Source organism: Cervus canadensis, chromosome 3, assembly GCF_019320065.1.
Source record: "Cervus canadensis isolate Bull #8, Minnesota chromosome 3, ASM1932006v1, whole genome shotgun sequence".
In the NCBI taxonomy this organism is placed as follows: Eukaryota; Metazoa; Chordata; class Mammalia; order Artiodactyla; family Cervidae; genus Cervus; species Cervus canadensis.
In genome coordinates, this window is record NC_057388.1 from 60,313,878 (window position 1) to 60,376,953 (window position 63,076).

General features: G+C 39.7%; 2 protein-coding genes across 2 annotated transcripts; both read left to right on the forward strand.

Moving 5' to 3' along the window:
• The first annotated feature begins 22,536 nt into the window (after positions 1–22,536).
• LOC122437808 (translation initiation factor IF-2-like) lies at positions 22,537–41,645 on the forward strand. Its single transcript, XM_043462334.1, has 4 exons — positions 22,537–22,571; positions 32,100–32,309; positions 32,397–32,906; positions 41,512–41,645. Exons 1-4 carry the CDS (start codon positions 22,537–22,539, stop codon positions 41,624–41,626), a joined length of 870 nt encoding a protein of 289 aa, XP_043318269.1. The 3' UTR covers positions 41,627–41,645.
• On the forward strand, positions 41,517–52,520 carry KBTBD2 (kelch repeat and BTB domain containing 2). The gene is made up of 3 exons (XM_043463248.1): positions 41,517–42,019; positions 47,004–47,169; positions 49,826–52,520. Exons 1-3 carry the CDS (start codon positions 41,850–41,852, stop codon positions 51,359–51,361), a joined length of 1,872 nt encoding a protein of 623 aa, XP_043319183.1. The 5' UTR covers positions 41,517–41,849; the 3' UTR covers positions 51,362–52,520.
• Positions 52,521–63,076: the final 10,556 nt, after the last annotated feature.

Here is a 63,076-nt window from a genome sequence, read left to right on the forward strand (position 1 = left end):
TTTTACAGTCCTGTGGCCACTGCTGAGTTTTCTAAATTTGCTGGCATATTGAGTGCAGCACTTTCACAGCATCACCTTCTAGGATTTGAAATAGCTCAACTGGAATTCCATCACCTCCACTAGCTTTGTTCGTAGTGATGCTTCCTAAGGCCCATTTGACTTCATATTCCAGGATGTCTGGCTCTAGGTGAGTCTGAGTGATCACACCATAGTGATTATCTGGGTCATGAAGATCTTTTTTGCACAGTTCTTCTGTGTATTCTTGCCACTTCTTCTTAATACCTTCTGCTTCTGTTAGGTCCATACCATTTCTGTCCTTTATTGAGCCCATCTTTGCATGAAATGTTCCCTTGGTATCTCTGATTTTCTTAACGAGATCTCTAGTCTTTCCCATTGCACTGTTTTCCTCTATTTATTTGCACTGATCACTGAGGAAGGCTTTCTTATCTCTCCTTGCTATTCTTTGGAACTCTGCATTCAAATGCGCATATCTTTCCTTTTCTCCTTTGCTTTTTGCTTCTCTTCTTTTCACAGCTATTTGTAAGGCCTCCTCAGACAGCCATTTTGCTTTTTGCATTTCTTTTTCTTGGGGATGGTCTTGCTTCCTGTCTCCTGTACAATGTCATGAACCTCCATCCATAGTTCATCAGGCACTCTATCAGATCTAGTCCCTTAAATCTATTTCTCACTTCCACTGTATAATTTAAGGGATTTAAATAATACCTGAATGGTCTAGTGGTTTTCCCGACTTTCTTCAGTTTAAGTCTGAATTTGGCAATAAGGAGTTCATAATCTGAGTCACAGTCAGCTCCCAGTCTTGTTTTTGCTGACTGTATAGAGCTTCTCCATCTTTGGCTGCAAAGAATAGAATCAATCTGATTTCGGTGTTGACCATCTGGTGATGTCCATGTGTAGAGTCTTCTCTTGTGTTGTTGGAAGAGGGTGTTTGCTATGACCAGTGCGTTCTCTTTGCAAAACTCTATTAGCCTTTGCCCTGCTTCATTCTGTACTCCAAGGCCAAACTTTCCCGTTATTCCAGGTGTTTCCTGACTTCCTACTTTTGCATTCCAGTCCCCTATAATGAAAAGGTCATCTTTTTTGGGTGCTAATTCTAGAAGGTCTTGTAGGTCTTCATAGAACCATTCAACTTCAGCTTCTTCAGCATGACTGGTCGGGCCATAGACTTGGATTATCATGATATTGAACGGTTCGCCTTGGAAACACATATCATTCTGTCATTTTTGAGACTGCATCCAAGTACTGCATTTCAGACTCTCTTGTTGACGATGATGGCTATTCCATTTCTTCTAAGGGATTCTTGCCCATAGTACATAATGGTCATCCGAGTTAAATTCACCCATTCCAGTCCATTTTAGTTTCCTGATTCCTAAAATGTCGACATTCACTCTTGCCATCTCCTGTTTGATCATTTCCAATTTGCTTTGATTCATGGATCTAACATTCCAGGTTCCTAGGCAATATTGCTCTTTACAGCATGGGACCTTGCTTCCGTCACCAGTCACATCCACAGTTGGGTGTTGTTTTTGCTTTGGCTCCATCTTTTCATTCTTTCTGGAGTTATTTCTCCACTGATCTCCAGTAACATATTGAGCACCTACCGACCTGGGGAGTTCACTTTTCAGTGTCCTATCTTTTTGCCTTTTTATACTGTTCATGGGGTTCTCAAGGCAGGAATACTGCAGTGGTTTGCCATTCCCTTCTCCAGTGGACCACATTTTGTCACAACTCTGCACCATGACCTGTCCGTCTTGGGTGGCCATACAGGGCATGGTTCATAGTTTCACTGAGTTAGACAAGGCTGTGGTCCATGTGATTAGGTTGGTTAGTTTTCTGTGATTGTGGTTTTCAGTCTGTCTGCCCTCTGATAGAGGATAAGAGGCTTATGAAAGCTTCCTGATGGGATAGACTGACTGAGGGGGATACTGGGTCTTATTCTGAAGGGTGGGGCCACGCTCAGTAAATCTGTAATCCAATTTTCTATTAATGGGTGGAGCTGTGTTCCCTCCCTGCTATTTACCTGGGGCCAAACTATGGTGGAGAAGGCAATGGCAACCCACTCCAGTACTCTTGCCTGGAAAATCCCATGGACGGAGAAGCCTGGTAGGCTGCAGTCCGTGCGGTCGGTCAGGCACGACTGACCGACTTCACTTTCACTTTTCACTTTCATGCATTGGAGAAGGAAATGGCAACCCACTCCAGTGTTCTTGCCTGGAGAATCCCAGGGACGGAGGAGCCTGGTGGGCTGCTGTCTATGGGGTCCCACAGAGTCGGACATGACTGAAGCGACTTAGCAGCAGCAGCAAACTATGGTGGAGGTAATGAAGATTACCTCCATCAAAAGATCCCATGCATGTACTGCTACAGTCTGTGCCCCTAACCCTGCAGCAGGCCATCACTGACCCACGCCTTCACCGGAGACTCCCGGACACCCACAGGCAAGTCTGGGACAGACTCCTGTGGGGTCACTGTTCCTTTCTCCTGGGTCCTGGTACACAAGGTTCTGTTGTGCCCTCCAAGAGTCTACTTTCCAGCCCCGTGTAAGTTCTGGCAGCTCTATGGTGGGTTTAATGGCAACCTCCTCCAAGAGGGCTTAAGCCATACCCACACGCACAGCCTCTGTCTCTGTGGCAGAGCTTTCCCGACCCATACCTCCACAGGAGACGCTCAAACACAATTCTGTCTCAGTCTCTGTGGGGTTCCTGGGTCCTGGTGCACACAAAGTTTGTTTGAGCCCTCTGAGCATCTCTGGAGGGAATGGGGTTTGATTCTAAATGTGAATTCACCCCTCCTACCGTCTTACTGGGATAGCCTATAATAACAATGAACAACCATGTCTTTAGCACTTATTGCCATTGTACCATGATTATTATTATTCCCAGAATAATTGATTCATAAAAATTATAAGGATATAGGAATCAGTGTACTGGGTCAGCTCCCATATCCCAAAATATATCCTCCTCCTGTTGGCTAAGGACAGCTGATAGTGGCTTTGACTGCTGCAGCTGAGGCAGGAGGGCCAGATGCTGCCTGCAGCCAGGAGAGGGCGTCTGTACTTACTGAGCTGAAGTGGAGCCAGATTTTGCTCACAAGCAAGGGTCATTTCTTCTCCACCAGAGTCTTTTACTGCTTTCATCCCTCAGGGTCCCAGGAACTCACTGTTCCCACTTCCTGCCTTTTCCCCTAGGGGGGATTTCCCCCTCCTTCAACAATAACTGATGTAGGCCAGGCTGACTCCTTCCCAACTCCCCTCAGTAAACTGCTCCTCAGTTCAGTTCAGTCGCTCAGTCATGTCCGGCTCTTTGTGACCCCATGGACTGTAGCACGCCAGGCCTCCCTGTCCATCACCAACTCCTGGAGTTTACTCAAACTCATGTCCATTGAGTCGGTGATGCCATCCAAGCATCTCATCCTCTGTCATCCCCTTCTCCCACCTTCTATCTTTCCAGCATCAGGGTCTTTTCCAATGAGTCAGTTCATCGCATCAAGTGGCCAAAGTATTGGAGTTTCAGCTTCAGCATCAGTCCTTCCAATGAATATTCAGGATTGATTTCCTTTAAGATGGACTGGTTGGATCTCCTTGCAGTCCAAGGGACTCTCAAGAGTCTTCTCCAACACCACAGTTCAAAAGCATCAATTCTTCTGCGCTCAGCTTTCTTTATAGTCCAACTCTCACATCCTACATGACCACTGGAAAAACCATAGCTTTGACTTAGACAGATCTTTTTTGGCAAAGTAATGTCTCTGCTTTTTAATATGCTGTCTAAGTTGGTCATAACTTTTCTTCCAACTGCTCTTAGTCTTGGTCTTGAAAAGTGTGTATCAATAACACAACTGGCTGGAATGGCTCAGAACTTGTTTTTTCTGAAAACCCTAAGGCCAGTTAAGTCAAGCAATGTCTTACACTAATCCTTGGCATTTCTAGCTCAGCATGCAGCAGAAAATTTTCCTTTCAGGAATTTCCTTTCTCCTGCTGGAGTCCCATTCATAATAAAACAGATTCTATTACAATATGGAAGAATATCAATGATTCTGAAGCTTATGGGGCATCAAAATCACCTGGAATGCTTGTTGAAACAGATTCTTGTGCCCTCCTCCTACTTTTAGAATTTCCAGTTTACTAATTCTAGAATGGACTGGGGAATCTGCATTTCTAACAAGTTCCGAAACAATGCTGATGCTGTTAGTCTGGGGACCAGATTTGAAGAACTGCTGATCTAAATGTTTAACCTCTTACTAAAGCCTTTCTCCACTTTCTGCTTTAACTGGAATCTCTCCACTCACTGCAGCCCCTGCAAGTTAATTCCTGTGCCTCTCCCTCACTCCAGGTTTCTCTGTCTTCTATTTCTGGCCTACATTTTTTAACCTCTTACTAAAGCCTTTCTCCACTTTCTGCTTTAACTGGAATCTCTCCACTCACTGCAGCCCCTGCAAGTTAATTCCTGTGCTTCTCCCTCACTCCAGGTTTCTCTGTCTTCTATTTCTGGCCTACATTCTGTGGCCATCATTTAAGCCTGTTATCTCCCTTGACCTCTGGTTTTTCTGCCCAGATTACCCAAAAGAACCTCAAACCAAATTCCTCCTCCTCTGGGAATTAGAATTGCCAGACTGCTGAGCCCATAAAGCTGACCAATCAAATTTCTTCATCCTAAAATCTTTCCCTCAAACCCCCCACCTCCCCCCACCCCACTTGCTAATCCTATTAAGGAAGTCAAAAGAAGCCACCAGACCTCTCTTTACAAGTATCTTAGCCTGTCACCATGGCTGTGGTTGACACAATTGTAAAACGGCCCCCAGGTTTCCTGCCCAAACCTGTAGAACCATTACTTGAAGGGATTTTACTCCCATGATTAGATTACATTTCTGGACAGTTTGGTTTTTTCAAAGGGTGACTGTTTGGGTGATCAGAACCAACTCGTGAGAATTCTAAAACCAGAGGTGTTTTTTTTTTTTTTTTGGTGGCAGATAGCAAAGTATCCTACCCTGGTTCCCACAAAGGCTTCTGCTTCAGTCAGTTTTGAGTCTTTATCAGCCCATCTCTCTGATTTTTGGGTCAGTGGTTTACCCTGTGACCATGATTCTCTAACAGATTTAAGAAAATCTGATCATTAGTTTTACTTGTTAGAAAAGAGTGAAGACTTCTAACCTCTTTAAACATCAGACCAGAGACCAGAAGTTGATGGATATTGTTTTGAGCTACCACATTTGTGATCATTAATGCTTGCCCACATGTCTGGAAGATTCTTGAGGGCAGAGACCATCTTGTTTGTGTTATATTTCACCTTCTCCCACCTGCTAGTCAACAGCTGACTTTATTTAACAGTTGCAAATGACTTCCCCTTTCCAGGGACTGTTCTTTCTTGAAGACAGCTATCCTCATCCAAGGCCATGCCTCATTTCCAGCGGCATCCTGCATCACAGTGACTGCTCTATGCAGCAATGTAAGATGTAGCCTCAAAAAAAAAAAAAAAAAAAAAAAGAAGATGTAGCCTCTTGCCCTAACTGGGACAATTCTGGGTCATTATAGCTCATGAGCTCTCAATGGGACTGGCCAAGGCCTTTGTTGTGCCTGTAACATACCCAAACTCCTCTCTCTACTTAATCATGCTTTCTTTGACCCCTCAGACATGTTATTCCCCATAGCACATCCATTAAATTTCCTGCACCCAAATCTCCATCCCAGAGTCTGGTCCTAAGGAACTCAACCTGCCACAGAGGTACGATGGCCACTTGGGTAGATGAAAGGTGGGTGTGGTCAGGAGTTACCCTTCATTTTAGACTCCCACTTTCCAAATTCATCCTTGACTTTTCATCTCTCCTCTAGGATAAAGGCAAGACTTTGGAAAGAATTACAAAGCAGGAAAATGTTCATTAGTACTGTCCTCTCTCTTTGTGCTTCCCTTTCCATATACTGGTATCACTGTCTTCCTCACTTTCTAGGGTCCAACCCACAAGGCCTGACTTAATCTCATAAAATTAACACTAAGCCATTCATTCACAAATACCTGCGTATGTACGATGTTCCAGGCCCTTTACTCTCCCTTGGGGATACTGCATTGGCTACACTAATTCACAACTCTAAGGAATATATTGTGTCCTTTGATGAAGTTAAGAATGTTACAGGTCTCATCTGTCATGTCATTAAATGGGCTATCAAAGTGAAGATACAGGTGATGCCAGAACACACAGGAGTATCACATAATCCAGCCTTGGGTGGGGAGTATCTAAACAAAATCCTTAAGGAGTTAGACAAAGTTATAGGCCTTATAAGACCAGCCGTGGAAACACTATCATTGTTTGCTTCTCACATGAAAAAAATGTAGTGCTTAATCACTTTGAGGGATTAATCCATCTTGAGGGATAATTGGTTAATATAGGGAATAAAGTGGCCTCCCTGGTGGCTCAAGGATAAAGAATCCACCTGCAATGCAGGAGCCACGGGAGACATGGGTTCTATCCCTGGGTCAGGAAGATCCCCAGAGAAAAGCATGGCAACCCACTCCAGCATTCTTGCCTAGAGAATCCCGTGGACACAGGAGCCTAGTGGTCTACAGTCCATGGAGCCGCAAAGAGTCATACATGACTGAAGAGTCAGACACAACTGAAGCAACTTAGCATACACACATAGGGAGTTAAAGGACATTTTTCTCTAGGACATTTCCATCACAGGGTAACTTGGAAGCAACACTGAATGAACCCATTCTTGGAGGCGCCCCCACCCTCTCACATCTGCTCTGCTCTTCCGAATAACCTTGCAAGAGCCTCTGATCACTTTAAAATCTTTTTAGCATGTAGTCGAAAACCTAACCACCATTTATTGGGAGATTGGTTCCACGAATTGACCACGTAAGTCCTAGATTCTGAGTATAAAGCTCTTTTGTTTGCCTACAGCTTCCTTTATCCCTAAGCACTTACACTGGTTGAAAGTAAAGCACATAATTCCACAGGCCACCCCTGGAAATATCCATCCATGGACCTCCTATGTGCCTGGCCTCCATTTATAAATAAATTAGTCGGTATGCTTTCTGTCTTCATAATAGTTCCTCTTTGTAGGGAATGCTTAAATCTTTTATGCCCTCCACTCCACCATCCTTTTCTCCTTATCTAGAGATTTGTGGAGATTACAGAACTATTCATAACAACTGGTGATGTCATGAGTAATGTCACCTTTTTGAGAGGAGAAGAAAATGCTTAAAAATCACACACTTTGGAGAAGTAAATGGCAACCCACTCCAGTACTCTTGCCTGGAAAATTCCGTGGGCTACAATCCATGGGATCACAAAGAGTCAGACATGAGTGAGCAACTTCACTTTCACTTTTCAGATCCTTAGCTAAAGACTACTGTTTCTGGTTTTCTATTTCCGTCTGGCCTCGTGAATGAGTTTGGGCCAATGAAATAGGACTGGAGTGATATGAGCTGTTTCTGCGTGATCTTTTACTCAATTTTTATTCCTTCCTTTTAGAGCATCTTAGAATCAGTGACATAGTCATCTGTTTAGGATGGCAAGACTGACCTTCCTCCCTGGTCCCAGCATGGCCTACCTGATGGAGAAGAGCCTTCTTCCCAACCTACTCAATTACCTATTTTGGAACTTTTACATGAGAGAGAAATAAACTCCCTTTTTTCTATTACTCTAGTTTAAGGGTTTTTTTTGTTTTTTCTTTTTAATTAAAACCAGTTAGCCTCTACTCTAATTAATATAATAAAATGTCTTAATCTTGAAAAAAAAATCACACACTTGCAGTTCAATTTATTTGCTCTTTTACAATTTATAATTCCAAAGGCTTTACAATATCACATTTTCTTAACTTGTTTTTCTGATATAATGCTTTAGTAGTTCAATCAAGAAAGAACACATATGATTTAGCTCTTCCTTGAAGCTGGAACTCAGCAATTTGTTTCGTATGAAGTAACAATGGAATACATTTCCTTAAACCAGTTGTATCACAGACTCAAGATGTTATACAGAGAATCATTACCAATATCTATAGTTTCCATTTTTAGGATAAAGCTAAAGGTCTTGACAGTCTGAGCTTAGTTATCATTCTTCCCTTTGTGACCACTGCAGGGAAGAAATGGCCTTTAAGGGACTATCAAGCCACCACTCCAGGACCAGGCGTTGACTGTGAGGAAGGGTTACCTGTGTGAAGGGAACCCTGGCATGCTACCACCCTTAAGGGAGTTGCTAAGCTTCCAGTACTGAATGTAAGATCTGCCAGGATCACTTACAAAATTCCCTGTAACTCACAATATACATTCATGTAACTCATAATACCATCAACATGTAACCCACAATTCCATGTAACCTACAATACCATCAACAGCATTAGGAGTTAAGTGTGAAAACCGGCATAAAAACAACATTCCACAGTATTGAAAGGCTTTGTCTCTAATCTTGAAAAGTAAGGCCTTCCTTACAAGGTATGTCTGTTACCTGGGTGGAACCCTGCTGTTTGTTGTTGCCCATAAGCAGTGTTAGCTTTGGAGGGCAGAACAGACACCAAGTAGGAAACCCCAAAGTCCAAAGAGCAAATCGTAAGACAAATTGAACACAGGATAGATAGCAACCTCTAGAGCTGCTGGATATTTCCTGCACTTTGTAATATCTGCCTCTGATCTCTGTTAATTTGTAAGGGACCTTGGTTTTTTATCTCCCACAGTTACCTGAGAGATGAAGGGGTTTATACATTAAATAATCCAAGATGCTTAAAAAACAAAAGGAAAAAAACAACACATCTTTCAAGAAAATGACCAATCTTCAAGACACTATTCCATACAATTCTATAGTTTGTGGCAGCAAAAAATATTAGCCAAAAATAAGACTATAGAAGAGAGTCTTCAGCCTGGAAATTAAAATGTTGACTGTGTAACTTGGAGTAAACTGCGTTCTCATTGTCTTCTACACAGAACAACTCAATCAGGTTTGTTTGTTTGTTTGTTTGTTTTTTTGGCCACACCATGTAGCTTGTGAGATCTTAGTTTCCTGATCAGGATAAGGATTCAACCCCAGCAACTCGGTTGTGAGAGCAATGAGTCCTAGCCACAGGACCGCCAGGAGATTTCCCAGACTTTCTTTCAGACATGGCCAAAGGAGAAAATGCTGAAAACTACAATATTGTGAAGGGGCAGGGTAAATTTATAACTGATGTGATTTCCCCAAATAGAAAAAGATTCACTTGCACTCTGATGGGAAACCACATGGGGAATGTAGAAGATGACTAAAGGTAAGGTGGCTAGTGTTTTAGTTTATTCATTTTACAATTTAGACATTGCAGTCTAGGGCTCACACATCTGGAATGGTCTCATTTGTTATGGAGCTTACACAATGCTTCCATTTCTTGTGCATGAGCGGTCTCTAACCACAGTGGCTGAGAACTGTCTCTCTTGCCATCTTTTATAAGCAAGGACTGAACACACCAAAGTCAAAAAAGTGCTCATTTAAAGTCACCCTGTTTTTAAAAATCCCTTCCAAATTACTGAGCATGAATTGAATTTATGATTACAGCCAAGAGTTAAGAGGTTACAATACCCCAACTTCTAAATGGACGTAGTAGGCTTAAACATGTCGAGTCCAAAGGTTTGGGGACTAAGACTGGAACCAAACTTCCCTGGGGCCCCTATGTGTCCCATTCTTCATTTACCTGCTTTGCTTCATTCTTTGCACCCCCAGATATAATCATCTCCCAAAGCTCTCCTTAGGGTCATCCCTCCCTCTCCACTCCTGTCACCGTACCCCACCCCACCAGTCCTAGGATGGTCCAGGTGTGGATGGGCTGCTAGTCCAGTCCCTCAATCTCACCATTTTACACTCCTCCCAACCACAGCCCACACAGTGAAGCAAAGCAACTTCTCTTCCCAAGTTAACTCTTTTCCATGGAAGTTACCATTTTTTTCTATGTACTCAAGTGCAAACTCCAACCTTTTAAAGATATAATTGTATTAGGCCTCTCATGTGTCTATCTCATACTCATGCAAGTCAGGATACTCATCACTTTGTTCTGTTGAATTGCAACACTTTTTGTTGAATAAAACTGATGTTCAGCCATAAAGCCACTCTCCATTCTATTTTCTCCTATAAAATACCGCTGGTTGAAATTCCTACAGCACCTAATTTCATTTCTCTACTCAGTCTGGATTAGCCACTTATTGCCTACAGGATAAAAGTCTATAAGGAAAGAGAAACACTCCTACTTTACCCCATTCTCAGCCTCTTTCCCAATTCCTCACAATTCTTCCCTCTGGCAGAAGATCTCAAACAGAATCCTGCCCTGGGTGTCCATCTGAGCTCATGCTGCTGTCTCCATTCCCACTCCAAACTTTATCCTTTTATTTCCAAAAGTGAAGTTGCTCAGTCATGTCGGACTCTTTGAGATCCCATGGACTGTAGCCTACCAGGCTCCTCCATCCATGGGATTTTCCAGGCAAGAATGCTGGAGTGGGTTGCCATTTCCTTCTCCAGGAGATCTTCCCAACCCAGGAGCTGAACCCAGGTCTCCTGCATTGTAGGCAGACGCTTTACCGTCTGAGCCACCAGGGAAGTCCATTTATTTCCAAACAGATCCTAAATTTGGGTGAAAAGTCTCTGCCTGCATGTGGACTGCCCATTCTCAGTCATCCAGCTAGACTGATGTCCTCCTGAATATCTCAGCCCACCACCACCCAGCTCTCTATCATCTTCTCCTGCAGCACTTCATTTCACATTACACTGCAATTTCCTAGAAGGCAGAAATTCTAACATTCTTTTTGCAAATCCTTTGAACGTGGACAGTACAGTTTAAGTGACAACACACTTTTAAAATGAAGAAATGCTATTGATTCACCTGGTAGGGAACCAGCACAGACAACCAATTAGTATATGAATCCGTTAGTCACTTACATTCCAGTGATTTGTGAGAGGCTTTCCTGGACTGCAGTCCCTCCAACTTGGTCATGGTGGGTTTGCTTCAAACCCTGACACCAGTGCTTTCACAGCTACGCTGTCGTTTCCACTGGTAAACCATAGGGACACACTCATATTCACCACGAACTTGTAATAACTTGTACTAATTTCTGGTGGGCCACACCGTAAGTTGGGGAGGGACAGAGCTCTCAGGTGGCACCCTGATTATCCTTCCAGGCTCATGATAAGAGCTTCCTTTGGAAGTGCCGGAGCCTGCCGGCAAACGAACTGGTCAAGAACGCAATCACCAGAGTACCTAGGAAAAAGAAGACTCAGAAAGAAGACTCAGAAAGAGAAAGATGGGGTTGAGAGGGACGGAGTCCGCTTGCGTCTGACTCCGCCAACTTTATTGAAGAATACCATGCCTATATATACGCTAACAGGAGTTACTAAGAATAGATCGAGGGTTTGCATACGTGCAGAGCTACAGATGTTTTAAATTCCCACACTCAAGATCAGCAAAGTGTTAATTACCCTAGCGCCCAACATGATTAAGATCATTAGAACATTAGATAGAAAACAGGCTTCATCAATAGAACATTAGATGGAAAACAGGTTTCGAGCATGATGAGCTTATCAGCACCAGAAAAACAGGCAAAAAGGTCACCGGTGTGTTTTTTCCCTGAAGGAGACAAATGCCAGTCTATGCTTTAACAAGAAGGGGTGGCAGGACAAAGAGAGACCTTTTGATCTCTCTTAGGGCCGTAAGGGGCCTGTACATTCAGGCCGGCTCCCTGCAACTCCCCCTTTTCTTTAAACTATTGGCAAATATGTCTCCCTCAGGGGAACCCGTTGTGCCTGTAAATGAGAAAACATATCTCAAATATACATTGACAAATGCAGTGGCCAGAGGTTATTTCCACAAACCCATCGGGTATTGTTAGGAGCTACTCATCTTATACCAGGATTATTGTTCCTAGTCTAACCTAGGCCACACAAAGGACTTATTAGTATTCAAACGTCACATCTATCACAATTTTACATTTGTAGCTAAGTAAGAGTCCCATATATTTCATCAGGTTTCCTGGGAGTGTTCGGTCTTCAAATGTTGGTATATGAGTCTTTTGCTCCCAGCAAATGTCGGCAGAGGTCAGTAGCTGTCCTTTTTCAGGGGTCATCCAGAAATATTCATCCCAAACTTGATAATAATCTCCTTCAAATCAATCAGGAGCACTGGGGGAAAGCTTGATTAATTACTGCACATGCTAATGTAAGAACAATATAGGCCAGAGCAGATCGGGGTTCAGCAGTGTCAGCGGCCATCCTTCTTGCTTGTAAGATGAACTCATGGATCTGTTGAGCTGTCGGGAATGCATTTCTCTGCTGTAGAGACAGCCGACTCATTTGCTGGTTCAGTGATCTTCTCCGTCTGGCGTACCAGCCTTTCCGGGAGCCAGCGCGGTGTTTCGGCATCCTGTGGAAAAACACATACATAACCCCTCCCCCAAATTAATACTGGATCCGGACCATGCCATGAATTGTCCAATGGGTCTTTCCATCCACGAGGGTTGATACCTAAATGAGGGACTGGAAGAAATTGAGGACAAACAAAACAAGATTTAACAGTTTGTCGGGGAGCTTCTCGAGGGATTTGAAATTGCAAACGAAGGGTATTGCTATTTTGATGATGTAAGGCATGTGATTGTTGTGCTGCAGCTACCTGTGAAAGAAAGACTCGAGTATGAGAATCGGCTATTTGATTTCCCATAGATAAAGGTCCAGGAAGCCCGGTGTGGGCGCGTAAATGCCCAAAAAAGCAAGGTGAGGCACGCTGTTGAAGAAGAGATTGAATTGAGCGCAGTAAATACTGAATATTAGAATTAGTAGTGGAAATGAAAGGAACAGTTTCTATATACTGTAAGGCATGAACAATATATTTACTATCCGTAAACAAATTAAAAGGCTGTAAGAGATATTGAGAACAGACTTTGTGAACCGCTGAAAGTTCGACTTCTTGAGCGGAGGTATATCCAGTCTGCCAGGAAAAAGAAGTATTATTAACCACAAAAGCAGCAATTCCATTAGAAGATCCATCAGTAAAAACAGTTAGTGCATTTTGGATAGGGGAATTGGAAACATTTTTGGGGATGATAAATGAATGTTGACTAGCAAAATGTAAAACTTTGTCAGGAGGTAAATGATTGATAATCTGTCCTGTAAAAGAATCAAAAGCCAAAGCCCATGAATCATTAAACTGAAAAAGCCATTCCTGTTGTTCTTTAGTATAAGGCACATAAATGTAAGTAGGATCGGCCCCCAGCATTTCTCTGGAAAGACATCTTCCTTTGGCTACAAGGAGGCTAATAAAATCAAAGAAAGGAGTAAGAACTTTTAAAGGCGATACAGGCAAATGGATCCAATGTAAAGGGGCATCTTGATATAACACTGCCGTTGGAGTATGTTTCGAGGGAAACACATATAATCCCCACGATCGAGAAAAGTCACAGTAGGTAGCAGAATGCTGAGAGAGGGCCTGTTCTACTAAGGCCAGAGCAGCTCGCCCCTCATCATTTAGTGTTCTAGGGGAAGAAGGGTCAGTGGATCCTTTTAAAATATCAAACAAAGGCTTCAATTCTCCAGTGGTCAGTTTTAGATAGGGACGGATCCAATTTATGTCCCCTAATAATTTCTGAAAGTCATTTAAAGTCTTCAGATTATCTTTTCGAATCTGAAGTTTCTGCGTTCGAAAGGCTTCTCCCTCTAACCTAAACCCCAAATAAGAAAACGGCGGGGATCGTTGTATTTTTTCAGAAGCAATTTGCAATCCAAATTTAGTTAATTGAAGCAATAGTAAGTCATACGCTTGCAAAAGAATACCCTCCATACAATGAGTGAGTAAAATGTCATCCATATAATGAACCAAATAAACTTCAGGGTAAGTCTTTCGAACGGGGTCAATTGCCTGATCAACAAATTTTTGACAAAGTGTAGGGCTGTTAGCCATGCCCTGTGGAAGGACTTTCCAATGATATCTTCGTGCAGGCTGTTTAAAATTTGTAGAGGGAATACTAAAAGCAAAGCGATGACAATTAGGATGTAGAAGTATCGTATAAAAACAATCTTTTAAATCTATAATTATTTTATAGGTTGCACGTGGTATCCCAGCAGGTGAGGGCAAGCCGGGCTGGAGAGGTCCCATAACCACCATAGTTTCATTAACTTTGCGAAGGTCTTGTAACAACCTCCACCTGCCAGACTTCTTTTTAACAACAAATATGGGGGAATCCCAAGGGGAGTTAGATGGCTCAATATGTCCTAATTGCAACTGCTCCTGTATCAATTGCTCAGCTGCAGAAATTTTCTCTTTAGTCAGGGGCCACTGATTAACCCAGACAGGTTCATCAGATTTCCAACTGATTGGGTCTGCATGGATTACAGGAGAATCAGTAACCCCCGTTAAAAACAACCTAATCCAGATCTAGAAGGTTTAGAAATAGACATAACTGGTTGGGTAATACCTTGATTATTTCTTCCTAGCCCCTGCTGGGGAAGTAACCCTTGATTCATCATCATCTCAGAAATAATCTGATTTGGAGCAAAAATATAAACCCCCATTTGTTGCATTACATCTCTTCCCCATAAATTAACCGGGAGATGAGGGAGAATGAAAGGTTGAAAATCTCCCTCATGTCCTTCAGAGTCTCTCCAATGTAGGATACTGCTGCTCTGCTGTGGATTTTGAGATTGTCCTATTCCCCATAACATGGAAAAGGCCTCCTGTTTGGGCCAATGCTGAGGCCAATGCTCTTCAGCTATAACTGAAACATCTGCACCAGTATCTAAGATCCCTGTAAATTTTTTATTTTCAATAAAAAGATCTAGTTTGGGACGCTCAGCAGAAATGGACTGCACCCAATATACGTCAGAAGAGCCAAAACCATCAGTCTTTCGTTCTCGTTTAGAAGCAGTTTTCCCCTCTAAATGAAGAGGTAGCAAAACCAATTGTGCTATTCGTTGATTGGTGGGAATGCTAATTATATTTGAAGGTGCATGGGCCATAATTTTAAGTTCCCCCGTGTAGTCTGCATCAATCACCCCTGGGGACACTGACAACCCTTTCATAGTCCAACTACTTCTACCAATAATTAGTCCTACAGTTCCTTTTGATAACGGCCCGAAAACTCCAGTTGGAATGGCTTGCATTCCCATATCAGGTGTTAATACTGTGTGGGTGGTGGCACACAAGTCCAATCCTGCGCTGCCTGGGGTGGCTCGGAAAAGGCTTTTAATGCCGGGTCGATTAGATTTGACTGAGGCTCGGTCTGAAGTGCCCCATAACATTGTTTTGGGGCCTGGGGCCGGCCCCTCACCCAGTTTCCCGACTGTGGAGGAAGAGGTTTGCCTTCTATATTCATTTTTGATCTACAGTCCCTGGGCCAATGTCTTCCTTTTTTGCATCTGGGACATACATCAGGATTCTTTGTACTATCTAAATTATTTTTCTTAGGACATTGGGCCATACGATGTCCCAGTTGTCCACATGAAAAGCAACTACAGGGAGGCCCTCCCTTTTTCACACCACCCTTGTTCTTAATCTGTTGATATAAAATTTCCTTGATAGTTTTTCCCTGGATAGCAGCAGCCATAGACAATCCCTGAAGATAGGAAGGGCCAATATCAGCACAAACTCTTATATAATCTGTTAAACCCCCCCTTTTTTTTTCTATAAGGTCTCAAAGCGGCCTGGCAAGCAGCATTTGCGTTTTCATATGCCATCTGTTTAGTTACAAGAGTGCCAGCTTCTTCATCTCCAATAATTTTAGACACAGCATCAAGTAACCGAGCGACGAAATCCTGATAAGGTTCGTCAGGTCCTTGCCTAATTTTTGATACATCTTCAGTCTTTCTATTTGAGGCAGGGAGTTTTTTCCACGCTTTTAGCACCGCTTCATTAATCTGTGGGTAGGCTTGTTCAGGATAGTTTAACTGTTGATTAAGATCTCTAAATGCTCTTTCCTCCATTAACATGTCTAAAGGTAACAAGTCTAGTTGTTCTATGCTCTGAGATATGGATGTTAACATATCTTTAAGTTCAGAAAAAGGGGAGCCTTTAATCTTTATTTTTGTGTTTAGTTACTATAAAGGCATCCCAATTTTTTTTATTGTACTCAAAAGCCTGCTCATCTAAGTCGTCCCGGTCTTCAGGGTAAAGTTCTGAATCAGAATCTTGCTCAGGAACAATAGTCTCATCATTATTTTTTCTAGGACCTGGGATTATTGGGGAATCATATATGTGCTCCGCTACCCTCTGGGGAGTATTCAAACATTTGGGTATTATAAGTTTTTCCGTTTAGACACTGAAACTCCTCTAGCTTTTAACATAGTTTTTAGAGTAGAAGCAAAGAACTGTCTACTATTATTTTGCCCCATGAGTTTTACTCTCAACTATACCCTCTCCACCCGTAATCATCCACAATACCTGTACTCGTAGATACTTTTTTACCTCATATATACCTTTCTACTTCCCGCGGGACAACTTTATTTCTTCGGGTGGCTGTACGCTGGAATCCGTTCCTGTCCCTGTTCGGGCGCCACTATGCCGGAGCCTGCCGGCAAACGAACTGGTCAAGAACGCAATCACCAGAGTACCTAGGAAAAAGAAGACTCAGAAAGAAGACTCAGAAAGAGAAAGATGGGGTTGAGAGGGACGGAGTCCGCTTGCGTCTGACTCCGCCAACTTTATTGAAGAATACCACGCCTATATATACGCTAACAGGAGTTACTAAGAATAGATCGAGGGTTTGCATACGTGCAGAGCTACAGATGTTTTAAATTCCCACACTCAAGATCAGCAAAGTGTTAATTACCCTAGCGCCCAACATGATTAAGATCATTAGAACATTAGATAGAAAACAGGCTTCATCAATAGAACATTAGATGGAAAACAGGTTTCAGGCATGATGAGCTTATCAGCACCAGAAAAACAGGCAAAAAGGTCACCGGTGTGTTTTTTCCCTGAAGGAGACAAATGCCAGTCTATGCTTTAACAAGAAGGGGTGGCAGGACAAAGAGAGACCTTTTGATCTCTCTTAGGGCCGTAAGGGGCCTGTACATTCAGGCCGGCTCCCTGCATGGAAGATGTCAGAGGACCCTGTGGACTCACTTCTTCAAGGAGGCATTCGACCTCATCCATGTCACCCTCCTCTTCCAACTCAGAGTCTTCTGAATCCTCAGGAAGAACAATGGTCAAAGCAGCTCTTTTCTTCAGCAAATAGGCTGTCATAACATTTGAGAAGCTGCTCAGCTCTTTCAGCTTCCTCCCTTTCACAGTCTTTTTAATCTTTGCACACCTTTTCAAGTTCTCATTAGACACCTCCCCAGTTTCATTTTTCATGATCATTTCCTCTTTATCTGCACTTAGTTTCTTATTGGTGATTGGCTGTTTCCAAGATCCCTTGGTTTCACTGTCTGACGCTGTCTCTTCATACCTGGAGGGGATCTGCTGGGGGGATTTCTCTACCTGGGCTTCAGAGCAACTCATGTCACACTGGATGCCCTCGTCCACTTTGGGGACCTGGGCCAACCAGGTAGGGGAGGGAACGCTCCCCCCGCAGCCATTGTTCTCCACCTCATAGACTTCATCCTGGTTCCTGCTCCCCACTGACATCTGCTCTGCTCCCTTCCTACCACTTCCTGGTGAAGACTCAGGGGAATTCCCAGACTGTACCTCAGTCCACCAAGTCAAGTCGCACTGGATGCCCTCATCTACTTTGCTGACCTGAGCCAAGCAGGGAGGGGATGGGACGGCCATCTCAGGGCAGCTGTTGCTCTCTACCTCTTCACCCACAGCCTCAGGGCAGCCATGGCTCCCGCTACTGTTCTCTGGCATACTTTCCCCTGCAGTAAAGGGCTTCTGAGATGATTCTGAGTGTAGGCTCAGGTCTTTAACTGCTTCCATGCTGGCACAGAGTGGAGCATGAAGCTTCCTGATGAAGCTTGTTCCCATCTCTAGCAGACTAGTACAATTGTGAATTCCGGGTATTCTGGATCTCACCTCTGTCATTTGGAGGTGGTGGGTTTGGGGAAAGAGTTGCATATCTCTTATTTTCCTGACCCAAGTTCATCTCTATGATAAATCCTGACTTTAACATCTCATCATGTCTTACAAAATCAAGATACTGCTCCGACTGGACATCTCTGTGTTCATCTTCATATGCAATGTGGTCTTTACCCTCATGAGGTTATAAAGCACACCTCTACTTTTACAGGAACTCTGTGAAATGCCATTGTGCTGCAGTACGTTCTCTGGCATAGTTTTACCATAAGCCACATCATACAAACCCACAGTTTGTTTCAGTGTTTTCCAGAATTTTATTATAGAGGATCCTTTGCCCTGTTCTAGCATCCATGGCTCTTTCTTCGAGACACAGCTTCCTTGAAGTGCGTTTCTATAGAATGTAATTAGAAGGGCTCTTGCCATTTAGCTCCCTCTTCTGGGCAACAAAAATCAAAGCCCCATATGTTTCTTGATGAATGTTGTCAGTTTCAATGTCAACATTAGGGATACTGGTCACCCTTCCTATGTCATGGGTGTGGCCTTCTGAATGCACATCTTGTTTTTCATTCATGTTTTCAGCCTGTTGAGGTTCAATGTGTGTGTGTTTCATTTTCATTTCTTTCCCATAGCCAGCATATTGTTGGAATTGTGCCACATTATAAGACATAGGGACTATGGGTTTTCGATTAAGGATAGTGAGCAATGAGGACTGAGCAACAAGGAAGGCAGGAAACTCACTGAGCACCATAGACATGGAAAATACAGACTTCCATTTCTGAAACCTAGAAAGAGAAGGGGATAGTCATTTTGTCTCCTGAAGCCAGTCACAACATTCAGCCAGTGCACACCTGTACATCCATACCAATTGTTAAAATACTGAGTTTACTCTGCCAGTTGGTTAACAGCCTCTAGTTCCTCCCTGGACATCTGCAGAAGTCAACCAATGAAGGAGGAATGACTATATCAGTGGGGCCTTCAGAACCCTTCTTCACAATAGAACAGCTCTAGAGTAGGCATCTATTCCACCTGGTTGATTCCCAGGTCATCAGTTGGTCAGCATATTAAGAACAGCACTCCCAACTTTGTAGCCTTTTAAAAGAGACCAAGCGCATACCAGGTATAACTCAGGCTTGTCATGGTTACAAGAAGAATAATACCAGACTTTACAGAGCAAAAGGGAACAAAAGTTCTTTGGATTTAAAATCCTTCCTAAGCCTATGTATTCAGCACTATTCATAGGGATAACCACTGCAGTGGTGTCAATAACACCAAACACGTTTCTCTCATACATTTTGGGGAAAGGCATCTGACATTGCCAGACAGATTTGTACAACTGACAAGTGAAGCCAAGATGAAACTTCTAACTATATAAAAGAAGTGGTAGTTACATTCAAATCAGTGTTGTGCAGCTGATCTCATGAACTCAGTTTCACTGTCGAGGAATGCAGTGTGCCTCTCGTACCTGACCGAATATTTTGTATAAGCATATGCATATGGGTATTTTCCTTTACTGAAGGAAAAGGAAGTCTCAGCTTGGATTTCAACACTGTCTTAAGAGGTTTGTTGTTGTTGTTTAGCTGCTAAGTCGTGTCCAACTCTTTTGTGACCCTATGGACTACGGCCTGCCAGGCTCCTCTGTCCATGGGATTTCCCAGGCAAGAATACTAGAGTGGGTTGCCATTTGCTCCTCCAGGGTTATCTACCAGATCCAGGGATCGAACCTGTGTCTCCTACTTGGCAGGAGGATTCTTTACCACTGAGCCACCTGGGAAGCCCTCTTAAGAGGTTAGAAGCTACAAAAGGTAGTTCATGTAACTATAGAGACAGATAACTTCAAAGCCAGTCCGTGGAGGGTCAGGTCTGGAATTCTTGTTGAAACTATTGGAAGAGTATGCTCTTCTCCTGGATGACTAGCCACAGAATCATTACAGGCCTGGAAATGTTGTGAGCATCTCTGCCACTCTGAAATAGTGGCGGACAGTGAGGCCAACACAGAGAAAGCCAAAACCTAGAATGAGAGGGAAATAGACTAAAAAATGGGTTATGTCTTTGGAGTCTCCATCTAGCTAACCAGAAGCTGACTAGATGGCTTCATTCTTTGGAATTTTATACATTTCTTTTTTCACCAAAGTCTGAATTATGTTGGAATTTTAAAAATTACAAATTTTATTCCTACTCCCAGAACTCACCACTTTAATTCTCCTAAACCACAACTCTAAAGGATAAATAATTTAAACCTGAGGGGGAATGGTGTGGGAAAACCACAGAGGCATCTCAACCTGTTAATTCAAAGAATATTTAAGATACACTATGAATTGTTTTCTGTTAGAACCCCCTACCCTCTGTACTCAACACTTTTCCCCTCACAATTCTTGTCTCTGCAGCATTTCAAAATAGCATATCAACATCTGTACCAATTAGGGAATCTCCAGAGAAACAGACCCAATGGTTTATATATAATAAGCTTTCTTGAAGGAAGTGGCTCTTGGTGGAGGTGCTATTCCAACATCTGCCAGGTAGAGACACAGTGAGGAACTGTAGTCACAGGCCATAAGCTGGCTCAAGGTTCTCTTGCTCAGACTGTGACTACTGTTCACCTGGGAATGGTGACTAATGAATTCAAAAGCTCTCATCACACCTGGTTTTCTACTTGCAAAAGGTACACTATATACATGCTTTATCTACAGCAAGATACTTGGGAGAATCACCCCATGGATCCTCCTGCCTGCCCACAGCCCTTCTCCCCATGCACTGAATGAAATCCTAAACGTCTGACTTCCAGACATTTTCAAGTCTTGCTTGTCCTTCTTCCTCCAAACTACTTTTCTGACATCACCATAACAGCTTTTAGAACCTTTAGGCCTTGTCAAAAATATTACAGGGGACTAGAAACTCTAGGGTACCTCTTTCAGCCAGACTAGTCTCATAACATGAGAAGACTTTGATTGGATTATGCTGTGAGCCTGGGCCCGACACGGACTGGGAGTCTTGGCTCCCTAGTTTGGGAAACAAGGACAGTAACAATAAGGAGCCCATGGGTTGTTGAGGTCAAATGAGAGAACCTATTTTCAGTATTTAGCAGTGTAACTGGCATATAGCTAGAATTAGAATGTTTCCTATTAACCTGAACCACAAACACTGCCCCATGGGCTGCCACAATCTCCTACTATGAACACAGAGTGAAGGGAAGTCATGGACAAAAGTGTTAGAAAACCTTCAGGCTTTGGTTTACAGGCAGGGCCCGTAATCCCATTGAACCACCTTGGGGATTCAGATTCCTCACCTGCCCCAAAAGTGGAGAGGGGATTACAGGCAGGATTCTGGTACCAGGGACCCAGGCGAGGCTGCTGGGCCATGGGCGGCACATAGAAGAAAGATCTGCAGTTGCTGCTCCCAAAATTTTCGTTGTTTCCTGACGAGATTATTTTCGCTGAAAAAAATAGCGTGCTTGTAGTTAGAAAGGGACAGCCGCACCCATCCTGTAAAGTGTTGTGAAGTAAGAGAGTCATCTTCGTCCCCCATCAGGACTGGAAGCCTGGGTGGTAGGTCCCTTACCATGGCTTCCCGCTGGCCTGGATGCGTTGCCCTGCATGCGTTACGACCAGGGGAGCAGTGCCCAGAGGCCCGGGCTCACGTCGTGCTGAGCGAGTCCGGCTCCCCAGGCAGCCCCATCTTGGGAAGATGAGGCCTTGGAGGCGTGGGGGCACTCAGCGTGGGGTGCCAAAGCCAGGGGCCGCGCCCAGCGCCTGCAGTGGAAGAGGGGGCTTAGGCCCAGCTGCATTGCCCTTGTCCGCAGCCTCTCCAGCACGCCCCTCAGCTTCCGCCACAGTCTGAACCCCTCCCCAGGCCCGGAGTCCTGGCCTGGGCTCCACGTCTCCTAACACCTTCCTCCCTGTAGGAGGAGGCCAGTCTGTCTCTAAGACCTCCAAACCCTGCGCCCCCGTACCTTGTACGAACACGTGTTCCCATTAGCGACACCAACCTGCTCTAGCTTGACATCTGCGACTGCAAGCCTCTAGGCAATTGGAAGCCGTGGAGCAAACAACCCGGGCTAGTGAGATCTCACTGCCGGTGGTCACGGCCCCAGCCTTCATTCGTGCGTCCGACCTGCACGTGCAGCCTCCCCCGCAGGCCCCGCCCCCTGCGCTTGCGCCCTGTCGGAGCTCCCAGGCCAGACTGCCCAGACAGAAGGCGCTGGAAGAAGCCGGTGCTGAGACTTGATGGAGGAAAGTGGTCCTCTCCACCCACTCCCGGGTGAACCCCAGTCCTCCCTTCTACACACCCCTGTGAGCATGGGGGCCCTGACCCTGGCTCTCCTAGAGGATAGAGCCCTTCTGCCCCCCCGACTGTCCCCTCCTCAGAATGTGTTAAGACGGGTAACAGCCGCTTCTCTGAGCTCCTGGCCTCCTTCCTTCCTTGAGCACAAAGCCACTGACACTTAAGGAAGAGGAGCCTACCGAGAAGAGACGAAGAAGGCCAACCTGGACGAAGGACAGACCTGGGAGGAGGAAGATTTCTACAGGTGGGGTGAGCAAGCATGCTTGAGCAGCATCTCGGGGGAAGGGGCTTTGGTGATGAGGATGCTAATGGTCGGGGGCAGTGATGATACAGGGAGGTGCGGGCGTCTCTCTGGGGTGATGGGTGGGCAGTGAGGAGGGGAAGCTCGTGAGTAGAGTACTCTTTGTGTGTAAGTGGAAGATAAGCTATAGGACAGTAATGGAGGGGAGTCATTGGGTTGTAAGGAGGATTTGCGGGGTTTTCAGATTTTTTTTTTTTTTTTTTTGAAAGAGAAGAATTGAGGTATATTTATCTCGGGCATGGACAGATAGGGAGATGTTACTGACAGTGGAGAGAGAGGGATGTTAAGATGATGTTCTGAAAATGGGAGAGTAGTCCAGCCTGGTTGCAGTGCTTGGGCCTTGGACAGGAGAAAGTTTTTGAGGTTAGAGAGAAATGAAATCCTGAAAGCTGGAATTTAATTCCATTACCTTGTTATTATTATATTTTCAGTCAAGAGGGGTAGGAATAGTACTAACAATGCCTGCCATATTGCCCCATGGAATGGAAGGAGCAGTAATTTATAGACAGAAAAGAGCTGCTGGTAGAACTAGGGGCTGACCTGGGGATGGGATTCAGAAATTTGTATTGGCCCTCATCTGCAGTGGTATGTCACTTGCCTCATCATTTTCAGTCACTTGGGAGAGACAGGTGGTTGGGTGGATCAATGATTGTGGTTTTGCAGGGCTTATAGGAAGAGAAATCAAGGGCTCAAGAAAGTTCAGTATAATGGTGAGACGTTAAAGTAATACATCATAACACGTAAACATACCCTGCACTTGTGTGACCCTGAGTGTGAGCGCCTCCATAAACTGTGCTCCCTAGGTGCCTTACCTCACCATACTTAGTGACTTAGCATGTAGTCAGAGAGAGAAAGTAATGGCAGAGAGGAGGTGATCAAGATAAGAAAAAGTAATGGAAGTCTTACACATAAGAATGAAAGAGCTAGAGGAGGGCGTTTGTGGTGTGAGAATGGATATCTGAGGTTTAGGATTTCAGAGTTGGAGTAGCTGTAAGTTATAACGAGGTCCACAGGGTGGCCATTGGTTTGCTGCAGTCCAGTGGGCATGAAGGTCATTGGCTCTGAAAAAGGAAAAGGTCTGGGAATCTGGAGTTTTGTGAGTCACCCGCTTTGAACCCAAGTTTGTGTGCCTGATGCACAGTGAGGCCAAACAAACTGAAACACTGGAGTTTGGAGCAAAGAAAGATTTACTTGCTGAAGACACACCAACCCAAAAGATGGATTAATAGATTGATAGATTCATCTCAAATCCATCCTGGGGGCTGGTGGGCTGGGGTGCAAGGTTTTTAAAGGCAACAGAGGTATGGGTTCTTTGTGATTTTCTGATAACACCTCAATTGCAGTCTTCTGGATTCCTGTGACTGGATGTTTCATTGGTGACTGTGATTGATCTGTGTGTTCCTGCAAAGCAAACTAGTAAGTCATGGTCTGCTGCTGCTGCTAAGTCACTAAGTCGTGTCTATTCAGTCTCGACCCCATAGATGGCAGCCCACCAGGCTCTGCCGTCCCTGGGATTCTCCAGGCAAGAACACTGGAGTGGGTTTCCATTTCCTTCTCCAAGTGATGGTCTAGTGATCCCTTAACTTCTTTCTAGGACTGAGCAAAAGCAGTTGTTGAAGCATTTTATTCTGTACTTACAGCCTTCATGATGGTTTAGGAGCCTCAATTCTTTTTTTTATCTTTAAAAATATCTTTATTTATTTTTATTAGTTGGAGGCTAATTACTTTACAATATTGTAGTGGTTTTGGGGGAGCCTCAATTCTTAATTGACCCTCCAGGTGTCATCAATTTTAAGTCTGTTGGAGCCAGCTGGTTGAAGCCAGAAAGGGCATTATCTCAGATGTTTGGGGTCATAAATCAAGGGATTAGTTTAAACTAACAATCATGGAAAAGGCTATGTTGGTCTTGCTTTTCCTGTGTTACTGCCTTCCCTTGCTTCCTTAGTTAGTAACTGAGTGTGCTCTTTGAAACTCAGGGAAGATCTAGGAGATGAAAACCTTTTTCTACAAACAATAAATGGCTGACACAGAAAGGCTTTTGACCCTGGGAGGGCCCTGCTGTGTCCTGCTTCCTTTAGCTTCTCTCATATTGTAGTCATTTAGAGGTTCTTCTGTCCTCACTGAATGTGGCAGTGACCAGCAAGGTGAGAGATGGAAACATCACAAGATGCTTATATTCATAACTTGATGCTTTTCTTAAACGGAGTCCCCAGGTTTTATAATCTTAAGTACCCAGAAAGCTTGGATCTGCCACCTGCTAGTGTTCATGTCTCAGCCCTGAAGTGCATGGAGAGTGGGAGCATTAAGAACCTTCTCATGAGGGCAGCTCAGAACAGGAGTGTCCTTAAGAGACAACAAGCTTCAAATAGGTGGGGGTATAGTGGCTTGTGCTTAGCTAAACAGGGCTTCCAGGTTGCATAGTTGAGAGAGTTGGTAGGTAGGTCAGTAGGGAGAAGTTTCTAGAACTTGAAATGAAAGTTCCCAGAAGTGCCAGCTAACTGGGAACTTTGAATTGGAGGCAATGCTGGAAGATGTCAAGAATGAAACATAGAGTGGTACTACCTGGTCCATAGATGCCGACTAGACTATTGATGTAAGGATGTTTTTGTGCCAACTGAGGCATTTTCTGTTAGGTGGGATGTCTGAGGTTAGATGGTGGTTGCTATTTTTGCAGTAATGTCCAGCTAGTGAACTGTGTGTTCTCTGCTCAAGATTCCAAATGGGTGTTATTATTATCATCTCTATTTTAAGATGAGGACACCTGAGATTCAGGGAGCGTAAGTAATCTGTCCACATGTGTTAAGTTGCAGTTCTACTAGCTGGAAGGGGAGTAGGATGAGGTCTTTCTTTGGATTTCCAGACCCAGTGCCTTTTCTAGTGTTTGTGTGGTCAGTGTCACTCTCATTTTGAGTCTTCATCTCTTATTAAAGCAAAGTGATTTCTACTTTCCTCTCAATTGACATGTTGATTTCAGATAGAAATTTTAAACACAAATGTAATGATGGTCTTGCTTTCTAAACCTAAAGAGCCTCACTAGTGAGCCTTCATTCATTCATTCCATTCACAAAATTTGAGTCCCTATAATGGTACCAGCACAATTCTAGCCCTAAGGAAACAGGGAAGGAAAACAGAATTATAATTGCTAAGAAGCGTTCATTCTTGTCGTATTTGCAGTGAGATGCCATTCATAACTATCATATTAGGGAAAGTGAGTCTGAAAACACCAAGGGTTAAAGAGGAAGTGGAGTGACAGTTACTCATGAGTATAAATAGGTAAAAATCACTCTGGAGGGCAAGTTGACATATCTGAAAAAGCTGAAAATGTGTCATGAAGTCATGAAGCAGCAATTCTGCCTCTTAAAATATCCTTGGGAAAAACCTTGCATATACACACAAGCAATTATTTATTAAAAACATTTGTTATTGTAGCATTACTTATAATATAAAAAAAAGAAAGCCACTTAATTGTCCATAAAACAAAAGAATGGATAAATAAATTGTAGTATAGATAAATACTACACAGAAATTAAATAACTAGAATCACATCTATCTCCATGAATAAACCTTAAATACAAGGTTCTAATTTATAATTTCCCGTATAAATATCTTTTAGAGTTATAGCTTTTCTTGCTATTGAAAAATGATTTAAATTACATTTTTTAACTATGTTGGTGGGATATAGGAATACTATTGATATTTACATACTGATTTTATATTCCAGCAACTTTACTGAACTCTCTTTAGTTTTGATTTTTTGTGGATTTGACTAGATGTTCTATGTGAACACTCAAATGAGCTATTACAAATAATGAATTTTGTTTCTTCCTTTTCAATGAATATCTTATTTATCTTATGTTAATTGCTAAAACCTTCAGCACAATATTCAATTAAAAGATAATAGCATTGTCTTGTACTTAATTTCTTTTTTGTTAATTAAGCTTTTTTTGTGTGTGTGGTGCGAGGGCTTCTCATTAGTGACTTCTCTTGTTGCCCAGCACAGGCTGTAGGCACACAAGCTCAGGAGTCGTGCTCCGAGGCATGTGGAATCTTCCCAGGCTGGAGATCGAACCCCTATCCCCTGCACTGGCAGGTAGATTCTGTGCCACCAGGGAATTCCTGTATTTAATTTCTAATGATACACTATAAAGGATTATTTTAGGTTATTTTTGAGACATCCTTTAGCAAATTAGTAGAATCTCTTATTCCAATTGGCTGAGTTTTAAAATATTGAATGAATGTTGAACTTTAGCAAATGGTTTCCTGCATCTTTGAAATAATCATATTTTTCCCTCTTCATCTTGCTAATAAAGCAGATTCTTTAATGAATTTTTCTCTTGTTAAACAATCCTTGTATCCCTAGGGTGCACCCAACTTGGTCTTTTATTTTTCTTTTATTTTTGGCTGTGCTGCACAGCTTGTGAGATCTTAGTTCCCTGACCAGGGATTGAACCCAGGCCCCCAGCAATGGAAGCAAGGAGTCCTCATTACTGGACTGTCAGGGAATTTTGATATATTTTAATATGCATTGTAGGATTCCATTAGCTGGTATTTTATTTGGAATTTTGGAAACTAAGACTATAAGTGGAATTGTTTTATAATTTTTTTTCATTTATTAGTTAGAGGCTAATTACTAATTTTTAATTCTCATATTGTCTTTTCTTGGTTTCAAGATATCCTAGCCTCATACTGTAACATAAGCTAGATAACTTGCCATCTTTTTCTGTTCTCTAGAGCACTTTGCATAAGACAAGGATTATCTATTTATTCCTTGAAAGTCTAGAACTTCCCTGTAAGAGTACATTGTGGGGAAAAAAAAAAAGAGTACATTGTGTATTTTGTTTTGTAAGTAGACTTGGCTACTGATGCATTTTATCTAATGTTTATAAGTCTGTATTTTAATTTCTTGATTTTGTTTCAACGACTTGGAATTTTTCTAGGAATTTGTCCTTTTTGTCTGAGTTTCCCAATTTGTAGCTATAAAACTTTTCATGATTTTTAATTTTTTAAAAGTGGTTGTGATATCTATAAGTATTATTTTGATACTTAATGTTCTTTGTCCTCTATATTTTTTCCTGATCAATGTGCTCGAAACTATATCCATTTCATTAGTCTTATCAAAGAACAAACTGTTTTGTTGTTGTTCCTCTCCTTTATTTCCAGTGTAGTAATTACTATTCTTTTGTTTGTATTTTTAAAGGTCTTTGGATTTCCTCTCGTTTACTTTTCTAGCTTGTGAGTTGGACATTTAGCTAATTAATTAAATTTTTATTTCTTATATACATGTTTAAAGTTATACATTTCCTTCTAAATACCTCTTTGATTGCATTTTACAAGTTGTTATGAAGAATTCTCATAGTAATTCTCATAGTAATTTCTAAGTATTTTCTAATTTCCATTCTTTGCTCCTTTTTCTAATTGTAATATGCTTCTTTTCATGATCCTTTGAATTATTAAGAACAAAGTTTTTCAATTTACAAACATCAGATTATTTTGGCTAACATTTTATTATTGATTTCTAATTATAGTGCATTTTGTTCAAAGTTGCCAATAATTTGGCATTAGATTGGATTTGTTTATGTAGCCTTGTTAAGTATTCAAATTTTGTAAATGGTTGAGTAAATTTGAAAAAAAGTTTTATCCACTAATTATTAGATGTTCTTTATTTATAAATATCCTTTTAATTCAAATTTTTTGTTTAAATTTTCTGTTGTTGTTTAGTCACTAAGCCATGTTTGACTTTTTTGCAATCCCATGGACTGTAGTCTGGCAGGCTCCTTAATTTTTGGTCTACATGTATGTACATACATGCATACATGTGTATGCATATGCTTACATCTGTTTTCTGGTTCTGTTTGCTGAGAGGGCCTAAAGCAATATCTTTGGGAACAAGGACACCTGGCCCTCAGATCTTGGTTTCTAAATGCCATTCTCCACTAGGAGGAATCAGAACTTGAAGAAATGATTGATTTTAGGACAGGCAAATACAGAGAATCACAATTTACTGGTGAAGCCCAAAAGAAACAACCTCTGTGGGAACTAGCACTGAGTGGGGAAACCTGAACTTTCATTGACAAATTGCTGGAAGTTCAGTGGAGACAAGTCTCCAGGGAGACCAAGTCATTGATAGGGCCCCCACATTTCCATGAGTTTTACCTCCTGGAGCTCTGCAGTTTTCTCATGGTGCATAAGTGTATAAGTGTTAGTCGCTCAGTCGTGTCCAACTCTTTCCATGGACTGTAGCCTGCCAAGCTCCTCTGTCCATGGGATTCTCCAGGCAAGAATACTGAGTGTGTTGCCATTTCCTACACCAGGGAATCTTTCTGACCCAAAACGTATGAAGTTCACAATCAGCAATATAAGCTCACTAAAAGACAGAGGTAATTGTAGGAATACAGAATACTTGCCTTGCCCCATACCATACCACTACATTGCTGAAGGCCTGTTTACGTAAGTTCTTCAGCCAGTATCCGTGATGTACTTATTATAGGGAAGCAAGATACGGTTGACCCTTGAACAACATGGAGTTTAGGGGCACTGACTCTTCTCTTAAGCCCATATAACAGTATCGTGGGCCCTCCCTATCTGCAGTGCTGCATCTGCAGATTCAACCAACTGTGGATTGTACACTGTCCCTCTCACAGATGGCCTGGTATCTTCCTCCCCCAAATCCAAGGTTTTTAAATAGGTTAAAATTAACATTACAAATATTTTAGATTATCTTAATATCTTAAATAATTATAACATCAGAAATGGTTAAGCAAAAATTCAACTTTAGAAAATGTGTAGTTATATCTTTATTTTCCCAGGTAATCATTTCTGCTTTCTTTTCTAGAGTCATGCCAATGTTTAAAATATAGTCTTAAGGATTCTGTTTCATGGCATTTGGTACTTAATTGAAATAAAATGCCTTATTTAACTCAAAAGGTATGCTTGAAACAATGTCATGTGCCTAGTTTTAGATATAGATCCCATGGGAGTTACTTTACACTGCAAAAAAAAAAATTAGTATAAAAGCTAGAAAATACTGATGTATGATCTCCCTAAAATGGGCACTCAAACTAGCTAGCTATGATTGTTCTGCTTCTCAGCTAAGAAGTGAAATTGTAAAGAAGGCAAGGTAGTGTTGAGGTTTATAGTGACAAACACCTTACAGTTGTTCTACCACAGTAGCAAGGAGTCAGCCTCCTCTGACATCAGCAGCCTCTTCTTCCTAATGGTTATAGATTTCTCTAAGGATTTTTTTTTTTTTTATGACTCCAAACAGGCTTTTATTTTCCTATTGTATGGTCAACAAACAGCTATTAGACCAATTTTTTCCAAGCATGACAATAAATATTTTTTCTCTATTTAAAAACACTTAAGCTCTTAAATCTTTTGTTTAGAAGGAGAAGCTGAATCTTTAGAAAAACCACTGGTTTAGGCTATTATGTTTATGAATTGAAGGTCCATTCTCTAAGGATTTTTAAGGGGACTACAACTTTGAGGAGGGAAGGAGCAGCAAACAAGTACAAATATTTGAGAATAAATGTTCAACCTGTTGTTTTTCCAGTTAAGATAAAACACTGAAAAGATTCGTCTGGAAACTTTAGAAACTTCAATCCAGCCTGCCATCCCACAGTGTTTTAAATGTTATAAAGTAATGCTGTAAATATTAACTAAGTAACAGATTGCTACTTGTCTGACCCAAATAGGCTTTTGCTAGACCTTGGAAAAACTAAGTCTTCACAGCTATAGTTGGCTGAATTACAGTTCTAGAAAGTGAGATGTATGTGAATGTCTGCTGAGTTGGGGTATGGAGTATTATCCTGGGAAAGCTTTTACTTTCTTGGGGAAAAAAAGAAAAAGATGGCTGAAGCCGTTCCTTTCCCTATCTTCCTGCCTCTGACAACTAACTATGTAAAGACTAAAACTGTTGCAGCCATCTTGGAATTATGAGAGAAATGTTAAAAGACTCAGAGACATTTGGGCTCTGTTTTTCTAGAGCTGTTGCATCAAGGATAACCAACTACCTGCAGATTTATGTGACTAAAGAGACCCTTCTTTAAGCCACTGCAGTAGAATTGTCTTATTCGCAGCCATCTGCATTTCTAACTGTACAGCTATTAAAATGATACCTTTTAGTAGTCTTTTATCCTCACAATTAGCTACTTTTCCTATAGTTACTGATATTACCATCTAGTCACCCTAACAGGAAAACTCAGTCATCCTTCACTTCTTATTTCCCCTCATCCTCTTAGATGTCTTACATATTATATCTAGCTAGTTTTAAGTCCAGCTCTGTTTCACTGTCCTCACATTAGTTCGGACTCTCTCCACCTCCTGTCTGGATTATTTTTACAGCCTCCTAACTAGTAACCCCAGATTCAGTCCAATATGCACCATGCTTCAGAATTATTTTTCTAAAATCTTATCAATATATTCTCTTCCTTGGGACTTCCCTTCTGGTCCAGTGGTGAAGACTCGTTGCTACCAATGCGGGGTTGGGGTGGGGGGATTCCATCCCTGGTCGGGAACTAGGATCCCACATGCCAGCACGGTGAGGCCAAAATAAATAAAAAGATACTCGTCTTTAAAAAGTTTTAAATGATTCTGTCTTCTAGAGGAGGAAACACAAACTCTTTTTTTGTTTCTTCCTTCTTGGTTAGACTTTGCATCTCCAGGATCCAGCCTGCAGAGTAGGAACACAACCATCTGTTAAATGATTTGAATCTTAAGTATGAAAAACAGACATTTAATCAGACTAAGCAGAGTGAGAGCATACTGGACAGTCAATAAAAGATATTGAATTAGTTTCTAGATTCTGCCATAATTCCAGACATACATATCTTGGTGTGTATTCAGTTGATTTAATCTGGCCTAAAGCAGCTCTTCAGTTACATGTGTGTATTTAGTTTATAATTGGTCACGTACATTCTCCAGATTGGGCTTGTGCCAAGAATGGAAGTTATGAAGGTGGGTGAAGTCTATGTGGGCATTTCTGACAGTTTTGTGATCTATGAATAACTTCTATCAAACTAGAGTGTAGATCTGTGGCTTTCTGCCTGCTAGCAAACCGTACCAAGTTAACCACACCAGAGTGGGCCACAGCCTACGGCTGTTACAAAGGCCTCGCTTTGTGAAGCTGAAGGCTCTCCTTTGGAAGGTACTGGGGGGAGCTGGAAGCCGAGGCACTGCAGCACAAACTAGCTGAAGAGCCTCCCCTCCACACGCCAACGGCTCACTCCCCAGAACTGCAAGCTCTTTCAGGCGCTGTTCTGAGTTTTCCCCTGGCTTTGAGACCAGGACATGAAGTCTCTCTCGATGAGTACTGGAAAACCGAACGTGCTCTGATAAGTGGAGAGCGTGTTTTGGAGAGAAGGGGCCGAGGAGACAAGGCCCACTCACCCAGCGTCTCCCTTTCTTCCCTGGTCTGGTGTTGTCTAGTCCACCGTGTTCCCACTCCCGGACTCGGCCTGCAAATTTCTGTATCTCGAGAGGGGGAAAAAATCGTCTACGGCATAAAACTTGGTGTTTAGCTGTCCGCATTTCCCAGCATTGAGTTTCTCCGGACTCTCTTTTCACCAGGTTAGGCCTGAAGCCTTCCCTCATCCGCACCCCTGGCGCCCCACACCCGCGCGCTTCGGCGGGCGACCCCTCCGCCGCGCACGCGCCCTCCGCGGACTCTCCGCTGACCTTCCCAGGGAAACCCCTTCAAAAGCGTTTCCCCGTCACCTCGCGCCTTCCCCGCCCTTCTTGCTCTTTCCGCTTCCTCCACGCGCCTGCGCGGACCCAATTGTTTTGGCTTTCCGGTGGGATCTAGCAAAGGAAAAGGGCGGGGGAAGCGAGGGTAAGGGCGGGAGGGGTTAGGGGGGTGGTCCCAAGAACCCGGGAAACTGCAAAACTGACGTTTGTGCTGTTAGGCGCGCGCGCGCGGCGGGAAAAGAAACCTGGCGAAGGCTGGCCCACGGTCCGCTGTCCGCGCGTCCCTGGGCCTCGAAAGGGGCCCGCCAAGAGCGCGAGAGCGCGCCGCAGGGGCGGGGTGGGAGCGGCAAGCCGGGCGTCTCGCGGCCCCGGGGCTGACGAGGCGGCGAGGGCGGGCGGCGCGGCTCCCGGGGGAGGAGTCTGGCGGTGGTCGGGCCCTGAGGAGCGTGCGGCGGCGCCCAGAGAGGACGCAGTTTTCCGCTCAGGAGTGAGCGGCCGAGGGAGGGCGCGAGGGGAAACCGGAAGGAAGGGGAGGTGGCGGCGCCAGCCTTCCTCTAAGGGAGGCGGAGGCGAGACCCCGGCCCTAGCCGCCGCGGGAGGGCCACGCCCCCGCCGCCGCGCTCCTGGGGCCCAGCGTCTTCGGGGCCGCCGGCCGCACTGGATCCCAACCCTCAGGACTGAGGGACTCGGGTGAGCAGGAGTCGCCAGCCCCGGGTGGGAGACCCGGGGGCGACCTGTGGAGAACTAGGGAAGGAGGGCCGCGGCTGGAGGGGGTTCGGCCCTTTGTGGCTCGGTGGGCAGGGGGCGGCTGCGGCGGCATCTTTCAAACCGGAGACGTTTCCGCCGCGGGCGGGGGATGGGCGCGGGCGGCCGGCGCCTCTGTCCACACCCGGCGGCGGCCCCGCTGCGGCCCGGCGTCCGGCCGGTGCTTGGGGCAGGGGCGGCTGAGCGAGTCGCTCGCGGGGGCGTTTCCGGCCGCGGGTCTCCCGGGCGGCGCCCTGGCCCCGGCTGGAGCCCGCGTTGCCAGAATCAAGCTGTTTCCCTTAACTATTCGCGACGTGTTCGCGAGACGGTGGACAGTAGGAGGGCAAGCCCTGCGTTTTTTCCTTGTCCGGTACTTCTGAAGTAACCAAGAGATGTCTAGATTATCAGAGGTCCCATTGTGGGTCTACTGATGATTTTAAAAAGAAAGCAGAAGCTGCTCTTTGAAACGGAAAATTGTGTACGTATTTACTTTAGACTGAAATCTCTTAAGTTATTTGAACTCGACCACCTTTCCCTGTGAATTAAGAAGCTGTGGAGTAGAATATCCCGATGTGGAGCGGTTGTTTTGAGTTAACGGCTCTTTTATCCCCCCTGGTTATTAATCAAAGCTCTGTTTCTACTACCTCAAAGGGAGAATAATATACCACCCACAAATCTCTAGAGTTGTCCGATGCCACGGATGACCCCCTTAAAATGAAAATGGAAAAAGAATCGAAAGTGTAAAATTACCCATGAAAGGGTATGTTTGTGTGAAATATCTAGCTAAAGTATCAGCGTTGTAAAAACGTAGGGTACAGGACGTCACGTGTTGTTGATAACATGAATCTACGTCTGGCTCACTTAGCATTCAGGCATTTAGAAACAACCCTATCAGCAGTGTACTCTGACTACAGTTATTTTTTATCTTTTTCTATTGAGATCACTAATCAACAAAGTGGAATTAACAGTGGTTCTCTATCTTAAAGTAAGGTGGGTTGGTTGGTTGGTTTTTGCTTCCCGCTGTTGTGAATTTTTGCCTGAGTTTGAATCGTTTGAACTTCAAATCTCGAAATTGTGAGTGGCTTACTTTAGTTAACCTTCGGTTAGGATTTTTTTCCTGACTTTTTTTTTTTTAAAGAAAGACTTTTTCTGACCGAAAGTAAATTGAAAAGTCTAACCAGTCAATTGTTTTCCAGCCTTGATGATGTGGAATTTTGCTAATGTTAAGTTTACTTCTTTACTTTGATCTTTTGTTGCTTCTTGAAGCCCCTTTGGATTGGGCCCTGAAATTCTCAAGAGGTTGTTGTCCTCAGTAAACAGTACCAGGGCTATGGCATTCCTGTTGAGCTTGGTTTATAGTTCATGCTTTTCTACATGGTTCTTTTTTCTCTACGGACAGCTCTTTGTAGGAAGAGTTTTAAGTGCTATAACTCTTCTCTCCTTTTTGCTCTCCTAAGCATTACCATAGAATCTGCTAGCTTTGGTTATTCACATGGCCCTTGAGGAGGTGGTTGGGAATAGAGGTGTCAGTACTTTAGTCCACACTCCTCCACAGATTTTCTTTCTCCTAGTTAATGGAAATAATTAGCTACTTCATAACATCCAAACATTGAACACTGTGTTTAAAGTGAATGGTCAATTTATAGAAATTTGAATGCAGTCTTAAAAGGCAAAAGATTCTTTGGTTTTTCCCAAAGATTTTACTCATTTACTTAGAAAAGAGTTGTTTTTCTTCTTGCTCAAATTTCTAAGAGTAGGAAAAAGGATTGGTCCTGATGTCATAAAAACTATGAATGAAGATGCCAAAGTCCTTCATTATATCTTAGTCTTAATCATTTTCAGTTTTGTAGAGTTTGAGTAGAGCAGGTTATGTTCAAATTACTTGAGGGTATTAGAAATGATAGGTTGTTTTCAAGTAACTTTTTAAATATGTGAAGTTTACTCCCTGTTCACTTGCCAGGATTTTTCAGCACCTAGAGTCTTCTGTGTGGGAAGGAGGGATTATAGTAGGAGACTTGGAGAAAATGTAATCATTTAATGAGAGATACTTTTTCAGTTCTCCCCCCCCTTTTTTTTCCTCAGCTCCACTCCCTCCCATACTTCTGACAAGTGGTAACATGTAAATAGGTTCCATGGTTGGCAGGGGATTCTAAGTATTCCTCAGTTTACCTTTCTTTTTATTTTTTTAAGAAACTGAGAAACTTAAGTAGCCATAATTGTTGTTAAGTGATTGTGCCCTTAATGACCTCATGAATATATTTAATATCTTGGAAATAGTTTTGTTACTGTGATTGAAAAAAATCACTGATTTGGTGAAAAGTGAAATTATTGAAAAAGTTAAGATCAGTTTTGTTTTGGTCTATATTCAGCTTTCTTAAGTCTGTGCAGAGTTGAGAGGAAAAAAGAAAAGTGATAACCAAAATAAAAGGGTATACTATAGTCATAATTATTTTATCACAAATGGTGTTTCCTTTATTGTTTAACTTTTTAAAAGTGAGATAACTTACTGATCATAATGTAGAACAGAAGCCTATTCTTGTGACCTGAATTTACTTAGGATACTGAGCATAATTAACTTGATGGAGTCAGGTGGTCTTTTCACTCTCCTTGGAAAAGGGGTCAAGAAGGGAGTACACCTAGGTTCTGAGCTTGATTGGAGTAGAGGAAGCTGTACTGAAATTTCTCAAACTCATACATTCTTTAAAAGTCAGGGTGTTTGTTTTTTAATTGATGTTTGTCACAATTCCAGAAAATTCTGTGTAGTGGTTGACAATCAATCTGAAGATGAAGTGGTTTTCCAAACATTCCCAACTGTCAGGGTTGTTTTGATAACTTGAAAGCAAACTATTTCTGGCACCAATATATTGTCCTCCCTGAAGGAGAAACCTATCTTTTTACTGAAATGAAGAAAGGCTTGTTCTATGACTGGTGCCTTTCTGGCTATCACTTAGTCTTTTTTGCACAGGCATCAGCCTTCTCAAGGTTAGTCTTTGTTGTACTAGTATGTTTCATGATTTGTACCATCAAAAATACTCCCTAAAATCTTTGAATAAATTTCTCTTATCTAAAATGCTATTCACCCAAGGCAAAAAGAGAACTGTGTTTGAGTGTTGAAACCTTGTAATTGGGACTCTTAGACCTGTGTAGGTATGAAGGTTCAGAGGTGGGAAGGTACTACAAAAAGCTTGACCAGTAAGTGAGTGTGTTAAGAAAAATAGTTACAAATTATTTTTTTTTGCACAGAGTAGTAGTTCTGTGTGTCAGGCACGGCTCCAAATGAGCTCATTTAATCCTTAATCCGTTGAGAAGAATTCTGTTTTTATCCTGCATTTTACAGATGAGCATACTACAGCACAAAAAGGAAATAACTTAAAAAGTCACACAACTAGTAAGTTGCAGAGTTGGGAATTCAACCCAAGTAATTTGGCTCCACAGTCCATGCTCTAATTTTTTGGCAATACTTGACATTAGAATAGCCTTGGATTTTTTCTAACAAGTTTAGATCTTCTATATTGACATTTGTAACACTGGTAGTTAGAGTATCACCTAAGTTAATAATATACAACTTGAAAGTGCTTCATACAGGTGATGACCTTTAGTCCACTGCTCTTCCTCTTTATCACTGTTTCATCATTACTATGTAGTTTTTGTGCAGCTGTCCTTTGCAGCCTCCTCCTTTATTTCACCTGGAAAAGAAAATGGCAGCCCACTCCAGTATTATTGCCTGGGAAATCCCATGGACAAGAGCCTGGCAGGCTACAATCTATAGGGTCTCAAAAGAGGAGGACACAATTTAGCGACTGAACAACAATGACACTATCTTTTTATCCTTCCTCATTTCACATGTACAGCTGGGTTAATTGCTGATCAGTCTGATTGTCACATTCAGTAGTTATTCAGTCCTTTATTCTTTTCTTTATCCTCCAGATCTTATCTGTATAACATTGGAAAAACTTCTTTTGTATCTGTTTATGTTCCTATTATCTATTCTGTGGAAGGGTACTATAAATGACACACTTGTGGGAATGAAAGCTAGACTTCAAAGTGAAGTTAGATACATTTGCTTCCCCTACAAAATTTATAGTCACATTGATCAAGGGAGGAAAACAAGTATTGAAACAACTTTCTGTAAGAGGTATTTCAGATTTTTTTTTTTTTTTATTTCAGATTTTTAAGTAGAATTGTGTGTATTGCTGTGGATTGTTGACTGATTTAATCCTGATGACCATTTAATAACAGAATGCTCTGAAACTATCTTGTGTGGCAAAATTCACTCAGTAGAACCTTGGAGACTTGCATAGCCTAGAAAAAATGTTAGAATCCAAGTTTTTGCTTTTTTCACAGTTGCAATTAACTTATAAAGTTCCTACTCTTATAGGAAGCTCTGAGATTAAAACATAAGTTGGTCTTTGTTCTCTACTTATTTGCAGAAAGTTGGTGAAAAGTAGAAGAAAGGATATCATTCTGTATAAAGCATTCTAACCTTATTCATTGCTGTTATCCACTGGTATCAATTAGATCAATCAAAAATACTGAATTTAGCCAAGAACTTAGAAAAAGAAATAAGAATATGCATACCTTATATGCCAGAGTACATTTTACTTTGTTAGATTCTGAATGTCATTATACTGTGTGTGTGACTCCCATTTAATGCTTTTTCTAGTTGGCTTTTCTCACTGTGAAATATGTCCTGACAACTACCTTTAAATTATAGGACCTTTCTATTAATCTTAAGGTACCTGATACCAGGAAATGCGGCAACTAATAGTGGTTTCCTAGTCTTTGGCCGTCAGTTCATCTGCTGAATCCACGTGTTCATTGAATGTCTTTACACAGAATTGTTTTGTACACATCTTCTGTTTTTCAAATATATGTAAATAAGTTGTACCTACTAAGTCCCTTCAGTCGTGTCCAACTCTTTGCTACCTTTGGTACAATAGCTTGCCAGACTCCTCTGTCCCTGGGATTCTCCAGGCAAGAATACTGAAGTGGGTTGTCATTTCCTTCTCCAGAAATGATGAGTTGATTTTTTTAAAAAAGAAAGAAATTCAAGTGTTTTTGACTCTAAAATAGTGTGGTTTTTTTTTCTCATTGTGGGTTTCTTTCAGCAGATTATCTTTAGAAAAGTCCTTTTTTTCTAACCCAAATAAAGGATACTCACACTGGATTTTTTTTAAGTGTTTCAAAAGTTGACTGAGCCTGTAGTAAGTAGGGAAAGTGGTTGTGTGACTAGGTAAGAGATGTTAGAATATTTGAGTTGAAAGGTGGAATATAGACAGGTTAGATTAAGAATTATATTTAATTCAACTTTCAAGCATTTAAGGTTTGTGCTTTTTCCTTGTTTTTATGTCTTGAAGGGGAAACATTCTTCTGGGAAAAATATCTTGAGTTGTGCATTTTTGTTACCACCTTTTAAAAAGATTCTTAATATTTGATCAAGAAGCAACCTAAAACAGAGATTGGTACATTTAGCCTGTAGTCTGTTTCTGTAAAGAACATTTTGTTGAAACAATCATGTCCGTTCGTTTATATGTTGACTTTTGCTGTTTTCAGACTGCAGCAGACTTAGCATTTGAGACAAAAACTATGCTTACAAATCCTAAAATATTTTGTCTTTATGATGAGAAAAGAAAGTAGTATACCTTTTGAAAGTTTTTGAGTTTCTTAATTAATAGTCATTGCATATGTTAACAAAATTAAGGAGGTTTAAATAAGCCTTCAGTAAATGTTTCTTTCCTCTGCAGTGTGAACCGCTGTTAGCGGTGGGACGAATGCCAGCTGCCGCCTCTGCTCATTTCACTTGTGCTACAGTTGTCCTTATGATAAAGAATAAGGTTTCTTGTACTGCTTCCCTATCAAAAGTTTAGAAGTGAAAGATCATGACAGCTAGATTTTATTCTTTTGCCTGCCTCTAGATTTGAATTTGTCTAGAATAAAGACACTCTTTTTAATGGATAGACATGTTTTGGCTGTAGTAAGAGTAAATGCACTTGGTGTCTTGGCGCTCTCATGGTTGGCAACTCTCAGTCTGAGTACTTAGAATACAATGACCAGCACTTAGTAAATACTCAGAAAACACTTGTGGAGTTAAATTTAAGTAGCCATTAATTCATGATCGAAAATTAAGTAAACAATTTCATTGATACCTGGGAATTAAGGGGAAATTTGTGAAATGTGTCCAATCTTTGGTTATTAAGTAGTATAGTTCAGACTTTGTGAAATGTTTCAGAGCATGTAGTATATTGATTTTAAGGGCCTTTTGAAGGTTATTGGTTGGCCATTTTAAACTTTGCCATTTTTTACATTTTCAGTTAATACATTTTGAACTCTTATGTTCCCAGAAAAGCAACACTTAATTTTATTTTGAATTGTACTAGATACTGACCTGTGTAAATTATTAAATTTATATAATGTCTGAATGACTTTTGCTGCCTATTTTAATGTTGAGATATCTTAAATAAAAATTGTTAGGAAGACAATGTACCCTAGATTTCAAAGGAAGGGTGGAAATGGGGGTATATAAGGCAGTGACAATAAGATTGTATAAAGTTGGCTCACTGTGTAATTTTCTAAAAGCAGACTAGTATTGTTTTAATACAGTATCATGCATATGATAAAAAGAAATCAAATCTAATAAAATGGAGACATACATAAATGGGGCTCAAAAAAGGAACTGCAAAAAAATCAGGTTAAGAGAGTATGAAGTTTTGGAGAAATAACCAGAGTGAACCTGTACAGCTCCTCTGCAAGGAATTCTGGAATGTAGAGTGTCATCTAAATTCATCCTGGCCCTGGCCAGCAGCTCCTGTCACCTGGTTTAAACATGGATGGGGACAATTGGGGTCCTGCAGCTGGAGTTAGGACTTTTAGTCTATCAATATATACATTTCTGTCAGATAAATTTTTACAGGCAGAATTGAAAGATGGAGATATTAAGCATTTACAGTGCCAAATATTATGTGTTCTGTAATACTTCCTTTGCAATTCTGAAGTTCAAAAAGCTCTTAAAATCAAGTTTAAAAAAATTTGTTCTTGTAAAACTTGATCTGAAATAATGGGACTCTGTATAGCATTATTTTTCATACTATTCATATTTCCCTCAGTGAAAATAGGATGTTCAGTTATGGAGTTCTGTCCCAGACTGCTTGTAGTACATGATATATGTACCACATTACCTTTGTAAGATATGAGAAATCCTAAATTCCAGAACATAGCTGGCTTTAAGAGTTTTGATTAAGGGCTTGGAGGTATGTATCACTTACACTCCTGTGTAAAAATGCTCATTCCCAACACCCTCACTAACAAAACTGGGCCTTGCTGCATTATTAATATATGAAAATAGCCAGTGATTTTAGGTATTATTAGCCTTAAAGGTTATGCAGTAAACTTAGATTTATAGGGTAACTTTCAGATCTGGAAGAGCAAAGTCATTACCTTAAATGACCCAGTCTCTGGCTTTGCACCTGTTTTAGTTACTTCCTTATACTTTACTTGGCTGGAAATTTGACAGTCTACATCAGGTTAGCAGTTTAAGTAATAGTATAGCTTGGCCCAAAGTACAATGTGACCTCTTTGAGAGTTGGATGATATTTTTGTGAGAAAAAGTAGTAGTAGTTCTAGATGATGGTCAAGTAGTTTAATAATTTTCATGTCAACAGCACTTGACTTCCTGATTATGGAACTAAGAATCATCTAATTAGGAAACAGGTGATAGTTTTTTAACTATTATTAGTACTCTGTATTATATACTTTTTCCTTATTTGTAATTCATTTGCCATACATTATAAATACTTATTTCCAAGTAATATTTTAAAATGAAACTTTAATGCAGTTGAAATTTCTTTTGATGAATGGTATTGGGTTTTGTTTTTTCCTCCTGGGGGTATCCAGTTGTTCCAGTGTTATTTGTTGGAATAACCCAGTCTTCTAATTTGAAGACTTCTTTATCATATCTAATACCTTTTTTTTTTTAACTTGAGTGTATTATATTTACTTATTTTTATTTACTTGGGTTTTGTTTACTTGCCTTTATTGTAGAGCTGTTAGTATATTTTAATATTTGATAAGTCATGAGGAAAAACTTGCCTCACTTTTGCTCAGATATCTTGTCAATTTTTGGGAGTTCTTCCAGATGAATCTTCTAAAAATTGGATTTGAATCTTCTGAAAATTTTTAAATTTACACATTTTGAAAACATTCATATTTGTATAATATGAAGTCTTCATGTAGTAATGCATTTCTCTATTTTATCATACTGTGTGTTTTTGTTTTTCAGTAAAATTATGTTTTTAAAGAACTTTATAAATGTATGCATATTGATGTGTTCTTTACTTTCCAAAATGTTTAAATTTTTTTATAGAAGACAAAAGGATAACTTAAAACTACAAATGTAATAAACTTTTAAAAGTGTTCCTTTTCTCATGTTTTATTTTTATGGTAATGTCTAAAGTTGAACTTCAAAAAAATGTAATTGATATGTAAGTCTGCTTAAACATTGTATTCTAAAAATGTACTGGCCTAGATACTCTGACTGATTTTTTTTTTTTTTTTTTTACTCCAGAGGATCCACTGAACATAGGATGTTGCCACAAAATCTACCTCGTGTGTTACTCTCTTTTGAGATGAACAGTTGCAAATTTGAGCAAGATGTGTGCAGACTGTGTTGAAAAACTCTGAAGAACCTAATTAACACAGGATGACCTAGTAGTGATTCTAAGCCTATAGCAAGATACTATTCATTAGTGAGTGTGTCAGTCTTGGTTCTGAATGCTGCAGATAACAGCAAGCAGAGTTTCTCCTTTCTTTATTTCTGAAGCATTCACTTGACCTTCCATCAGTAAGACTGACTTTATTCTAATCTGTTCCTGGAGATATTAATGGAATACAGTCATGTCCACTCAAGAGGAGAAGCAGATCAATACTGAATATGCTGTGTCCTTGTTGGAGCAGTTAAAATTGTTTTATGAACAGCAGTTGTTTACTGACATAGTGTTAATTGTTGAGGGCACTGAATTCCCTTGTCATAAGATGGTTCTTGCAACATGTAGCTCTTATTTTAGGTAAGTACTTTTAATCTTGGTTAGTTTGTAATTTCAAGTGCAGAATGTTAGTTTGTTTTAACCTTTTGATAGAAATTATTTTAAACACTATTTAAATTTAAAAAAATTAGATATCTTAATGTTTTGCCTAACTCTTCTATTTGGGTGATAAAGTGCTTGCCAGTCACCTCCTTGTGTGTGTAAATAAGGGACAGGCAAGGGAAGTTTTTACAAAGATTAAATAAAAGAAATTTGAAATTAAGGTTAAGTTTAATGATGCGGAAGCAAAAAGGTTCAGAATACAGTACTGTTTTTTTCATTGAAAGAGAAAGGAAAATGAATGGTGTAATTTTCACTTACTCATAAGATTTTAAAATGTTAAATTTAGAAAATGGTCTTTGTTTATAAATTTAAGAGTTACCGTATACTTAATAATAACTTCTAGAAGATAATTGGTAGTGTTTAGATGTGTTAAGGACTTTTTTTCCTTTGAAAAAATGAATTTTTTGCTCACTGTTGGTTACTTTTATCATTTGTGATATCTTTTTAGCTTTACCAGACTCCTTCCCAGATTGAAATAGTTAATAACTGATAATGTTGTTCTCTGTGCCTCAGAATTTAGAAGTTGATTTGTTTGTTAATTATAAATAAAACTTTACATTTTTATGATCTTTTACAACTTTTCATCTTTTTAAGGTAGGTTTTCCTTTGTTATGTATTTCAGGGGAGGAATAGAATTAAGGCATAGAAATTCCTATGGTCACTGCCCTTAGGTTGAATTTGTACTTAATATTTGAAAGGGACAGAGTGAATAAAGATGAATTAAATGTGCACTGGTATATTTGTACAACAAATCTTAGCTGGCTTAAGTGGCTAACATCAATGAAAGTTACTTTCTGCTGCTTTTTAGTGGCAGCTATAGACAGGACAGGTATAATCTTAACTTTTCAAGGCTAACATAGAGGAAGGTGTAGAAACTTCACATTCCTCAGTATAACACATCTCACGATGATTATAGAAGCTTACGCCCAGATTGCCTTGTCAGTTGCTTTGCTGTGCCTGCCATTTTTTCAGGTTTAGCTGTGGATATTTCATAGTTTCAGACATTGAAATTATTTTTATCTTAGAAAACTTAACATATTTGCAAACAGTAATTCTAGAAAACCTAATGGACCTAGAGAGGATCCTCGGAATCCTCCCTTGTTTCTACAGATAGAGATTCTTGGATTTCAAACCCAGAAGTAACGATTCTTCTGGGTCTAACTCTGGGTCTGAGTTAGAGTTTCAGGATTTGTATATTTTAAGAGCTTCCCAGATGATTGTGATTGTCAGGATTGTTTTTGTTTTTTCATCTCCATTGGCTTAGTAGATAGTGTCAGGAATTCAGAGTTACAGATTCAGTCAAACCTAGGTCCATTAATTCTCCCTTTTTAATGGCTTTTAATTACGAATTGATTATTCTTTATTGGAAAGCTTTATGACTTGTGGATTTTCAGATTGGTATTTGTAATCATAGAATCTTTTGTGGTTATTACCCTAGTAGCTGTCTTGTGTAACTTTTAAACCTATGCAGAAATTCTATTTACTTAATTGTCATCTTGATAAGGAAGGTAACACATGCGATTACAGGTTAGGTGTCTTACCTTTTTTTTCTTCCTTGTTAACTTTATTTTTTATTGTATAGATAACACTCTATTCTCTAAATTCTCTAGCCATGAGGTTATTCTTTATCTTTTAACTAATTGGGTTGGAATTGGCTTCCTGGAAGACTAAATAAAAAGTTTAAGTATTTCATTAGCATCACAATTTTAAAAGCAACACAATCTCTTTAAGGCTGCTGTTATTAATTTATCACTAGTTCCCTTCTTTAGCATCTTTGGTGTTCTAAGCAAATCACATTTGCTAAATGTGATTTCCTAAAGCACATCAGATAATAGGGATTTGAAATAATAGAAAGAATAGTTCTGCCCATGTCTGGGATTAAACCCATCCATGTTTACAATCCTGTGTCTGGGCCAGTTTCATAATCCACAAGACCAAAACACATATATTAATTTTTCCTCCCATATATATCTTTTCTCAGGACTGGATAGATAATTATTATTGTGTATTCCCACAATAATAACTTGATCTTTTCCCAGGTTTCTTCAACTGGATTCTGCTTTCAAGTTTGTAGATTTTCAGTATCCTTACATATGTTGCTATCAATTTAACCATTAGAAATTTACTATGAGAAATTTTGTCCTTTGAACTAGGTACCTTCTTTTGTAGTTTACCAGTTCCATTCCAAGAATAAAAAAAAACTTCTAAAATCCCAAGAACCTCTGAAGTAATAGTTTCTACTTCTTAGTAACATATACAGTAGACCCCAAGTGAAAGGGATTACTTGAAAATTACTCAGCACCTCTCTCACCATGGTAATTCAGCCTGCTATAATATTGTGCAATTCAGTATTTATTCTTTTCTTTAAAAAGCCTGTTTCAGATTTTTATGATCAAGTTGGCTGAGCTTCCCCTAGTGTCTCGTGTTTGGGAAGCATAGATCCTTCACAGAAGTCCTTTATTCTGGTATCTGAAACCATAGCCTGGAATAACCAGTCGGTGTCATCTGTATAGTCCAGCTGTTCTCTTACCCTACTTCCTCTTCCAAAGTTAACTACTTTTTATTGGAACAGATAAAAAGCACATGACCCCTAATCTTCCATTTTTACTCAGATCTCTTGTAATTCTCTTTCAGGTTGCTTTTGGTTATCTCCCGTGTGAGAGAAGTGACTTGTGAAACAAGTGACACCAGTAGTCTTAGGTGTTTTTATTAGAGTTTTCTTGTTACATCTTGGATATTTTTCAAGAATAATTCCTGTTCTCCTTTACTTTGATTAGGTTTATTTATGGCCATTCTGTATTCTTTGGGAGGCAGTTTTTGATTGATATTTTTGCCACTTTTCCATTCCCTAACTGCCTCAAGTTAGTTGCTGTTCTTACTGCTCTTTGTAAGCTACACCAGAAGTCACCAGTGCTTTTCTAATTGCTTTTGCTACCTTTGTTACCCTTGACACTCTAGTTTTTGACACCCTGCTTCTCTTGCCCAGAGTAGCATTATACTGACTGGCTTGTTCTTATTTCTTTGATGAATGTTTCTCAACCTTTTGTCATTCTTACTTTTTCTTCTAATAGAACTCTACCTCAGGTTGGTCATTGGGAATCTAGGTGGGTTTTTCTTTTAGTTTTTTAGTCTCTCTCATGTAACTTACTTGGCTTTAACACATGACATTTTGTAAATAATTCACAGTCTGTTGCATTAATGCCTGACCTTCTTCATAGTTTCAGTAATATTAAATACTTAACTGATTATTATATTATTTCTGTTTGACTCAGCTGCCTACACCTTCAATTAAACATATCTAAAATTTAACTCACCTTTTTTACAAGATTAACTTTTTTCCTCCATCTTACAATTTTCCTCTCAATGGTTAACAATATTTTTTTTCATTTACTTGAAAATAAAGAGCTAGCTTTGATTCTTTTCCTGTCTAAGAAAGGAGCAGCAAAGAACGAGATGGTTAGATAGCATCACCCCCTCAATGAACGTGAATTGGAGCAAATTCTGGGAGATAGTTGAGGACGGAGGAGCCTGGCATGCTGCAGTCCACAGGGTCGCAGAGTCAGACACAACTTAGCAACTAAAAAACAACAGTCTGCTTCCTACTCTTATTGCCAGTGTTCAGAAAATCACCTGATCTTGTTTGGTTTTTTGTAAAAGCTTTTGTATCCATTTCTGCCATCCTCAGTCAGGTGGTTCTTACTTCTAACATAGATTTACGGTAGCCTAGAAAGCAGTTTTCTGGTCTCCAGCCTTTGGCTCTTGAGATCTGTCAGTACAGAGTACTCATTCTAGAATATGTTTTATTATGCTAGTGAATCCATGCTCAGAACCCTTCAGCATTCTTCATTATCTACAGGGAAGTTCAGTAAAAAGTTTTGGCTTTGCTGTTGGGCTTGCATGATCTTACCCCCGACGCAGGATTGAACCCAGGCCCAAGCAGTGAAAGCACTGGGTCCTAACCATTGAACTGCCAGGGAATTCCCTCTTGGGTCTCATTTTAAAAGCCTCTGTGATCTAAATGCCTGAACCTCTTAGGTTCAGCTGTACCCCCCCAAAAAAGTTCTTTTGTTGTACCCTGACTCACTACTTCATCCACTTTAAGGCATTTCTCACTTGTCCTTGAGGTGCCCAGGCTGTTTGTTGTGACGCCACACTTCAGATCTCTATAGGCTTTTCTCTACGTACAGTAATACTGTTTGCATTTTTTTTTTCATCTCTCCCCTATATGTGGACATTTTAGTTTGTATTCTTCATAACATAATTGCCTTTACAGCATATTTTCTTGCATGTAATAAATTTTTAGGAAACTGTCCTGTATATTTTTAGGATATTATTTGAGTAAATTGAAATTTTAACAGCTTTGTTGAGAGCTAATTTATATACAATTAAGTATTTCAGTATATTTAAAGAGCTGTACAACCATCTCTACAATCTAATTTGAAATATTTCCATCACTTTATGCCCACTTATAGTCAGTCACTCACCTTTCTTACCCATGGCCCTAGGTAACTACTAATCTCCCTTCTGCCTCTGTATATTTGCTTTTGGGGGATATTTCATATAAATGGAATCATATAGGATGTGGACTTTTGGATCTGCCTTTCACTGACCATACTGATCTTAAGGTTTACCTGTGAACATATTAAAGAGTTCCTTTTATTGCTAAATTCCATTGTGTGACTATAAGGAGTAAATTAATTTTGATATTATCATTCAGAATGGCATAGTGGAATAGTTTGGTATAGCTTTGGCACTGGATTATACTTTTCTGTTGCCTCCCTCAAAAGTTTTTCCTGTAAGTTGTCCATCAGCAAATACCCTAAATAAACATTCTATGTGGTCTAGTTTGGGTGGTTTTTTTTTTTAGCTCTACTTTTGTTTCCCCCTCCCACCCTTACTGTAGGGCCATGTTCATGAGTGGACTAAGTGAAAGCAAACAGACACACATACACCTGAGGAATGTGGATTCAGCCACCTTACAGATAATAATAACCTATACATACACGGGTAACTTGGCAATAAATGACAGCACTGTAGAACAGCTTTATGAAACAGCTTGCTTCCTGCAGGTAAGCAGTTTTTTCTCTCACTTGTATGTGTTAACTGTGGTTTATTTTTCTTAAGAAACATTGTTTCATCAGTGATGTCTTATAGCTATGTAATTTTATTGCAGATTTTAGAATGTAAAGTTTTTCTTCTCGTTTTAAAAGGTGTAAAAGAAAAACAATAGAATTTGATCGTCTAGTAAACTTAGTTTTATGATGGGAACTTTACTGAAAAGATAGGTGAAAATTTCATATTAGTTTCATATTCTGCCTAGTATACCACAGAATTTAGATCTTAAGTAAAAAGTTTTTAACAGTGTTACTAAATTTAAACGCTTTTGTGTTTTGGCTAAAAGCTTAGATATGCTAATTTTTGATGGTATTACTTTTCATGGAAAATGTCAAGATTATTAAGTTATCGTACAAATATTTGTAATAGCATGAGAACACACTGAGCTATTAAGAATTAAACTAAAATAAAAAGTGATGATATATTTACATATGATAGGCTATTTCACTCTCTCACTCTTTGTTTCCCCTTCAACATTTTTATTATTTATTTTTGGCCATGCCATGTGGCTTGTGGAATCTTAGTTTCTGAACCAGGGATGGAACCTGTGCTCCCTGCAGTGGAAGCAGAGTCTTATCACTGGACCAGCAGGGACTCCCACCCTTCAACATTTCTTTTTAAATTTTAAGAGGCATATAAAAATATTTTCCAGGACTTCTGGTGGTCCATTGGTTAAGAATCCACACTTCCACTGCAGGGGATATAGGCTTGATCCCTGGCCGGGAAACTAAGATCCCACATGCTGTATGATGTGACTAAATAAATATTTTTCTCATTTCCTTTCCTATTTGGAATAATTCTTTGTATTTTCAGAAATAAGTTTCTCCAAAGGGAGAATCATCAAACTGAAGGTTAAATTTTGGTAGCATAGTTCATGATATCTAGTGGGTACTGGATAAATGCTTGCTGAATAAACATCAGTGATATTGGTTGAGCACCAGTTTAAGTAGCTTTCCTCCTTTTTAGTTTGTACTCTTCTCCCTGCCTCCCAATTGTGCAGTGTCCTACTGTACCTGTAATTCTGGGGAAACTGAAGCCCATGGTAGCTTCCTGGTGCTTTACAATGGAAGACATTGATATCCTGAATCCAAACCTAAAAGGGAGAAATGCCTACTCTAAGCACTGCCTTCTATAATTTAAATGATTTCATTACTTTTTTTAAAAGCCAAGAACTAAAAGAAGGTATTTTTAGAATTGCTAAATAATTGAGGAATTTTAAGAAATATGGGTTTCAGAACACTGTTACTGTAAATAGTGACATCTTTCCTTATTTTTTTTTTAATCATGTTAATGAAACCCTTAGACATAGGCTTACCCAAATGCAAACCCAGACTCTGCCTCCATGACTAAGGTTGCCCTGGCAAGTCTGGGATGGGGCATTTTATGACTGCCAACATGGCTTTCACTATTAACTGCATGAAATGTTTTTATATGCCAGATACTATACTGATGCTATATATCGGTTCTCATCTAATCCTAAAATAATCAATCACTTAAAGGATTTCCCCATTTTATGCAGGAGAAAGCTGAGGCTTAGAGAAGAAAGCTACTTGTCTGATATTATACAAGTGTTGACTGGCCTATCCAAGTTTTGAATCCAAGCAACGTGACTTCTTATCACAAACTGTTTCTAGTTAATCACTGTGATCTGGAATAAATATAGTAGGTAGCACTTGTAACTCAACTGAGATCTGTTTTGTCTTGAGAAAAAACAAATCTAGGAAACTTTGAGTGGCTAAGATGGTTGTTAAATGTAGATTATTTATAACTCCACTTGACTGTTTTCTTTTGATTGGTTATCCTAGTGCACCAGGTAAGAAAGGCAAATAACCATCGTTAGGCATTGTGTATTTCTGCCTTTTTATGAATATCTTATACATGTTGACAAAACCAGATTCTCACTTCTCAACAATAATCATTTCCTATACCAATTTACATTGTTCTTACTTGGTTTTTTCAGTTACATATTTTTTAAAGCCTAAAAGTATTTAACTTATGCATGAATTTCCTTACCTTTAGGCTGTTTAGGTTTTTAAGAGCCGTTTATTGGGGGGTCTTGTTTTTGTGCAGCATGTGGGATATGGGATTTTAGTTCCCTGACCAGGGATCAAACCCGCATCCCCTGCAGTGGAAGCTCAGACTCTTAAACACTGGGGAAGTCCCCAAGAGCCTATCTAATGTTATACTACTGACTCCTAAATAGGGCAGTTAAGTAGGCCACTAGACAGGAAGAAAAATGCAAAACAATACATAGTGAAAGTCGCTTAGTTGTGTCCGACTCTTTGTGACCCCATGAACTGTAGCCTGCCAGGCTCCTCTGTCCATGGAATTCTCCAGGCCAGAATACTGGAGTGGGTAGCCATTCCTTTCTCCAACCAAGAGATCGAACCCAGGTCTCCCGCATTGCAGACGAATTCTTTACCTTCTGAGCCACCAGGAAAGCCCCTGCACAGTCTTCTAGTTTTTTATTACTGGAAGACACTATCTCTTAGCCCAAACATGTGTACCTAAAAATAAAACTACAGTATAAGGATCTGATTAATACACTTGTGTGTTACATAACAAATGTTTAGCTTGCCTTTATCAGCCTTGTTTTTCCCCCATTTTTAGGTAGAAGATGTGTTACAACGTTGTCGAGAATATTTAATTAAAAAAATAAATGCAGAGAATTGTGTGCGATTATTGAGTTTTGCTGATCTGTTCAGCTGTGAGGAATTAAAACAAAGTGCTAAAAGGATGGTGGAGCACAAGTTCACGGCTGTGTATCATCAGGAAGCTTTCATGCAGCTGTCACATGATCTACTGATAGACATTCTCAGTAGTGACAATTTAAATGTAGAAAAGGAGGAGACAGTTCGTGAAGCTGCTATGCTGTGGCTGGAGTACAACACAGAATCACGATCCCAGTATTTGTCTTCGGTTCTTAGCCAAATCAGAATTGATGCACTTTCAGAAGTAACACAGAGAGCTTGGTTTCAAGGTCTGCCACCCAATGATAAGTCAGTTGTTGTTCAAGGTCTGTATAAGTCCATGCCCAAGTTTTTCAAACCAAGACTTGGAATGACTAAAGAGGAGATGATGATTTTCATTGAAGCATCTTCAGAAAATCCTTGTAGTCTTTACTCTTCAGTCTGTTACAGTCCCCAAGCAGAAAAAGTTTACAAGCTATGCAGCCCACCAGCTGATTTACATAAGGTTGGGACCGTTGTAACACCTGATAATGACATCTATATAGCAGGTGGTCAGGTTCCTCTGAAAAACACAAAAACAAATCACAGTAAAACAAGCAAACTTCAGACTGCCTTTAGAACTGTGAATTGCTTTTATTGGTTTGATGCACAGCAAAATACCTGGTTTCCAAAGACCCCGATGCTCTTTGTCCGCGTAAAGCCATCTTTGGTTTGCTGTGAAGGCTATATCTATGCAATCGGAGGAGATAGTGTGGGTGGAGAACTTAATCGGAGGACTGTAGAAAGATATGACACTGAGAAGGATGAATGGACAATGGTAAGCCCTTTGCCTTGTGCTTGGCAGTGGAGTGCAGCAGTTGTAGTTCATGACTGCATTTATGTGATGACCCTGAACCTCATGTATTGTTATTTTCCAAGGTCTGATTCATGGGTAGAAATGGCCATGAGACAGACGAGCAGGTCTTTTGCTTCAGCTGCAGCTTTCGGTGATAAAATTTTCTATATCGGAGGGTTGCACATTGCTACCAATTCTGGCATAAGACTCCCCTCTGGCACTGTAGATGGGTCTTCAGTAACTGTGGAAGTCTATGATGTGAATAAAAATGAGTGGAAAATGGCAGCCAACATCCCTGCTAAGAGGTACTCAGATCCCTGTGTGAGAGCTGTTGTAATCTCAAATTCTCTGTGTGTGTTTATGCGAGAAACCCACTTAAATGAGAGAGCTAAATACGTCACTTACCAATACGATCTGGAACTTGACCGGTGGTCTCTGCGGCAACATATATCTGAACGTGTACTCTGGGACCTAGGGAGAGATTTTCGATGCACTGTGGGGAAACTGTATCCATCCTGCCTTGAAGAATCTCCATGGAAACCACCAACGTACCTTTTTTCACCGGATGGAACAGAGGAGTTTGAAATGGATGGAGAGATGGTTGCACTACCGCCTGTATAGTCAGGAGTTCAGGGAGTGCACGCTTCATCTGTTTGCTTTGTCATTTTCTTTGCTTAATGAGAGACTATGAAAGGACTGACTATGAGTACATAAAAAAAATCTATCTTTGATAAATTTTATTTTTATGCCCTACTTAATATTTGCATCAGTATAATATATATCAGTGAGTCTTAAAGATATGCTTCCATAATGAAATAGATTATCCAATAATTGAGAAACTTTTATGTGTATCATGAGAGCATAACAATCTGAATTATCTAACATTGTTAGCCCTGTGTATGTACAGTTCCAGAAGTTCACTTATTAGTTTCCTGTTCCTAGTGTGGTATATCGCAAATTGTGCTGAGGTTATTTTAGTATATGTATTTCATTCCCGTGCTTCTGTTTTGAAGTCCTGGAATATAGTTTTTTTCAGTGTAGTTAACTGAGCTGCACTTAACACTAGTGTCCATGTTGGCATAGAAATGTTGTCTAAATCCTATAGTTGAGGAAGATCTTCCATTTTATGGTATTGCACAGGGAAAGTATGACTGCAGGATCAGTCTAACTATATACTATTAGGTGCATGTACTCTCTTTTCACTAACTTATACTTGTCTATCTAGAATACAGGTCTTCCAGTCAGCTGGTCATTTACCAGGTGTGGACTTAAGTTGCTGGGCTTGCAATAAGAATTGCTAGTCCCTCATTGTGCGGGTCTGTGTGGAGCTTTAATCAGTAAATGCCTCCACTTTCTGTATTACATTAACATTGGCTCATGCATATAACTACCTGCTGCTGTTGTATTTCTCCATCTTAAAGATTTAGAGTGGGTTAACCAGGTCATTACATCTTAATTTAATAAGCATTACTGTAGAGTGATTGTGTATAGATATTTGTTAGCTGTCAGGGTGTGTTTTTTTTAACCTGTTGTGTGTGGGGGGGTAGGATTAGAAAGGTGAACTGTTCAGGAATTCTCTGCACTAGCAGTGCAGAAGAGCAGATAACTAGTGCTGCTCTGGCATTAATCCCAGGAACCACTAGCAGTAGCGGGCCGCCGCCAATCTAACATGAGCACAGGTGCTTCATGACAAACATTACTAGCATGTTCAACTGCATAATGTTCTGGCACTGTATTTTGAATGACATTAATTTATTAAATAAATTGTATATATTCAAAATCTGTTTTTCTTTTGTGATGTGAATGGTGTGATTGTAGTTTTATGGGATCAGCTTAGTTTGTTACAGGTGATTTCTTCAGAACTTTGTTTGAGATTATATGTATATTTGTCCGATTTGAGCCTTACTGTAGCAACATAAATTACAGCTCAATGACTGCCTTCAACCGTAGTTGCCTATTAGAATCATCTCTGGGTACTTTTGAAAAAACTTGGGATGATGCCTAAGCCTCATCCCAAACAAAGGAAACCACAGTCTGTACACTCTTCAAAGCAATAGTCTTTTGGAACCCCATTGGTTTAGGCCTTAAATATAAAGGTTTGATTCTAGATTACCTAGATTTGATTCTGGTCTTCCTAGAGTATATAATTGATTACGTTTACAAACCTTAACTGCTGCCCACTCCTTATTGAGTGAAGTCCAAATTAGGTCTGTTTTAAAATTATAGAAATTCAAAGAAAAAATCCTGAGAGAAGCCTACAGTTTTAACTGGAGCTGCTTAACAAAGTACCCTATACATAGTTATTACATTCAGCTTCTTTTCAGGCAAGAAAATGGAATAAAGTATTTAAAGTGTTTAGAGTAAAAGTCTAGCAACACAGAATTCTGTGTCCTGCAAAATTATCCTAAAGTGAAGGAAAAATAAAGATTGTTGGCAGTTCTCCAAACTTCTTTGCCTTACTGTCACTTTTATAACTTGTGGCAAACTCTGACTAGTTTTTGCCACTGTTACCCCACTGAAACTTGAATTTTTTTTAAGTCCAGAGGATAATTTGCTCATTTTACATTGAAACATGAGAGTATTTTACACTGTTTGAACATTTTATGAGACTCTAAACTGCAGTTGTCACATTATGCTCCTCTGGTTTTCTCCCCCCACCTACCCCCAGAGCCTTTTTCTCAGACCGTTGCTGATTTCACCTCTAACCATATCTTACATATGCCCTAAACAAAACTCTTCACTTCAATGATTTCTGCTGATTCTCTTCAGCCCAGATCTTCACCTGAGCCAAACTTGGATACAGTTTGAACTGGAGCTGCTTAACAAAGTACCATAGATTAGGCTGCTTATAAAGCAGAAATTTCTTACAGTTCTGGAGGCTGGAAGTTCAAGGTCAGGGTGCCAGCATGGTTAGATTCTGACAAATTCCTCTTCTTACTTGCAGACTGCCAACTTTGTATCCTCCTGTGGCAGAAAGATTCAGTAATCTCTTGGGTCGCTTCTTACAAGGGCACTAGTCAGATTCATGAGGGTTCCACCCTCGTGATGAAATTAGTGGCCTCACCTCCCAACACCCAGTTGGGATTAGAGTTTCAACAAATTTTGGAAGGACACAAACAGTCCATACTTGTTTTCAAAGTTATCTCAAATTCAACATTTTTATTTCTCCACCCACACCCTCATGTTTGGTTCTGGTTATGTCAGTAAATGGCACCATCATCCATCCTGTTGCTTAAGCCAGAATCTTGGATGTTAACTGACTTGTTCCTCTTGCTCACCTCCATATCCTGTCAGTCACAAGGCCTTATAGGTTCTCTTTAAGTATCTCTTGAATTCATCCTTACTTCCAACACATTAATCTAGAGCTGTTTTCATCTCTCACCTGGAGGAAAAAAGCTTTATCAAGCTGCTTTAAGGCACAGCACGTAATTCTGTGGCCTTTGTGTAGAACATTTCATGACCCCCAAAACCCATACCCACCCTCCATTCCCCTCCAAATGATCTCTAAGGATACCTTCTTTGCTCACACTTTCTCCACAGTGCAATAGTTTTCATTTAATTTTGCTTAGAACATTCATTGTCCTTAGAATGAAGCTCAAGTTCCTTTCCAATTTACAAGACCTTTATATTTTGGTCTTTGCTTGCTTTTCTGACCTAATTTTCCTCACAGTTTACAGCTCACTAAATTTAAGATTTTTTGTTATCTTAATGGGCCTTGTCTTCCACAGTTTTTTCTGCCTCAAACACTTCTCATTTGACTGGTTAGATTTAAGGTGATTATATATCCTAGTTTATGCCTGTTTTCCCTTTTCACTTTGAAAATTGTCCCTGTTTGGATAGTAAATGATATGGTAACCCTGGTTGAATTCAACTTACCATTCAGATAACTTCCTCCAAGTGACTTTTTTGTTTTCCTTCAGCTGTGCCATGGGACATGTGGGATCTTAGTTCCTGGACCAGGGATAGAACCCATGCCCCTTGCATTGCATAGTCTTAACCCCTGGACCTGGAGGGACATGTCCCCTCCAAGCGGCTTTAAAAAAAATTCTAACATAGTTCCCTTTGTTTAAATCTCAAATTTTACTCTCTTGCCTAACACTCATTAAACTATCTACTGTCTTCACCACAGCTGAGAGGACAAGGGCTGTATCTACCCTATTTATTTCTGTATCCTTAATGCATAATAATGCCTGGAACATAGTAGGCACACAGTAAAATCTATATAAAGGCATTCATAGGTCACAAGGGGAATCTATGGGAGTAGATAATTCAGACCACTATTTCAGAATTGTAGTAATCAGTAATGGACTATCTCTGACACTATGGAAAAAGGATTTGTCAATAAATTAACATCAAATGAACCAACATTAAAAACACAAACTTTGCAAAAAGAACAAACACCACAAACTTTCCAACAATTTTGATTTGACCAAGTGGGATTTATCTTAGGAATGAAAGGTTGGTTAAACATCCGAAAATCATATAACATATGAACAGGATAAAAGAGAAAAGTCATACAATCATTTCAATAGAAAAGTTATTTGACAAAATCTAAGGACCGTTTGTGATAAATTTTTTAAAAAGCTACTAGGACTAACAATTTAGCAAGTTTACAGGATACAAGAACAATATATATAAGTCAGCCTTGTTTTATGTATTATCAACCATCAAAATTCAAAGTAAGACAAATGACAAAATATGAAAAATATTTACAAGTGCTAGTATCTTTAATATCTTTAAAGAGTTTTTAAAAATAAAAAGACCAAGTACTCTGTAAGAAATTGAGCTTGTGAAGTGAACAATAAACTTAATATATACTGATCTTACTCATACTACGAGAAACAGAGACAATAAAACCAACACTGGGATACTATTTCTCGTGTATTAAGTAGGCAAAAATCCAAACTTGGACATACTGTTGGTCAAGAAACAGGTATGCTTACATATTCCTGATATTCCTACAAATGTATGGTAGTTGTGGGAGATTTGACAGTACTACTAATCTTGATCACAATCCTAAATCTAGGGATCTCTTCCAAAGAAAAAAACATTTTTTAAATATATGCACAAGACTGTTATTCCTTACAATAGCGTTTATAATAGCAAAAAGACCAGAAACAACTCCAAATCCATCAGCAACTGGTTAAATCAGGAATGGTTAAACAACGTCAGATCCACCATAGATCTCCAGAACATATTACTAAGCTCAAAAAAGTGGAGAAAAGTGTGTGTATACAGTAAAATTACATTATTTACAAAATTTGTTACATGTTTATAAAAGATAAATAGAAACATTTTAAATGGTTAACTAGAAGGAAAGGAACAGGATGAGGGATCAAAATAAAAGTCTTTGAGTGTAACTTGTTTTATAAATTTGACTTTGGAGTTATGTAAATATTTTACATAATTATAAAACAAAGATTTTAAGATGAATCTAAAGAATCTAAATTAGTATACTGGGGTGGAATAACCCCAAAAAGGAACTTTTAATCAACCTAAAACAGTAATTTGTACATCTCTAGTGGAATAAACCTTAAGGAAAAAAATCTTTTTAACTTGTTTTAGTCATATTATTAGTGGTAGTGTTGGTATTAGTTTTCTAATACTATTGTGTGTGTACTGTGGCTAAAGCAAATGAGATAATCTAATCTGTTATTACTAGAATCTTCTTAGAGCTGGAATTCTCTGCAGAAGAGAAAGGAAAAATAGAAGAGGATGAGTAAAACCCTGACTTTGCAGGGTTTTATAAATAAAACCCTATATAAATTTACACTACATTGTATCTTAACATATTTTCTCCTTTCTATTGACTAGGCCACCGATCATTGCAATAAGCAATCAATAGATACTGAAAAAGCTTTTGACAAAATTCAATATTGATTTATGACAAAAACTCTCCAGAAAGTGGCCACAGAGGGAAACTACCTCAACATAGTAAAGGCCATATTATCACAAACCCACAAATCCACATCATCATTCCCAATGATGAAAAACTAAAAGGTTTTTCTCTTAAGATCAGGAACAAGACAAGGTTGTCACTCTCACCACTTTTATTCAAAATAATTTTGGAAGTCCTAATCATGGCAATCCGAGAAGAAAAAAGAATCCAAATTGGAAAAGAAGAAGTAAAACTTACTGTTTGCAGATGATATGATACTGTACACAGAAAATCCTAAAGATGCCACCAGAAAACTACTAGGGCTCATCAATGAATTTGGTAAAGTTGCAAGTACAAAATTAATACATAGAAATCTGTTGTATTTCTAGACACTTAACAATGAAAGATCAGAAAGAGAAATTAAGGAAACAATCCCATTTACCATCACATCAAAAAGAATAAAATTCTTAGGAATAAACCTACCTAAGGAGGCAAAGGACTTTTACTTTGAAAACCATAAAGACACTGATAAAAGAAGGTAACACAGATGGAAAGATATACCATGTTCTTGGATTGGAAGAATCAAATGATGAGTGTACTACCCAAGGTTATCTAGATTCAATGCAATCCCAGTCAAATTACCAATGGTGTTTTTCACAGAGCTAGAACAAAAAAATTTTAAATTTGTATGGAATCACAAAAGATCCTGAACACCCAAAGCAATCTTAGGAAAGAAAAACTGAGCTGGAGGAATCAAGCTCCCTGACTTCAGACTATGCTACAATATAGTATAGCTACAGTAATAAAAACAGTATGGTATTGGCACAAAAATAAATACAGTTCAATGTGATAGAATAGAAAGCCCAGAAATAAACTCACACAGCTATAAGCAATCTATGACAAAAGAGCAGGGGAAACAACAGTCTCTTCAACAAGTGGTACTGGGAAAACTGGACAGCTCCATGTAAAAGAATGAAATTAGAACATTCTATAACACCATACACAAAAATAAACTCAAAATGGATTAAAGACCTACATGGAAGACCGAAAAATATCTAAAACTCTCAGAGAACATATGCAGAACATGCTTCAACATAAATTGTAGTGGTATCTTTTTGGATCCACTTTCTGAAAAAGTGAAAATGAAAGGCGCTCAGTTGTGTCCGACTTTTTGTGACCCCATGGACGAAACAGTCTGTGGAATTCTCCAGGCCAGAATACTGGAGTGAGTAGCCTTTCCCTTCTCTAGGGGATCTTCCCAACCCAGGGATCAAATCCAGGTCTCCCGCATTACAGGCGGATTCTTTACCAGCTGAGCCACCCCCTCTAATGAAAATAAAAACAAAAATAAACAAATGGGACCTATTTGAACTTAAGTTTTTGCATAGCAAAGGAAACCATAAATAAAATGAAAAGACAACCCTCAGAATGGGAAAAAATACTTTGCAACCAATATGATTGACAAGGGATTAATCTCCAAATATAGAAACAGCTCATGCAGCTCAATTAAAAAAAAAACACAAAAAACGCACACATACACACACAAAACAATCAAAAAATGGGCAGAAGATCTAAATAGACACTTCTTTAAAGAAGACATACAGATGGCCGAAGAGCACATGAAAAGATGCTCAGCATCACTAATTATTAGAGAAATGCACATCAAAACTACAGCAAGCTATCACCTCCCATGGGTCAGAATGGCCTTCTTCCAAAAGTCTACAATCAATCAATGCTGGAGACAGTGTGGAGAAAAGGGAACCCTCCTACACCGTTGGTGTGAATGTAAATTGGTACAACCACTATGGGGAACAATATGGTGGTTCCTAAAAAATAAAAAATAGGGGACTTCCGTGGTTGTCCAGTGGTTAAGACTCCATGCCTCCAATGTCGGGGGTGTGGGTTCAATCACTTGTCAGGAAGCTAAAATCCTATGTGACACGTGGCACAGCCAGAAAAAAAACAGAACTACCATATGATGTAGCAATCCCACTCTTGGGCATATGTCTAGAGAAAACCATAATTCAAAAAGATACAATCACTTGAATGTTCGTTGCAGTACTATTTACAATAGCCAAGACCTGTAGCAACCTAAATGTCCATCAACACAGGAATGAATAAAGATTACATATCACAATAGAATATTACTCAGTCATAAAAAGAATGGAATAATGCCATTAGCAGCAATGTGAGTGGACCTAGAGATTATCAAACTAAGAGAAAGACAAATATTGTATGATATCATGTATATGTGAAATTAAAAAAAATTTATACAAATGAAGTTATTTACAAAATAGGAACAGACCTACAGACTTCTAAAACAAATTTACACTTACCAAAGGGGACAGGTCACGGGGAGGGATAAATTAGGAGATTGGGATTAACATATGCACACTACTATATATAAATAGATGAATCAAAAGGACTTGTGGTATAGCACAGGGAATTCCTCAATGTTCTATAATAACCTATATGGAAATAGAATCTGGAAAAGAATAGAAATATGTATATGTATAACTGAATCACTTTGCTGAATACCTGAAACTAACACCACATTGTAAATATACTCCAATATAAGATAAAAATTAAGTTAGAAAAAGAAGCACCTCAATTGTAAAAAAAAGAAAACACAATGTACAAAGGAGCTCAGAATATCTTATTTTGCCAGATATAAAGAAAGCTATCAGGGACTTCCGTGGTGGTGCAGTGGATACCAGGGGACATGGGTTGAATCCCTGGTGTGAGAAGATTCTACATGCTGCAGGGCTACTAACCCAAGCGCCACAACTACTGAAGGCCATGAGTTCTAGAGCCCATTCTCTGCAACAACAAGAGTAACTGCGCTGAGAAGCCTGAGCACCACAACTAGAGAAAGCATGTGTTCAGCAACAGAGACCCAGCACACCCAAAAATAGATTGAAAGAAAAAAAAAAGCACGCTATCACAGACTATTAGAGTCACATCAAATGACTTTGGAACCCACTGGTCAACAAGAACCATTGACCAGGCCTGACTACAGCTCCATGGGATGGGAGACACCTGGGAGTCATAATTACTAGACCCACAAGGACAGCAGGAACCGTAAACGCCATTTGAACCTCCGCATCAATTGCATAGTGGGGACAAAATCCTGGTCCCAGGAATATGGCCTAGTGGGGCAGAGGGGCCTGATGCCCAAGGGCAAGTGTGCAAGAGCTAACTGCACATATGCGTTCCATGGTGATTCAACATCAAGGCTCCCCAGAATCAGTTCCCAGGTCTGGCTGTGTAGGGATAGACAAGGCCACAAAAAATTAAAAGCAAACCAAAAAAACCATTGAGCAGAGAGAGGGCAGTATGAGCAACAGTAAGAATAAAAACTCCAATCAGAAGAAGATATCTAGGCTAGTGAATTGTTGAAAATTAGAACTTCTGAATTATAACACCTTTCACTTTCACTTTTATTGTGGTTAATTTCCCCTATTATTTCTCATTGTACCAGTAACATTATTTTCAGTGGAAAAACATTAAAATACAAACATTAATAGATGCATTTGAAAATATTTTCCCAATACTATTCACATATTGTATCTCATATTTCCCATTTTGAAAATATTCCTCTCTGTGGGAGAGTGCCAGCTATTTAATGATACACAAAGGAACTTATTTTTACCCTAAATCCACGTAACTTCCTCGGGGATACCACTGTAAAATATGTCAGTGCTTTTGTTCTTGGAAATGATCTACTAAATAATCTCTTTATTGTCTTCAGAAACGAAAACATTAGCCTGAAAAATTTCAAATTTTCTTAATTATTTTTATTTGGGAATATTGTACACATTTGAACACATGCAATATTAAAGTCCAAATAAGGACTTTATATCAAAAGAAATAGCAATAATCACCTAATATAATGAATGTCAAAAATTCTATTTATGTGTTCCTGCCAAAATATGAAAGTTATTTTTAAATATGGAACTATTACTTTCTGTGTGTCTGTAATTCAGATTTTATTCCTTATTATGTCATTCCATACAATTTTAAGTAAATAGACTTTGAGAAAATATACTGGGAGATTTTGTTGTTTGTTTGTTTTTTTGGCCATGTGACTTGTAGGATCTCAGTACCACGACCAGGATTGAATCCAGGCCCCAGCAGTGAAGCACTGAGTCCTAACCACTGGACACCCAGGGAATTCCCTACTGGGAATATCAAACAGATGATGGCAATATTGATGAGAATGTTCAAGTACTTTACATAAGGAAGTAAGAGGCACCACTGCCACCATCACCCCCCCAAATTTGTATATTTCATATAAAAAGAGTTCATTGGCATTTAACTAACATTATTCTTTGTAATTTTTGAACCACAATGTGCTTGAACAACAACAAGATCTTCAGAGCAAACCAAAGCATTTTCTTCCACTAGTAGATGTAGCATTTTCAGTTTCTTTAGGAAAAATAAAAGGTGAGATTTGACAGAAAACAAAATTCTGTAAAGCAATTATCCTTCAATAAAAAAGTAAATTAAAAAAAAAGCAAACTAATCAACACAACAAAAACTAAACACACAATCCCAAAACAGAACTTGGCATATTTCAGTGATCCTGAATTTTGAAGTTTCTACAGTATTAATCCAAGAAATAAAATGTGATTCAACATTTAAAAATGAGGCTGAGCTTATTTACCATAATTACATTTACTTTATAATTCAAACAATTTAATTGAAGCCACTGTTAACCCTTCCTGGCTTCCCTGGTGACTCAGAGGGTAAAGCATCTGCCTGCAATGCAGGAAACCTGGGTTCGATTCCTGGGTTGGGAAGATCCCCTGGAGAAGGAAATAGCAACCCACTCCAGTTCCCTTGCCTGGAAAATCCCATGGACGGAGAAGTCTGGTAGGCTACAGTCCATGGGGTCTCAAAGAGTCGGATAGGACTGAGCGACTTCACTTCACTATTGTTAACCCAGCCAAAACCATGAATACAACTCAAACTCCCCTTTTCCTAAAATAACTTCTTTAAAAGTTAAATATTCTTTAAAAACTCAAATCCAAGCTGTACAGGTGTTAACTTGAGGAAGCAACAACTGACCCTTCCAGAAACCACAGCGGGAGTTCTAAGTGATTTTGAAGCTGGGGAGCATATATGAAATCACTGTAAACTGCACATTCATATCAGTAACTTCCTGATAAAATTTTTCTCTACTAATGACTAAAAAAAAATAAGCAGGTACTACAGTTCAGCATTTTAAAGACTTCTATGTATTTTTACAAAGATGCTTCAGCTGAGACATACACTTGAGTACTTGAAAACAAACAAGGCTTGAAATGGAGTTTATGTGAAAGAAGTTAGAACTTGGTTACCAAACAACTAAAAATACACAACAGATAAAAAGGAATTTATTAAACACATTGTCTCTAACAATATAAAAATTAAATATTAAGGCATCTTTTGCTCCCATTTGGGTATATGCAGAAAAGAGAGTGTTTTAAATAGGAACTAGCATTTCTATTCAAATGCTTTCTAACGCATTTGGCAGATTTTTTTCTCTTATTCCATATATCATTGAATGCTTTCATGATCAAACATCATGTCCTAAACCAAAAGAAAAGTATAAACAGATACTGACTTATTAAAAACCAATTCACCCTTTAAAAAGGAACTGCAAAGAAAATTATGTATAAAGTTCAAATACTAGTATTTAAATTTCTCTGAAGCAATGTATGCTTCAGTGGTTAACAGAATGAAGGGATGAAGACTTCAAGATGAGAAGTTTATTAATATGGCTGTTTTTATTTGTCACCCTAAGCAACTTCTGGGATCTTAGTCCCCCCACAGAGATGAAACCCTGCAGGGCAGTAAAAGCTCCACGTCCTAACCAATGGGCCGCCAGGGGATTTCATGAGTTAACTTTTAAAGCTCACAAATAGTTGGTCATTATTAGAGGATAATGAATCAATTCATTTTGAAAACTAGGAAATAAAGGGAAACATTCAAGCATTTTATCCTTCCTTTTATATATAAATTGAATGATATAGTAACAAAATAGTTGAGGGCAAATTTTTTCTTTATACCATATTCTAGCTAATAAAGAAGAAATGACAGAATTAAAGTATTGCTACTTCTCATTCCATAGTGGATCTAGGCAATAATCATCAATGGCTGCTAATATTAAAAAAGAGAGAAAACCAGACATTATGTTTGTAGAATAATAGACCATATAACGTAATCTTGCCAGCCTTCCCTCCCCCATCAAGTCTGAATCTGATCAAGTCTTTACACTCAGCTACCAATCTATGAAATTATAGATATTAGAATAACATATTAAATTTTTTATATCTAAAGGATCCAATCAGCAAAATCCTGATTTTGAACAACTGTACAGGACAGATGACTCAATTTCTTCAACAAATTGGAAAAAAATACAAAGTTGTAGAGGAACCTCTAGAGACTTAAAAGATTTATCAGCTAACAGCATT

Bases quoted from the DNA above. Each gene is read 5' to 3' on its own strand.
- KBTBD2 (XM_043463248.1), top strand. From the start codon at position 41,850: ATGTCCACTCAAGAGGAGAAGCAGATCAATACTGAATATGCTGTGTCC. The intron at 42,020-47,003 runs GTAAGTACTTTT...CCCTTACTGTAG, and splicing joins ACATGTAGCTCTTATTTTAG to GGCCATGTTCATGAGTGGAC. The intron at 47,170-49,825 runs GTAAGCAGTTTT...CCCCATTTTTAG, and splicing joins AAACAGCTTGCTTCCTGCAG to GTAGAAGATGTGTTACAACG.
- LOC122437808 (XM_043462334.1), top strand. From the start codon at position 22,537: ATGCTAATGGTCGGGGGCAGTGATGATACAGGGAG. The intron at 32,310-32,396 runs GTTTTGGCTTTC...GGTGGTCCCAAG, and splicing joins GCGCCTGCGCGGACCCAATT to AACCCGGGAAACTGCAAAAC. The intron at 32,907-41,511 runs GTGAGCAGGAGT...TTTTTTTTTTTT, and splicing joins CTCAGGACTGAGGGACTCGG to TTACTCCAGAGGATCCACTG.